The 72,089-nt window shown below is 42.8% G+C and overlaps 1 protein-coding gene across 1 annotated transcript; it reads left to right on the plus strand.

Moving 5' to 3' along the window:
* The first annotated feature begins 15,587 nt into the window (after positions 1–15,587).
* LOC138352939 (golgin subfamily A member 6-like protein 2) lies at positions 15,588–58,899 on the plus strand. The gene is made up of 5 exons (XM_069305595.1): positions 15,588–16,742; positions 17,626–18,096; positions 18,975–19,014; positions 24,764–24,906; positions 58,561–58,899. Exons 1-5 carry the CDS (start codon positions 15,588–15,590, stop codon positions 58,897–58,899), a joined length of 2,148 nt encoding a protein of 715 aa, XP_069161696.1.
* Positions 58,900–72,089: the final 13,190 nt, after the last annotated feature.

Raw genomic sequence — 72,089 nt, forward strand, 5'->3', positions numbered from 1 at the left:
CCGCGGGGACGCTAAGCCCCGAAATCATCTCAAGATAACCTCAAGAACATAGTCCCAATATTACAAAAAGGGGACAAACAAGAGATACTAGATTACAAATCTAGTATCATTTGCAAATGATTTTATTGCAAATTAATTATTGACAAGTACTCCGTGTAAAATCCTATATAACGAAATCGGGTTGATAATAATGGATAACCTAGAGTGGATAAACATCGTAACGAAAAGGTAGTACTGATCTATTAACGAAATGGTAGTATTGATCTATTAATGAAAAAGTAGTATTGATCTATCAACGAAAAGGTAGCATTGATCTATTAACGGAAAGGTAGTATTGATCTATTAACGAAAAGGTAATATTGATCTATTAACGAAAAGGTAGTATTGATCTATTAAAGAAAAGGTAGTATTGATCTATTAACGAAAAGGTAGTATTGATCTATTAACGAAAAGGTAATATTGATCTATTAACGAAAAGGTAATATTGATCTATTAAAGAAAAGGTAATATTGATCTATTAACGGAAAGGTAGTATTGATCTATTAGAGAAAAGGTAATATTGATCTATTAACGAAAAGGTAGTATTGATCTATTAAAGAAAAGGTAATATTGATTTATTAACGAAAAGGTAGCATTCATCTTTTAAAGAAAAGGTAGTATTGATCTATTAACGAAAAGATAGTATTGATCTATTAACGAAAAGGTAGTATTGATCTATTAAAGAAAAGGTAGTATTGATCTATTAACGAAAAGGTAGTATTGATCTATTAACGAAAAGGTAGTATTGATCTATTAACGAAAAGGTAGCATTGATCTATTAAGAAAAGGTAGTATTGATCTATCAACGAAAAGGTAATATTAATCTATTAAGAAAAGGTAGTATTGATCTATCAACGAAAAGGTAGTATTGATCTATTAACGAAAAGGTAGTACTGATCTATTAACGAAAAGGTAGTATTGATCTATTAACGAAAAGGTAGTATTGATCTATTAACGAAAAGGTAGTATTGATCTATTAACGAAAAGGTAGCATTGATCTATTAAAGAAAAGGTAGTATTGATCTATTAAAGAAAAGGTAGTATTGATCTATTAAAGAAACGGTAGTATTGATCTATTAAAGGGTAGTATTGATCTATTAAATAAAAGGTAGTATTGATCTATTAAAGAAAAGGTAGTATTGATCTATTAAAGAAAAGGTAGTATTGATCTATTAAAGAAAAGGTAGTATTGATCTATTAAAGAAAAGGTAGTATTGATCTATTAAAGAAAAGATAGTATTGATCTATCAACGAAAAGGTAGTATTGATCTATAAAGGAAAGTCGTCACTGACAAACGTGAGAGAATTCTATACCCACACGTTACTAAAAAAAAAGAAAAAGAAAAAAGAAAAGGGTAGACAAAACTTAACTGTATTTTCCTAGATTGTTAACGAACTTATACAATAGTGTTCTTCGTGAACAGCTGATATATATAACATGAAGAACAAAGGTGGTATAACAAGTGACACAGAGTACCTGAAAGAACATCAAACAAAGATTCGGCGAATGGACTGCACGGAAGGTCGTGGGGGGTAAGGTTTCAGAAGCGAATTGCATTCACAAGTTAAAATATATATGTATATATATAAATATATATATATATATATATATATATATAAATATGTATATATATATATATATATATATATATATATATATATATATATGTATATATATATATATATATATATATATATATATATATATATATATATATATATATATATATATATATATGTATATATATATATATATATATATATATATATATATATATATATATATGTATATATATGTATATATATATATATATATATATATATATATATATATATATATATATATATATATATATATATACATGATGAAAACTTTTTCGAGTCGAGAGAGGGGTAATTCTGGCGGCAGATATAACTAAGAGGCGGGGTCATACACTGAACTCGATACCCCAATACCCCCGTAGCCACTGATGACTAAATCACATTATTCACCACAACAACTACCGTCCCTACAACCCCTGTGCTTATCCTCGACCTGTAAGGAGGGTAGAAATAGCCTAAGCTACTCTATCCCTTTGAGATGTATTTCTTTGTCTCAATAAACATACTTGAACTTGAACTCGACCTGTAACTCTACCTGCTTCAGGTAGTCCTCTACTGACAGTGTTTTTCTTCTCTGTGACCCTCCTGTTCATCCCTCACCGCCGTCAGGAGCTCCTGAAGACAAGTCTGTGATCACTGAACCCTTACTTCGAGGTGCCCCCCAACACCCCTCCTAGCCTCTTCCATCACGCCGCGCTACGGCGCCAGAAAACAGTGGCACCCGTTGACGCTGCCAACGCCCAGAGCCGGCACTACTAAAGCACTCGGGTCTCCTAGGTGCCAAGAGACGTGCTGGCCAGGTGTAGGTAATGTGTGGAGAGGGGCGAGATTGTGGCCAGGTTTTTAAGGACGTTTTATGCAAGGTCTGTCGTTAATCAGCAAGCTCGGTTTAGAGTGGGAGTTACACAGAGATGGTGCGAGGATTGGGGACAGCCAGACGAGCCACGGAGTGAATAATTAGCAGGAGAGAGAGAGAGAGAGAGAGAGAGAGAGAGAGAGAGAGAGAGAGAGAGAGAGAGAGAGAGAGAGAGAGAGAGAGAGAGAGAGAGAGAGACAGACAGACAGACAGACAGACAGACAGACAGACAGACAGACAGACAGACAGACAGACAGACAGACAAAAGTGTTGAGGATACAAAAGCTCCACTAACATTTAAAATAAAATATTGATCAAACAAGATCAAACGCCTATCTAAGCTTTAGTGGAACAACACCAATGCTCAGCACACTATATGCTAAGACAAAGTAACTGTTCACCAAGTAAAACTAAACTGTTCACCAAGGATATGAACTTGTTCACCAAGGATATGAAACCGTTCACCAAGGGATAAGTAAACGTTCATCTTAATGAACAGAAACGACCTCCTACTGCAAGAAACAAAGACATTGTGTGTAAACAAATAACTGTTTACATTTTCGCTGAATAGACCTGAGAGTAGACTGTGTATCAGAGGTGACAGAGTGAGGGAGACAGTGTGAGGGGGACAAGGTGAGGGAGACAGTGAGGGAGACAGAGTGAGGGAGATAGGAGGAGAATACAAGGAGGAGGAGGAGGAATACTGGGAGGCAGCTACTGGGAATAAAAATTCCCAGTAGCTGAATCTATAACAGCAACAGCTACAAGAACAAACCCAAAGGACATGAATAGGAGATAAAGATGTGCCATAAGGACGCAAGGAAACATTAATTTAGTTTAAGAGTGAATAAAGTGAATGATCTCGGAGGAAGGCTTTTAGTTATTACCATACATTGGTGTACAAGACTAGTACAACTAGGTAGGCGAGTGTGTACGCACGTATGTGTCTGGATATGTACGTACTTACATACATAAATACATACCCACCCAAGCCCACCCACCGCCAAAAACACAAAAATCCATTTTACGGAAAGTTGAGATGCACCAGAAGTTGAGAATGAAGAAGACTACACACAGCAGGAAGGCAAGTCAGGAAGCCCCAATGCAGGCAGCTATGCAGGAGAAAACTGCAAGCACCACCAGGCAACTGCCAGAAAGGAAAAATGCGGTAGAAAAGTGGTCTCGAGAACCGGAAGACTCCTGGAGAAAAGGGTGTATAGAGAAGGGAACAGAAATGTTATGAAAGGGGATCCTGACATTAGATGCACATGGTAAGGGCAGAAAACAAAATAATGGGGGTTTTAAGGCTTGGCCAGAACAAAACATAATGACAAAGGATATGTTTTCCTTTTCAGGTGAATGTTCAGGTGAGTTGACAACTTAAGGAAGATCAAACCTCAAAGTGCTCCAGGCTGCAAATTTGTTAAATACAATACAGAAGCCGTCAGGCTGCGAGCAGCCGCGTCCAACAGCTTGGTTGACCAGTCCAGCAACCAGGAGGCCTGGTCGACGACCGGGCAGCGGGGACGCTAAGCCCCGGAAGCACTTCAAGGTAACCTCAAGGTAAGGTACCAAAGGTTAGATATACTAAGGGCCAAATCCTACCAGCTCGATCCTGCAGGCAAAAATACCAAATACAAACAGTCAATACACACACACACGTCCAAACAGCACCACAAGAGCTGACAAACACAGTGCCACCTTGGCCCTGGCTGGGGCGAGGGTCGGGGTGCCACCACAGGCCGCGCCGACGGTGCCAGAGAGCGCGCGGCGTCACCGCGAACAATGGCCCCCTAGAGAATCAGTGGGATCCTCTGGCGGATACAGTGCCAAACACGTCAGTGCCACGGCCCGCCCCTATTGTGCTGCTGACACCTAAGCTCTCGCCACGGATTCCCTTTGTTGTCAGCCTTATAATATATTTAAACACGTATTGACCTCGGCGGATCCGCGGGGGGGGGGGGGTCTTGGGGTTTTGGGATAGGGGGGGTGTAATGATGGGGAGGGGGGAGGGTGTAGTGATGGGGGAGGGTGTAGTGATGGGGGAGGGTGTAATGACTGAGGAGGGAGAGGGGGGAGGGTGTAATGATTGAGGGGGAGGGTGTAAAGATGGAGAGGGGGTGTAATGATTGAGGGGAGAGAGTGAAGGGATAGAGAGGGGAGAAAGGATAGGCTGGAAAGAAGAGATGGTATGGATGGAGAAGGGGAGAATAGGGAAAGAGGAGGGGGATGCAGGATGCGTATTGAGAGGGGTATATATGGAGGAGGGAGGGATGGATGGATGGGGGGATGGTTGAAGGGAGGAGGGGAAAAGTGGAGAGAGGGCAAGAGTGAGGGATAGAGACTGAGGGAGGGGAGGAGATGGCATGTGGGTGGGTAGGTGTTTCTTGAAAGGGAGGGGGGATAGGAGTCTCTTGGGGGGATAGATGTGCGTCAGGGGGGTGGACGATATCCCCCATTTCCTCGTCCGAGCGAAGTAGGACAAAGTCACAAAGGCAAACAGAAACAATAAATAACGGCAAGGAAATGTAACAGGCAGAATAGTAAACGTGTTCAGAAATGAGGGGAAACGAACCCATTGGGAGGCAAGGGGGAGCTGGGAGGCGAGGGTGTGCTCCAGACAGCCGTAGTAGGTGTGAGGGCTACAATGTTCGTCGTCGCCGAGCACAAGATATGCATTAGTGCAGACACAAGGAGCCAGAGAAGTGGCACGAATGGTTGCTCCACACTTTGAGACGCACATATCTGTTTCTCTGCTTCTCTCTCTCCCCCCTCCCTCTCTCACACACTATATATATACAGTATATATATATAAATATAAATATATATATATATATATATATATATATATATATATATTGGTAGCAGTCTTGATTTCGTTGAAATCGACAAAGTTTTAGATATATGATTCTGGCACGAGTTCTCTCGATATTCCTTACGTTTTTCTTCACCTAAGCAGGAAGTTGAAAAATTAACTCTCCAAAGTTCGTTTTTACTTTTTATTGGGTCTGACGCCTAGTGATGCGTTTCGTAAGGTCACTTTTCACATTCTCAGAGACAAATTCTACTGGGTTGTTGGTGTTGCTGGCCCGGGGTCTTGAAGTGACACTTCAAGACCCCGGGCACTTCAAGACCAACGCAGAAACTGGACCGAATGACCCTTCATCAGTAATGGAAGCAGCCAGAACAGAATATAAGCTGCCAACATGTCACACTATGTTGATACATTTAATACCTAATTAATATCCCCCATGTAATGTCATTCGTTCATATGTCCCCCCCCCAACCCCCCCCCCCCCCCTCACCATAAGAGGATATAACCAGGTGCTAAGCACAGTAAATCGACACAGCACCGCTCCTGTGCCAGGTAAGTCCACTACGGGCTCACCATAGCCCGTGCTACTTGGAACTTGTTCTGAGTAGCTGAATCTATAACAAAACAAGAACACAGTAAATTCAGTATAAATTCATATATATTAAATATAAATAAATCTCACAGGTCGGTTCTCCGCAAGAATCGTAAATTTAAAACTTTCTGTCGTTTTCCACGAAATTATATATACCCCCATATATATATATATATATATATATATATATATATATATATATATATATATATATATATATATATATATATATATATATATATATATATATATATATATATATATGTATGTATGTATGGGACTACACGTGTGTATCAAACCTGGCTAACACGTACATTGACCTCAGTGTTGCACAACCAGTTGGCGCTGCCACCCACAGGGAAGCAGCCAAATCCCGTAAGTACAGAGAACAGGATCACCACTACAATTTTGTCCCCATTGCTTCTGAGATACTCGGCGCCTGGGGTAAAAGTGCTACCATTTTTTTGAAGGAACTGGGTTCTAAGCTCATTGAAACAACAAGGGACCCTAGAGCTGCCAGCTTTCTTTTCCAGCGCCTCAGCGTGGCGATACAGAGGGAGAAATGCACACTGCATTCAGGGTTCCTGCCCGCCATCTGAGGAGCTGGAGGAACTCGACAACCTATGATAACCATCTTTTGTACCCTATATGTAACTCCTTTTTTGTAACAAAGTTCAAATAAAACAAATATATATGTGTACATACAAAAGAATGGGGGTGGTAGGAGAAGATAATATTAGTGCTCAGTGAGAAACCACAAGGTCTTCTCTGAATACTCTTCATTTTATTCTCCGAGGCTATGGGTCCCCACATTGGCACCAGAGGTGGGACCCTCACCCTTTTATATATATATATATATATATATATATATATATATATATATATATATATATATATATATATATATATATATATATATATATAATTGGAGTGGTATATTAGAATATACCACTCCCAACCAAGGAGGCAACATTCTCAAATAAGACTCTGGCACTCCTCAACAAAGTCAGTGGCACTCATAAAAGAGGATAACCATACCTCCCCCCCACCCTTGGGCTACTCCAGGGGGGGGGGTGCCAAGATAACAAGGAGGGCGGTCCAAGCACCAGCATTAATCACGCCCCCGTCTCTCTCAAACTGCCCATAAATACAATCATCTTCATCTTCCCCCAAGAAAAACTTCAGGGGTAAATTTTCTCCCAAATGGGGATCGCTGACAACTGACTGAGTCAGCGCCAACCGCCATCTTTCCTCTCCACTTCCGAATCTTTGGTCTGGCGCGAAATTCTCCCATTTGGCGCGAAATTCACCCATTTGGCGCGAAAACAATCTTGTTTGTACAGCAAATTCGCCAAACATAGAAATGACATTTTTTTGTTTTAAGGAAAGCTGGCGAAATGATAAATTCTCTAGTTATAAAAATATCATAAGTGATTACCATATATTACCTAAAGAAACTTAAAACAATTAAATACATTAAAGCCATGGATGCCGTAGTGGCTACCCGTTTAACCGGCCGAGCCGGGTTTATTTATTAAAAAAAACTAAGCTAGTTTAAAAATGAATTTTTTGCTTTAATATGGGTAACCCTAGTTATTTCTGAGGAAATTTACACTTGTACTTTTATCTATTGATTAGATAAAAACCCGTGGTTTTTTTTTTACCAATCCCGATTAAAAGATTTTTTTTTCAATCTTCACCGATGGTGGAGGTTCATGGGAAAGGTTATGGGAAGATTTTACGTTCAGTCGTGATTCGTGAAGCATTTAGGCAAGAAATGACGAAACCTGTACATCTTTTACCAATAATGGGAATTTTGTTTACACTTATAGAACTGTTTACAGGATTCGAAACTTGACAACCTAAGGTTATAATTCTTATAATAACCTCCTAGCGCTTCAGAAGAAAGATTTACACACATCTTAAGTAGTTGCCTAAGTGCTTGATAAATCCTGAAAATAATCTAATTATCTAAAGAGGCGCTAATCCTAAACTGTTCGCCTCTGTTCACCTAGCAGTAATTGGGTACCTGGTTGTTAAACGATTGGCGGGTCGTGTTCCAGGAAAAACTAGTGGCAAAGCCTTAACTATGAGCTATAGGGAGAGTCACAAGTCTACTGAACCTTGGAAACACAAACCGAAACTGTCTCTATTTTCCACTTGTTACAACTTGGCTTAACGTGTTTATGACGTATTAGAACGTTGTTACAACTTGCTATATTGGTTGTTATAACTGGTTAGGATGTGTTAAAAACTTGTTCGAACATTGAACCAACGTCGTAGTTTCGGTGTGTGTTTGACGGGAACACACTTACACAAAGACTCTAAATTAAGATTATTTGATGGTTGTTCTTATTGCTTGAAGTCTGATGGTGCCGAGAGCTGTTAGCCTCACTCACGGGGTCTGGCTAACAACCGTTATCAATTAATGATATCAGCCTAAGAGCCCTTGTGTGTGTGCTATTAGGAAGAAAGCTCTTCCAGTAGCGAATAAAGTTATACGGCATGGCAGAACAGTAGTGAAGTAGTCATAAAGACATTCCGAGATGCGTCGTGGGGGATGACTTTGATAGTGTCACGTGGTACTCTCTTCTCTGATGTCAATGCCAACCCGCCCATGTTGGACGCGTATCCAACAGGACATTACTGGGGAAAATTTGGGTTAGGCTAGCCGCAAGCGTCTGAACTCCAACTACGGACAGACATTTAAATTGATATACATGTAATATGGTTGATGGCAGGTTTTATCTGACCAATCATGGTCAAGGACATATTACAGCCATTGACTGCATAAGCCTCGACTTTGACCAAATTTATCAAGTGATATTTTGGTATCACGGCCAAGATTCATCATTTTTTTTATTAATACATGAGATACATCTGCATTAGTGCAGCTACCCTAGACTATATGAAGAGGAGTACAGTGTGTCAAAAAGCTAGCTACGTGATGCTAAAAAATCCCCATCACACAGGATTGTTAGTCATACAGACGCATGTGATAAGTAGTCTGCACTGGCAGTATCCGGATGCATTTTGAGGATATCATCAACACAAGAGTAAGGCAGCAGTGATAATAAAAGTCCCCATCTCGCAGGATGGTTAGTCATACAGGGCCATATGTTCAGTAGCCTACACTGGCAAATTTTGGGTGCAATATGAGGATATCTTCAAGAATACGAGTGAATAAAGTAAGAAGATTCCTCAAGAATTTCCACCTCTTACAAGACCTGTTTTTTTTTTCCGGATGATGGCGACTTAAGTTTGCCAAGCGTTACGAGGCTGTTACGCGACGAGATCGTAACGGTCACAACTTTGGGTCGAAAAGGACATCGCAGCGTTTCCATATTCGGAAACAGTTTCATAAATCCTAAGTTGCCGCAACCGAACACAGATGTAGAGGTCTCTTAAGTGGGTACCATATCTAAGGGTTCGAATCCAGGCCCGAAAACTCTGGTTAGGAAGATGGTCAACCCAAACGAGCCTTAAGAAAGAATAGTCTTGGGTTGAAAGCATGAACATCAATCACAGTGATCTTCTATAACCACCAAAAATGGTCTAATTTAGACAAAATTGGATCATCGAGAACAATTTTTGAAAATAAATAGACCGTGTTCTTATGAGCGATCCGAGATTTGAGTGGACGAGTTAAACACCATATATGATTTCGACCACTGCTCTGGCCACCCGTGACTACTGCTGGCCACCGCTGGCCACCCCTGGCCATCCCTGACTACCGCTGACCACCCCCGACCACCCCCGACCACCCCTGGCCACCCCCGACCACCCCTGGCCACCCCCGACCACCCCTGGCCACCGCTAGCCACCCCTGGCCACCGCTGACCACCCCCGACCACTGCTGGCCACCGCTAGCCACCCCTGGCCATCCCTGACTACCGCTGGCCACCCCTGGCCACCCGTGACTACTGCTGGCCACCGCTAGCCACCCCTGGCCACCGCTAGCCACCCCTGGCCACCGCTGGCCACCCGTGACTACTGCTGGCCACCGCTGGCCACCCCTGGCCATCCCTGACTACCGCTGACCACCCCCGACCACCCCCGACCACCCCTGGCCACCCCCGACCACCCCTGGCCACCCCCGACCACCCCTGGCCACCGCTAGCCACCCCTGGCCACCGCTGACCACCCCCGACCACCCCTGGCCACCGCTAGCCACCCCTGGCCATCCCTGACTACCGCTGGCCACCCCTGGCCACCCGTGACTACTGCTGGCCACCGCTAGCCACCCCTGGCCACCGCTAGCCACCCCTGGCCACCGCTGGCCACCCGTGACTACTGCTGGCCACCGCTGGCCACCCCCGACCACCCCCGACCACCCCTGGCCACCGCTGGTTACCCCTGGCCATCGCTGACCACCCCCGACCACTGCTGGCCACCCCTGGCCACCCCGACCACCGCTAGCCACCCCCGACCACCCCTGGCCACCGCTAGCCACCGCTAGCCACCCCTGGCCACCGCTAGCCACCCCTGGCCACCGATGGCCACCCGTGACTACTGCTGGCCACCGCTGGCCACCCCCGACCACCCCCGACCACCCCTGGCCACCGCTGGTTACCCCTGGCCACCGCTGACCACCCCCGACCACTGCTGGCCACCCCTGGCCACCCCGACCACCACTAGCCACCCCCGACCACTGCTGGCCACCGCTGGCCACCCCTGACCACCCCCGACCACTGCTGGCCACCCCTGGCCACCCCCGCTGGCCACCATCACCTCCCAAGACAGTATCTGTTCGGTAAGACACGCGGAGCGGTGCAGGTTGAGCTCCAGGAAGCTAAACCTTCACCCAATTACTGCAGCATTTGATTGGGGGGGATTATGTTAGATAAAACTAAGTTAATCCACTCGTCGGAGGGGATTTTGGGGGGTTGAGGGAGGGGAGAAGGATGTGTGGAGGGAGCAGAAGGAAAAGGGAGGGGAAATGGAGAGAGGAAAACAAAAGAGAGGGGATAAGGAGAAGAATGAAGAATAGGGAGCACACAGAAGTGAAGTGGAGACAGAGATCACGGAAGGGGGCGAATGAAACTGAAGAATAAGGAGAGGAGTGAAGATGTAAATAGAGGGAAAAGCGTGGAAATAGAACAGAAGTAGAAGGCAAATATAATGTGAGAGAGAAAGGAAAACAGAGGAATGAAATTGAAATAGTAAAAACTTAAATAATCTTGGGAATAATAATAATAATAATACAGAGAAATCACTATAACGTCATATATCATGAACAAATTCACAAGTGAATTGATAAGGATTCGAACCTACGCGATGGACCTATGTCCACGTCGCGGTATAGTCGACTAGAGCCCGTCTGGGAACACCCAGTGCGTAGGTTCGAATCCTGATCACAGCCCTTGTGAATTTATTGGTTTCCTTCCTGGAAGAAGCACACAAACTTGCTTTGCTGAGTATTTTATCAGAGGGGGACCAAACTCTCAGGCGGCATTTATTGATCTCCAAACTGCTTTTGATACAGCAAACAAAGAAATAATCCTAGAACAGCTAGCCTCTTTTGGAGTTAAGGGAAGACTGTTGACATGGCTCAGGGGGTACCTGAGTAACAGAACCGCCTCAGTCCTTTTCAAGGGGGTCAAAAGTAAACTCTGTGCACCCTTTGAGTTGGGTACACCCCAGGGTGGAGTGCTAAGTCCCACACTGTTCAATGTTCTGATGCACAAATTAACAATTGATATTCCCACACTACCTGACGAAGCCGTCATTTGTTATGCCGATGATATATGCATTGTTGCAAATTCCCAAACTAGACTGCAAGCTCTACTTGATTCATTCGCTGCTAAAAGCATTGAATGTGGTCTTGTTATCTCTATAACTAAATCCAGAGTTCTCCATCCCAAAGAGAAAACTCATGTCCCTATAGCTTTCAAGGTCAACAACCAGAACATTGAAACGTGTGGGCAGCACAAATACCTTGGAGTTGGTATTAACAGTGACATTGTAAATGATCTACACCGTAGGTTAAAAGAAAGACTAAAACCATTGAGAACACTTACTGGTAAGAATATTGGTATCAATATTAAATATGCTAGACTATTCTATATGATGTTTGTTAGATCTCTCGTTGATTATAATGCTCTGCACTTAATTAATTTCCCCTCCTCTGTGTTGGACAAACTTGAAGTAATACAGAACGAGGCCATGAGGATATTTCTTGGTGCCCCAAGATGCACAAGAATCATCAACATGAGGGAAGAACTGAAGTTTCCAACCATACTAGAGAGAATAATGCAAGTTAACACTACCTTCTGTCTTAAAGTCATGAGAGATCCTACATCTCCTACATTGCTCAGAGACAAATTATTTAGTGCTGTTAACACCCTTTTGACTGGTGCCGACATACCAACTCACTCCTTTTATGATAATTGGCTGAGAAACAATGCTTACAATCTCATTAAACTTAACATTCCTTTTAAGTGCAATCTACCAGTCTCTGATATTCCTCTTTATCTGTACCCCACCATTCAAGTATCATACACACCTGTCACCAAGAAAGATAATGAGAATCTTGCTCTACTCAAAGCTGTCACTCTTGAAACAATTGCCTCCTCCATCGAGAGTCTAAGATCTCACGAGCACTGTGTCTACACCGACGGCTCAGTCCAGTCTTCTACTGGACGGACTGCAGCGGCATGTAGGTTCTATAGAAATAATATTTGCACAAAGTCTGTCAGTGTCAGGCTAAACAACTGGCTGACCTCCACACAAGCAGAACTAGCAGCATTACATTTAGCAACCAGCACATTAAAAAATATTGGAGGAGGAATAATATTCTGCGATTCAAAGTCTGCTCTTCAAGCAATCGAAAACTTCTCTTGGAAGATCGACAGCAAGAACCTCATACTCCCAATTATAAATGACCTAATTGATGCACAGAGTAAAGGGTCTCGAATTTCCTTTGTATGGATACCTTCACACATAAATATAACCCATCATAATGAGACAGACATTGCAGCCAAATTAGCGTGTAACAAGTTTGAAGTTGAATTAGATCTAGGTATCCCTATCTCTGCTGTCAAAACTGTATTGGTCCAAACATTCAGATCTGATAGGAAAGAACTTACTGACTCCCAACGACCTGAAAGTACTAGTATAAAAAGCTATGATTTGTTCAGATCTGAAACCTACATCTATGGACAGCACAAAACGTCCACTAGACTGTGCGACACAGTGGTTGCAAGGATCAGGTTGGGTTACCGTTACCTGTGGCAGGTGGCTGCAGGTGACGGGTCTCCCAATCCTGAGCACTCCAGTTGCAAACTCTGTGAGCAGGAACTACGGCATGATCTCCCGCACTACATCACTGAATGCCCAATTATTAGACCTTTCAGACCAGTTGGCATGAGGTACCTGGAGCTTTGCAATTACTTTATTCACTCTCGTATTCTTGAAGATATCCTCACAGTATACCCAAAATTTGCCAGTGCAGGCTATTAAACACATGACTCTGTATGACTAACCATCCTGCGAGATGGGGACTTGTATTACCACCGCTACCTTATTCAATCTTGTGTTGTTGATATCCTCAAAATGCATCCGGAGTCTGCCAGTGCAGACCGCTAATCACATGCCTCTGTATGACTAACCATCCTGTGTGATGGGGATTTTATAGCATCACCTAGTTAGCTTTTTTGACACACTGTACTCCACTTCATATAGTCTAGGGTAGCTGCACTAATGCAGATGTACCTAATATGTTAATAAAAAAAAAAAAAAAAAAAAAGTGAATTTATTGGGAGGTGTTGGAGAGTCCAGACGTCTTGAGATGAAGACTCCTGTTCCTACTCTTCTGGACGCCCTCCCTGCTTGACACTTCCTGCTTGACACTTCCTGCTTGACACCCCCTGCTTGACACTCCCTGCTTGACACTCCCTGCTTGACACTTTCTGCTTGACACCCCCTGCTTGACACCCCCTGCTTGACACTCCCTGCTTGACACCCCCTGCTTGACACCCCCTGCTTGACTCTCTGCTTGACACCCCCTGCTTGACTCTCTGCTTCACACCCCCTGCTTGACTCCCCCTGCTTGACACCACCTGCTTGACACCCCCTGCTTGGCACTCCCTGCTTGACACCCCCTGCTTGACACTCCCTGCTTGACACTCCCTGCTTGACACCCCCTGCTTAACTCTCTGCTTGACACTCCCTGCTTGACACCCCCTGCTTGACCGCCCCCAACCGCGACCACTCGGTAGTGCCATTAATAGAAGGCACTTTTTCAGTGCCGGAGCTAAGACTCGACTGGCTGAGGGCTGAGGCTAACGAGGTCGTCCTCGAGTGTAATCCCTCGGACCAGGTCGTTCTCGTGTGTATAACCCCTCGTGAGGGCCATCCTCGGGGTGTATAAGCCCTCAACTGTTACCATCAGCCATTAAGTCATTAACTCGAGACCTTCCAACCCCAGCCACACTTTCCCAGGTCACGTGACCTCTTATAGCCAATGAGAGGCCTCCTGCGAGGTCACCCAATTACGCTCTCGCCTCCAATTGGTCAGTGGATGAACTCTTTAATGACGGCGATGAGTCACAATAACGTGGCTGAAGTATGTTGACCAGACCACACACTAGAAGGTGAAGGGACGACGACGTTTCGGTCCGTCCTGGACCATTCCCAAGTCGATCAAGACAATCGACTTGAGAATAGTCCAGGACGGACCGAAACGTCGTCGTCCCTTCAACTTCTAGTGTGTGGTCTGGTCAACTCTTTAATGACATTTGTGCCTGAGCACCTTTGATGACCTCTTCCCACCTCAAGTCTTCAGCCCGTCCTCTCCAGTGTTCCCAACGTCACTAAACTGATGTACTGAATTGCCAGAACCAAACCAACCAAACCCTCACGCACAGAAAACGGGACATCACGTCAATTTTGCGCGTCGCGATATTTGTTTTTGACCTGATTGGATTTATACGTCAAAATACGATGTACTATTGAAGCCTTCAACCTTCAGTGCTCCGTAAGGAGACGTTCTCAGGATAGCAGCGTTGGGGGCTGAGATAGCAGCGTTGGGGGCTGAAATTGACGCGCTGGGGGCTGAGATAACAGCGCTGGGGGGCTGAGATAGCCGCGTTGGGGCTGAGATAGCCGCGCTGGGGGCTGAGATAGCAGCGTTGGGAGCTGAAATAGCCGCGCTGGGGGCTGAGATAGCAGCGCTGGGGGGCTGAGATAGCCGCGTTGGGGCTGAGATAGCCGCGCTGGGGGCTGAGATAGCAGCGCTGGGGGCTGAGATAGCAGTGCTAGGGGCTGAGATAGCTGTCCTTATGGCTAAGGACAGCTGGGAGAGAGAGAGAGAGAGAGAGAGAGAGAGAGAGAGAGAGAGAGAGAGAGAGAGAGAGAGAGAGAGAGAGAGAGAGAGAGAGAGAGAGAGAGAGAGCTATCCTGTGTGACGAAAGATAATTATGAGGAGAAAGCGCCAAGCCATTACGACTATAGAGCACTGGGAAGGGGTCAGGATAAGGATTTGGGATGGGACAGGGGAAAGGAATGGTGGCCCAACAACGTGTGGACGGTCGGGGATTGAACGCCGACCTGCATGACGCGAGACCGTTGCTCTACCTGGTTCTACCATCCAGCCCAAGTGGTTGGGCTTACAGCAGCAAGTCAGCACTGTTGGCTGCGTGAGCCGGATGGAACGAGCTTGTGACCGTTCGTTACCATTGTAAATGAATGCCCACGCCATTGGACAAAAACAAAAGCCTATGGACAAAAACAAAAGCCTATGGACAAAAACGAAAGCCTATGGACAAAAACAAAAGCCTATGGACAAAAACGAAAGCTTACGGACAAAAACGAAAGCCTATGGACAAAAACAAAAGCCTATGGACAAAAACAAAAGCCTATGGACAAAAACGAAAGCCTATGGACAAAAACAAAAGCCTATGGACAAAAACGAAAGCCTATGGACAAAAACGAAAGCCTATGGACAAAAACGAAAGCCTATGGACAAAAACGAAAGCCTATGGACAAAAACGAAAGCCTATGGACAAAAACGAAAGCCTATGGACAAAAACAAAAGCCTATGGACAAAAACGAAAGCCTATGGACAAAAACGAAAGCCTATGGACAAAAACGAAAGCCTATGGACAAAAACGAAAGCCTATGGACAAAAACGAAAGCCTATGGACAAAAACAAAAGCCTATGGACAAAAACAAAAGCCTATGGACAAAAACAAAAGCCTATGGACAAAAACGAAAGCCTATGGACAAAAGCAAAAGCCTATGGACAAAAACGAAAGCCTATGGACAAAAGCAAAAGCCTATGGACAAAAACAAAAGCCTATGGACAAAAACGAAAGCCTATGGACAAAAACAAAAGCCTATGGACAAAAACAAAAGCCTATGGACAAAAACGAAAGCCTATGGACAAAAACGAAAGCCTATGGACAAAAACGAAAGCCTATGGACAAAAACAAAAGCCTATGGACAAAAACGAAAGCCTATGGACAAAAGCAAAAGCCTATGGACAAAAACAAAAGCCTATGGACAAAAACGAAAGCCTATGGACAAAAACGAAAGCCTATGGACAAAAACGAAAGCCTATGGACAAAAACAAAAGCCTATGGACAAAAACGAAAGCCTATGGACAAAAGCAAAAGCCTATGGACAAAAACAAAAGCCTATGGACAAAAACGAAAGCCTATGGACAAAAGCAAAAGCCTATGGACAAAAACAAAAGCAAATGGACAAAAACAAAAGCAAATGGACAAAAACAAAAGCAAATGGACAAAAACAAAAGCAAATGGACAAAAACAAAAGCAAATGGACAAAAACAAGAACTGCTACAGATCTCCGTATTAAGCTGGCAGCTTTTACGAGTTGTAAGCTGTTGGAGGAAATAGTCTGTATGCGATAGTCATCTGTTTTTGTCGAGAGTCATGTATTAACCTCCATGTATTAACCTCCATGTATTAACCTCCATGTATTAACCTCCATGTATTAACCTCCATGTATTAACCTCCATGTATTAACCTCCATGTATTAACCTCCATGTATTAACCTCCATGTATTAACCTCCATGTATTAACCTCCATGTATTAACCTCCATGTATTAACCTCCATGTATTAACCTCCATGTATTAACCTCCATGTATTAACCTCCATGTATTAACCTCCATGTATTAACCTCCATGTATTAACCTGCATGTATTAACCTCCATGTATTAACCTCCATGTATTAACCTCCATGTATTAACCTCCATGTATTAACCTCCATGTATTAACCTCCATGTATTAACCACTCTGTATTAACAAGAGGAAATAATTATCAAAAAGAAGACGCTAAGCCAAGGAGGGTCTATGTCCTCACCTAGTTGTGCTTACGGGGGTTGAGCTCTAGCTCTTTGGTCGGGATATGTAGAACTTGCATTCCGTGCATAGAAGTATATAGAACTCCTATCATATGTAGCGTGACAAGAGGAAACATCAGTGGGTGTCCACCGAGACACTGGAGGCAGCAAACACCTCAGAACGCAGCCACTTAAGGTCCCCCCAACGTCCAGAAAACGATCAATGTAAAGGGGGTCTTTCCTAACCTACCAGAGGACCCAAAACAGAAAACGGAACAATACGTCACTTTCGCCAGCCGCTTCCATTTTCTAGTACGATGATTTTTTGGCCTTATGTGACGCATACGAGCGAAAAGCGACGTCCTTTGTAGGACAGGTTGTAGGACAGGTTGTAGGACAGGTTGTAGGAGGCCAGGTTGTAGGAGGCCAGGTTGTAGGACAGGTTGTAGGAGGCCAGGTTGTAGGAGGACAGGTTGTAAGAAGACAGATTGTAGGACAGGTTTTAAGAGGCCAGATTGTAGGACAGGTTGTAGGACAGGTTGTAGGACAGGTTGTAGGACAGGTTGTAGGACAGGTTGTAGGAAGCCAGGTTGTAGGAAGCCAGGTTGTAGGAAAACAGGTTGTAGGAAGCCAGGTTGTAGAAGGCCAGGTTGCAGGAAGCCAGGTTGTAGCAGGCCAGGTTGCAGGAGGACAGGTTGCAGGAAGCCAGGTTGTAGGAGGCCAGGTTGTAGGAGGCCAGGTTGCAGGAGGCCAGGTTGCAGGAGGCCAGGTCGTAGTACGCCAGATTACAGGAGGCCAGGTTACAGGAGGACAGGTTGCAGGAAGCCAGGTTGTAGGAAGCCAGGTTGTAGGACAGGTTGTAGAAGGCCAGGTTGCAGGAGGCCAGGTTGTAGGAGGCCAGGTTGCAGGAGGACAGGTTGCAGGAAGCCAGGTTGTAGCAGGCCAGGTTGCAGGAGGACAGGTTGCAGGAAGCCAGGTTGTAGGAGGCCACGTTGTAGGAGGCCAGGTTGCAGGAGGCCAGGTTGCAGGAGGCCAGGTTGTAGTACGCCAGATTACAGGAGGCCAGGTTACAGGAGGACAGGTTGCAGGAGGCCAGGTTGTAGTACGCCAGATTACAGGAGGCCAGGTTACAGGAGGACAGGTTGCCATGAGAGCCATACCACACTACCAAGCCAACTAGCGCACCACGAAAATGCCATAATTGATTACCTATTTTATTACTGGAAGGACCATGAGGCCTCCTAGGTCCGGAACACGTACATGACGTGTTGACGTTCTCTTTCAGCCCACATTTAATAAACCTGAGTGAGGTGGTCTATTGAACCATGTCATTAGAGGGGAGGGGGGAGGGATCGAGTAATAATGAATTATTTTTTGGGCTGGGCAAGGCTATTTATTCTTTGCTGGTAACGTGATGCGTTGTTTGGTGTCTGTTATGTCCATTATGCCCGTTGTGTTCGTTGTGTCCGTTGTGTCCGTTGTGTCCGTTGTGTCCGTTATGTCCGTTGATGTCCGTGGCCCAAATGGGAGAGATATAAGCCTGCTTTAATTCATTAATCAGTGAGAAATACTTTGTGCTTACTTTGTAATGATACGTTCAATATGACCGGTGAGACAATGTTGCTACGACCGTCATAGTCTAGGCAGAACTGTCCAGGCAGAATAGTCCAGGCAGAATAGTCCAGCCAGAACTCTCCAGGCAGGACAGACTGGTGAGGCATTATCTAGTCATACGTTAAGTGATGGGTCATGTGTTTTTTCCAGGTGACTGTAACTCCCAAAATTGTGAACAATAGCCATGAAGGTTGGTGTTCGGTGTTCGGAATGTTTAGCTGTGTGGTGTTCGGTGTTCGGAATGTTTAGCTGTGTGGTGTTCGGTGTTCGGAATGTTTAGCTGTGGAAGTGTTCAGAATGTCTAGCCCTTCACCTTGAAACTTTCTACCTCAAGCATTATCCCCCCCCCACCAATCACTATCCTCACCACTCCCCCTCACCACTATCCACACCCCCACTATCTCTCACCACCACGCCCCCACCCGACTAACCCTCACCATTACATCCTCCGAATGATGGAGTCGGTCGTGACCAGCCGCGGAATTGGATTAATCATGATCAAGCAGGCCACAATTAAACGGATCACCAATAGGGTCACGCAAACAAACCAATCGGCTTGTTAAGGACTTGTCCTCCGGCCTCGTTGGCTGCTCCCGCCTACTGCATCATTACTTAACATATTCCGTAACGGAAGCAGGTTAAGAACTCTTTTTTTTCAAAACTAAATATATATTAAGTAAGCTTCAATCGTCATTTATAAACAAAAATAAACAAGACGCATTGCATGTCCTCGTACAGCTATCAAATAGAGCGGTTCTAGTTTATTCTGTGACAAAATTAATCGTTTTAGTATTAAAAACATGCAAGTTTCTTGAGAATAAATTCGTGCGGCATAAAAATACAATTAGGTTAGTTTCCCGTTTTAAAATGGTTGGCATTTGGATGTTACCAGTGCCGTCCCGTTCCCAATAAATCCTGTTAGCTGGATCTTTTTGCAGCGTTAACTCCATTAAAATTCTGCTCATTCTTTGTCGGGATCGGTGGCGTTTTAGAATTCCCCTCCTCCCATGTTCCCGAGGAGGAATTCGTCCGATTCCTGGCGTAATTCCTTATTTTCTTCTTCTTTGTCCCAGAAACCTTCCGCTTGTCGTCCCCAGACGCTCTGTGAGTCAAGCATCGCCTGCGTTCGCTTCCCTGTACTTTAACTTCGTCTTCCTATTTATAAAATTTGCTCTTTTTTCTTTTTTATTTACTATTTACATAGAATACGCCAGTATCGCAGCATACATATTTACTTTAAAAAGAGTAAAAACTGAGTATATCAATAAACGACAAAGGTTTGAATCGAAACCATAGATAAACAAAGCCGCGTTCAGGCAATCGCAGAAAAGGTCTCAGGCGTCGTTCAACCCAGATTTGGCGCCAAAACTGACGGTGATCAACGAAGCGAGAGAACTCTGCCTTTTCTTTGTTTCCATATCCAACCCAAAATATACCACCGGTCGCTCCCCCACCTGATCCCAAGTCCACCCCCAAACACCGATTGGATACACCCTACGACATTTTAACAAATGCTACTGTAAATACAGCTCCTGATCATCCCTCCCCCACCCTCTTGCACAAAGAGAGAGAGAGAGAAAGAAAAAAAAGAGGCCTGCCTGACGGCTTTCAGGAGCTCGGAGAGGACGGATGAGCAGCTCCCCTCGCTGGCGTCCCCTCGTCGGGAAGGATTGGTTCCCTCGCGACAATCAGACGACCGCGTGTGTGTGTTGGTTTTGTTAATAGCACCAATTACAGTCAGGCGGCCGCATTGATTGTATGTTACAGCTCGAGTGTGGCGGGCCTCTGAGTGTAACTGATTGGTGGGTGGAGTGGATATTTTTGGTCCGAGCGGACTCTTGGAGGCAGTCGAAAGGATGAAGAGGGAAGGATGAAGTGGATTTTGAGGGGGCAGTGACCAGGTGGATTAGAGAGGCAAGTGGATTCGAGTGTAGTGGATGTGAGATCGCAATGGTTGTTCTTTTATGTGCATGTACCACATTTGTTGGTGTAATGCATTATAGGGAATGTATTTGATTCAACATAATAAATTAATGGGTACACTTGGGACTACATTGGGACACGGCGGCCGAGTGGATCATGCTTCTATTGAATGTATTGCATCTGTTGAGTTCTTGTATTTGTAAATCTATGTTGTATTTGCACTGTATTTTTTGTCGCAGGTCTTCTATATGTGCAACTTGTTATATTCATGTGTGTGTTACATGAGTGGATATACTGTATTTGTCAATTCACTGAGAATACGTGTTTTATATTCTCGAGTGTATTACCTATAGACATACTGTATTTGTGGTCATTTTGTATTCTAGTCCTATGTATTACTGTGCTTATTGTATTTGTCAGTGTATTTTATTTCTGGCCAAATTGTTTTGATTTATTTTGTTTGTGATCAAGTAGGTAAGCAGGACAGACTTATGATCATAGGTTATCACAAATGGTTACTTTCAGTACTCCTACCAAGTGGGCACACTGAAAAAAAAGCAACGGCAAATTACCGTCATCAACGTTATTTCTATGATGTATTAACCTTGAATCAACGTCAAACCAACGTCCCTCTTGCATATGGTACCCATTGGGCAATATAATCTCCACATATATACAAGTTTAATGTTGACCAGACCACACACTAGAAGGTGAAGGGACGACGACGTTTCGGTCCGTCCTGGACCATTCTCAAGTCGACCGACTTGAGAATGGTCCAGGACGGACCGAAACGTCGTCGTCCCTTCACCTTCTAGTGTGTGGTCTGGTCAACATACTTTAGCCACGTTATTGTGACTCATCGCCTGTACAAGTTTAATACTATAACTGGCAATATTTCCTCCCAAAACGAAATTCCTGGGAGACCGATCTTGATGCGCCCACAATTGGAATACCCCGAAAGACTATTCCCACCATAACAGTCATACAAGACCATTTCCAATATTCCCACCGCAACTGGAATTCCAATTAGGTCATCGGCAGTGTCCTGGGAGAGGGAGAAAGGGGTCATTCGGGCCACCATAACCAATGGCAGGAGGGCTGGCCACGTTGTTATTGCTCTATCACTCCTTGTTTGGGGAGCCCCTTCTGCCTGGGGTGGTGCTCTTTAATGCTAATATTTCCCCCCTTCGTTGGCTCTTCACACCCTATTTGTGTTAAAGTGTATCCCCAGCTCTATACGATGTATATACATTTGTAATAAATTAAGATTTTTTCCATTCTCTCTCTCTCTTCTCTCTTTCTGTCTCTCTCTCCTCCCTCTCTCCTCTCTCACTCTCACTCTCTCACTCTCTCTCTCTTCACTCTCTTTGATGTTTCGTCACAATCCATGAATCTGTTTCACCTTTATTTCTCACGTTCTCACCATCTTAACAGTCACGCAACCTGACCTAATAGAACGTCGTATTTTGACGTATATTCTACCTCAGACCAAAAATCGTCGTACTAGAAAATGTCAGCGGATCGCGAAATTGACATACTGTCCCGTTTTCTGTTTTGGGTCCTCTGATAGGTTAGGATAAGAGCAATTTAGTACGACAGTTTCTCGACGCTGGGAAATCTTAGGAGGACGGGCTGAGTCACGAGCACCAAACCGATACGATAATGCAATACTTTCACGCAATATTTGAAAACAAATTAGATTTGTTTATGTCAACCAACAAATCGTTACGACCCATGTGAATGGAATCACCTGGCCTCTAGAAGTTAAGACTACTCAATAGCTTGGTCGATAGAGCTTTGGCCTCACATGTGTGGGGGTCAACGGTTCGAGTCTCCTACAGCCCAGGTGAATGGGATGTTTATTTTCACGGAAGTATGGATGACAATTTTACCCATGTGGTGTCCCCTCACCAGAGGTAGGGACGACTGTCTTCAGGGGTTGTGCCCCTAACAGGTATTCACACTATCACAAGCCTGACGGCTGAGTGGACAGCGCTCGGGTTTCGTAGTCCTGATTCGTAGCCCTGAGTCCTCCACCGGGTTTGATCCCCGGTGGAGGCGGAAACAAATGGGCAGAGTTTCCTTCACCCTGATGGCCCTGTTACCTAGCAGTAAATAGGTACCTGGGAGTTAGACAGCTGTTACGGGCTGCTTCCTGGGGATGTGTAAGAAAAAAGGAGGCCTGGTCGAGGACCGGGCCGCGGGGACGCTAAGCCCCGAAATCATCTCGAGATAACCTCAAGATAGCCTACTGCCAAATGTAACTAAAATTCGACAAATATTAAACACCTTCTTGGGTAATTATAAACAAATTTTCTTCTCACATAATTTAAAAATTCATGCAAGGACATAATTACTTTAATTAATTATATGCAGATTTAGGACAAAACTTCAATAATATCTGTAAACACTGACACACCATATACTACGCACACGAAAAACTGGCGTAATTAAAATCTGAAAATTGAACCAACATACTTATTAGAACCATTAGCGAAGCGTATCGTTCGTCACGTTGGGTAATGACATGATCACGGGTCATTAGACCTCGTTATCACCCTCAACACTGCTGTCGTTATCTACGCTGCCGTTGGTGTTGTACGCACCTGTTGTTTGCCTGGAAACAAGCTTTGTTTACCACTAGAGGTCTTTATCCAACCATTGGTGTCGTACGCACTTGTTGTTTGCCTGGAAACGTCTTGTTTACCACTAGAGGTCTTTATCCAACCATTGGTGTCGTACGCACCTGTTGTTTGCCTGGAAACAAGTCTTGTTTACCTATAGAGGCTTTTAAGTAATCGCTGGTGTCTTATGTGCCTGTTGTTAATATGTAATATTAACTGCTTGCCTACATATGGAAAGCAGTTAATATTAATAAATTGCTTCAAACTGCTTGCCAACATATGGGCTGCTTAATCAAAACATATTGCTTACCTTGTGTGTTACGGCTCTTGTTAAGCCACTGTGTGGTCAACACTCTTCTCAAGGCCCGGTCACCAATCCAGTCAACATCTGAAGAAAAAAATGATCTTAAATTGCAAGATGACCAAGGAATGATAAAACAGAGACTAGGATACTAATACCTCTGGATAAAACTCAACCATATAATTACACTTCAAGAAAAACAACAGTACTGCTAAACGAGTGTTTCACTGGGTAATTTGTGCCAACGAATTCCCAGATCCAATCGGTAGAATCTTTTGGGTAGAAAACTCGGGTAATAGAGCCTACAGCCATACCCTATCTCCAACAATTAAATACCCTGGGTTTATTGTATGGAACTGTGGCAACAACACTTCATAAACAATCTAATATCCAAGGTATATCACTGCTCACACCCTTAATAACTCGGAACTTCTCAGAAAACTATTATGCTATTTATCCGTAACTAGCTATAGATTCCATTACAGCCTTTGTGCACTCGTATTACCTATAAATAAGCTTACATAGGCCTGGCTAATTTGCATATTAATTACTAAATTCTATGCTAAAATCATAAATACAAAATAATGTAGAACATTTATATATTCAATTAAAACAACAGCCTAATCCACGAATCGCGAACCTATGGCTCGTATAACCCCCAAATTTTACTGGCAGGAGAGCATGTAACACTGCTTATCGATCCTTTAACCCCACCCGTAATAAATATCATTATTGCTGCAAAATGGATGCGCGAATGAATTTTTACAAACAGGAAATAATAAAAAGCATTCACAAGCGTCTCGTACCGGCTTGTTCCCCGAGGGAGGGGGGGTCTTGTGGGACTAGGAGACGTAGCCTAGTCTCAGACATCAGTGCAGATATTTGGGTGATGCTAGAGGTAAAATAGTCAGTATTGACTTCGTTCTGCTTATATTTGTCTTCCGTTGCTTGAGAGTGAAAACTGGACATTTAGTGATTAAGTATATATGTATTTAGCGGCGTCATAAATATTTATCACCGTAAATATATTTAATTTATATGGTAATAACTATTACATTATTAATGTTATTTAAAGTATTTACTCTTTTCAGAGTGTGGATTCAACCAGCAAAGAAAAAAAGAACGTTCACATGAAGGAAGCAGCAGCAATGATTTTCATGAACTGAGGAAAGAAAGCATTTGTATGATCAAAAAGGGCGATAAAGCATTATGCATCTTATGTCTGGAAACAAAAGTGCGCAGGACTTCCTCAGTTAAAGCGCCATTATGAAACTGTTCATAAATGGCTTTTGCGATAAAAGAACAAGAACACATTTCTAGAGAATTCAGCAACACAAAAATATTAGTTAAATCTGTAACGTGGAAACCCGCTCTGTGATGGGGAGTATATTAGAGAATCATGAAATATTATTAATATTAATAATAGTATATTAGAAAATCATGTTAGAAAATCTTTCTTTTTTTATGACTTTCTGGAAAAGACAAATATGTAAGTGCATTAAGGCTCTGCCAGTAAGTAGAAACAGTAAAAGATAGTATATTAAAGTTGGAAAAGAACATAGCGGAACAGCTAACAAAAGATACTAGGTCATGCAAATTCCTTTTCATTTGTTTTGGCGAAAGCACTGATGTAACGTTAGCTAGGCTAGTCATTATTGCTCGATTTTGTAGGGTGTTGAAAATATGTGAAGAATTGGTTAGGTTACACACAGAAATCACAATAGCCTGATGCATCAAATGAACAAATCCACAAGGGCCGTGTCGAGGATTCGAACCTACGTCCGAGAGGATCCCAGGCGCTGCCTTATGTCGTAGCTCAATCGTTTAAGGCAGCGTCTAGGATCCTCTCGGACGTAGGTTCGAATCCTCGTCACGGCCCTTGTAGATTTGTTCATTGGTTAGGTTAGTTACGTTGTTGCATAACCCATGCCGCAGGGCCTGAAATATGCCAGGCAGCAGAAGTAAACGAACTGCCTAATCGACATGTTGACCTTTCAAAATAATTGCTGTGACAACAGATTGTGCACCCAGCATGATTGGCAAAGAAGCAAATTTTGAAGGTGCGTTTGCAAAATATGTTGGACATCCACTGGTAGGCTTTCAGTGTCGAAAATTGACCACTGGAACATTATCTAACACGTGCACAAACCCATTAAGATTTCAACTTAGATTCAACAGAGCAGAAGTTGTTAAACACATATGGCAAAATCTTACTGAAGCGACCTTACGAGTCATAAATACTCATACTCCGCCCAAGTAAGACAGAAACAAGCAACACTTAGTGGGCCAGCCAGAGGCTTAGGGCCCGCGCAGGAATATCCCTGAAAAAAAAAAGTGTCGGAAATCTCCGACACTCCAAATACTAACCCTTGACACAATAAGATGAATACGTTGTGTTAAGACACTAATTTAACTAACCGTACTAATAATCTAATTATTGAGTTTAGAAGTTCTAGAATATGCTAAGAGACGATTGCGTCAGCCGCCACATGTTCACGGTGACTATTCCTTTACCTATCACTTGATAGAAGCTCCGTCTTCAATCTGGTTTCATTTGAGATTGCTATCTTAGATAGAGTTTAAACAATGTTCATAGTAATTGATAATAATAAATTCATATAAAAATTAGCATTTACCTCCTATCATTCGTAAATTTGCACCGAAAAGTCGTGCTGTGACAACCAGCTGAGAAGGGAGACGCCGCGCCACGCAGCCTAGTAGAGCAGCACCTGGGTAGAAATAGCCTAAGCTACTCTATCCCTTTGAGATGTATTTCTTTCTTGTCTCAATAAACAAACTTGAACTTGACCTGGCGTGAGAGATGGACGTACCACTGTGCTCTTCAGTTAGACGCCATATTTGTGCGTATAAACCAAAGAATTGTGGCTCTCAGAGGTGCAAATTGAGCAACGGTTGTATAAAGTGTTTCTTTTGTTTTGAGCTTTTAACATTAGAATTCCAACAGTTACGAAGCATGATTAACGACAACAAAAACAGTAAGCCTCTCTCAATTTCATTAGGTATCATTTCCTATGTTATAATGTCAATATAGTAGGCTGTTACTACTAGTACATTGTAATTCCCCGGCAGATCAACGTTGGCGACGTGAGAGAGTATTCTACCGATTCCAACACGTTTGATTTCAATTCATCAACGTGCAATCTGGCCCCTGGGGCCAGATTGCACGAAGCAGTTAAGCACGCACTTACGAACCTGTACATCTTTTCTCAATCTTTGGTGGTTTTGTTTAAAATTATTAAACAGTTAATGAGCTCCGAAGCACCAGGAGGCTGTTTATAACAATAACAACAGTTGACTGGGAACTTTTCATGCTTGTAAACTGTTTAATAAATGTAACCAAAGGCGTCAAAGATTAAGGAAAGATGTACACGATCGTAAGTACCTGCGTAACTGCTTCGTGAATCTGGCCCCAGGGCTGGAGTACAGGACGCAGTGACCATGAAGTCAACATTTACTACATAATCCACCTGATGGCTGCTCTGTTCTTGCTAGGCTAGGAGCCATCTTGAGGTCTACCCCCGTGTTCTTGCTAGGCTAGGAGCTATCTTGAGGTCTACCCCCGTGTTCTTGCTAGGCTAGGAGCCATCTTGAGGTCTACCCCCGTGTTCTTGCTAGGCTAGGAGCCATCTTGAGGTCTACCCCCGTGTTCTTGCTAGGCTAGGAGCCATCTTGAGGTCTACCCCCGTGTTCTTGCTAGGCTAGGAGCCATCTTGAGGTCTACCCCCGTGTTCTTGCTAGGCTAGGAGCCATCTTGAGGTCTACCCCCGTGTTCTTGCTAGGCTAGGAGCCATCTTGAGGTCTACCCCCGTGTTCTTGCTAGGCTAGGAGCCATCTTGAGGTCTACCCCCGTGTTCTTGCTGGTCTAGGAGGAAATCTTCAGACCAGCAAAGCTGAACTTTTCGTATAACTAATCAATAGTAGTGTACCCTACTAATTCATTTAACTAATCTTATTTTAATTCACAAGTACAGTATAGCTAAATTACAAGGTAGATTTAGCATTATTAAGTCTACCCCCAAATTTTGTGGAAGTGGAAACACCTGACAAGTAACCGGATATTAATACATTCCATTCAAGTCCACTTAATCAAATAAAAATACTAAGAAATACTTGTTGGGAAATTCCCTGCATTCATTGTATTGTATACAAGGAGGCCTTGTGTGCAAATGCTGGCCTTAAGGAAATTGAAGTGATGAAAATTGTAACAATGATAGCTAATTATATTTCTGCACGTTTAAACAAATATCAGAATTTAATGAGTGAGGTGAATTCGGTGTACACAGGAGTACTTATGTACAATCATGCTCGATGGCATAGACAGCACCGTTCCTGTGCCAGGTAGGTCCACTACGGGCTCACCATAGCCCGTGCTACTTGTCCCGCTCCTGTGCCAGGTAAGTTACGGGCTCACCATAGCCCGTGCTACTTGTTCCGAGAAGCTGAATCTATAACAACAGCAACATCGATGGCGTAGTAGAGGTTGTCCTTAAACGATTTGTTGAGTGTTTTGATGAAATTCATCTGTTTTTTGAAGACTGAAGTTTTCTTGGTCCAGAATTATCTGACGTTGTGTGGATTTCTAGACTATGTTTTTCAAAGATTTCTCCTTACACTTAAATGATTTTAACCTCAAATTAAAGATATCTGGCAAAACACGCTGTTGTCTAATAAAATAAACGCCTTTGAAGTCACACTAAAAATTTTTAAACGTGATGTCGACAATGGCACTTTTAAATATCTTCCAAAACTAAAAAAAAAAATCTTGAAATTCACGAGAAAGCAGACTTTTAGAGCCTTCAAAGACAATTTTCAACTATAAGTGATTCAACTGCTGATTAATTTTCTTTAAGATTTAGAAAGTTTCTAAAAATTAAGATTTTTAATTTTCTTTAAGATCTCTAATAAATCTTAATTTTCTTTAAGATCTCTAATAAATCTTAATTTTCTTTAAGATTTATTAAGGTCATTTGAAAAAACTATAAAATTCATAAAGTGAGAAGACACTGCAGCATTAAACAACTTTAGTTTAGAAATGTTGCAGTTGATTTATTTAAATAAATTTAAGATGAAATTGATTGATATACTAAGCATTTGGAGTCACCAATTTGCCGGCTTAATAAGGGAAGGAAACTATCGGGAGAAAGCACCAAGCCACCACGACTATATAGCACGCTTAAGAAATGAACTAGAAAATATGGAAAAAATTGGTTGGTGACAACTAACGCAGAAAATCGAGTTTTGAATCTCTAAAATTCCAGTTCTTAAACTTTTGGCTATGAAATATCTCATAATGACAGTATTTTCTTCGACATATTCACGAGAGTCATTGTTTTCAGCGACGAACTTTGTCAAGTACAATTATAGGAGGAGACTTAATGACGAAATTTGTGCTGCATACATAACTTTTTAAACCACCAAATAAGACTGATATAAAATGCCATTGTAAGCGCAGCAGCAAATGTCTCACCGAGAGCAAGGAAGCATATTTACCTTTATTTTTTTTATGTCATATTACGAATCGAAACTTACGTTCACATTTACATTTCCTGTTGCTTATATGCCTAAACAGATATTTTAACAATTCTTTCAAGCATTTTGGCCGCTTTCTTCATAAAAGACAGTCAAATACAACAATAATAATAAATTATAATTCGCGTCTCAAAATTCACATAGGCACGCGAAGAGTATTTGAAGAAGATTGCTAATTTTGACACACGCCCTCAAAATAGGTCGCCACCCCCTGGCCTAGCCTGATAATTATTTAATACAGCTGGTTGTCATTATCTACTCCACCTCCCATTTGCATATGCAGATTATTAAATGTGCTTAAACCATGTCACCTTAACAACGCCTTTAATCATCAACTCTCCAGTATGCAAATTACATATGCAAATTAACATAGATTATTTAAATTACCGTTATGGCTATTCTCGTCGATAACAGCAACATATAGACTGCTTACCAACGCATAGAGCTGCTTGCCTACATAGGGATTTGATGAGAACACAGAGGTCCCTTGTTGGCTATAATATGGGTGTTATTTACTTTCATATTGATAGATTACCTCTAATAAGAGCTGTTTGTTTATTATCAAACTTGGTTTAACAAGAAAAACTTGGGTCTACTTAGATGGGCACAACCTTCATTTAGCTCGGTATAATTACGTAAACGAAAGCGGGTTTTATCTAGATACAAACGTTGTTTACCTAGATACATGCGTTGTTTACTTAGATACATGCGTTGTTTACCTGGATACACGCGTTATTTACCTGGATACATGCGTTGTTTACCTGGATACATGCGTTGTTTACCTAGATACACGCGTTGTTTACCTGAATACATGCGTTGTTTACCTGGATACATGCGTTGTTTACCTAGATACATGCATTGCTTACATGGATACATGCGTTGTTTACCTAGATGCGTTGTTTATCTGGATACAAGCATTGTTTACCGAGATACATGCGTTGTTTACCTAGATACAGGCGTTGTTTACCTAGATACATGCATTGTTTACCTGGATACATGCGTTGTTTACCTAGATACATGCATTGTTTACCTGGATACATGCGTTGTTTACCTGGATACAGGCGTTGTTTACCTGGATACAGGCGTTGTTTACCTAGATACATGCGTTGTTTACCTGGATACATGCGTTGTTTACCTGGATACAGGCGTTGTTTACCTGGATACATGCGTTGTTTACCTAGATACATACATTAGTCGCTACACATGAAGCAACAAGAACGTGATTTATCTGGCTGGCCATAACTTGTACAGAAAATCTGCTTCTCCCAACACCACAAAGGGCAACGGCAGCGTCTCAAACACAGAGTCTGGCTAGGCCCCTCACCACTGTAGCCTCGCAAGTCACCGCCTCGCCACCCATGATGAAGTAATCAGCATAATGCTGGTAACTACACTCATCAACTCATCAGTAATCACGACCGCTACCCCGGGACACCTCCTACACGCCTAATGACACACAAACTCATTCACTACACTCTCCTAATTTCACATCTTCCCAAAAAACAAAAATGTATATATATGAGACTCTCGGCTCCGGCTGCATTTTCGACACATTTGCAGAGTCGTAAAAGCGGTTCGGATGGCTTCCAAATCGTCGTAAATTAATGGTTTCTTGTACTACAGATTACTAGGGAGAAAGATGGCCGGGCCAGTGGTGGGTAGAAGGTAACGTCTGTGGACGAGGGTGGTCGCTGACGGAGCCGGTTGGGGACAGGAGAGTGTTGGGAACGGCTGTTGGTGAATTGGGGCGGTCACAAGTTCAGGCGTTGTCCGTACTTTTGCTGCTCTTGCAGATTACAACAAAAATCAACTTAATTCTGACTAGAACACTCTGCAATATGAAATTGCAGATTTCTGCAATTTGCCTTGCTAAAATACTTAAGAGATTGTATGCCGATACTCAATGAAGAACATAATACAGATGGTGGATAGCCTAGACAGAGTTTACCAGTGCAGATTACTTATCTTATGCATTTGTATGACTAACCAGCCTGTGTGATAGGGATTTTTAGCATCACGTAGTTAGTTTTTTGACACACTACTTCCTTTCATACAGACTAGGGTAGCTGTACAAATGAAGATGTACATAAATGTGTTAATAAAAAATATATAAATGGTATGACAGCTTTAACATTTATGGAATTGTAGAACATGCTCCAAGCAACACTGGTAGTAGGAAATGATAGAACTGACTTCATACTTGACTTGTAGTAGCGAAAGGTAGAAAAACTCCGCTTACTTTCTTTTGTGTTCATGCGCTAGGTTAACATCTGCGCTTGTCTGGTAGCCACTGTCTGGGAGACAGAAATTAGCATTTGTATTATCATTGTCTTTTCCTTGTGTGCCTCTATTGTTGTAAGTATTTCCACGTGAAGGTGCAAGTTTACCATCTATTTACATTTTTTTACTATTATTGCTTATTTACTACAATATTTATTAATCGTTTGTTTTTCTCAAATTAGTTAACGGGATTCCCGAGTCAAATATATTCCATTAGAAAGCACTTCAGAACAATCTTTTCCCAAGCAGTCTTTATGTTAATAATGCACATTACAAATTCTACATTTTCTCATTCCACGCTCTTTCGTGAAGCCCTAATAATTTGACGTATTTATCAGAGCGTTCGAAGATTAAAATAATGCAACTTCATTTTCATCCAAGTGATAACTCTGAAATCTAAACAGGAGAGGGTTTTCAATCCTTAATTGTAATCTTACGACTGAAGTCACGTTTAAAACACAAGAACCACCTACACCGGGAACAGGTTGGTAATATAAGCAAAGTCATGCACCCAGCCCCAGAGGCGGGAGCCACAAATTACGTCGTTTTTCGCTCGTATGCGCTACGGCCATAAAAGGCCGTAATTTAAAAATGAAAAAAATTGAAAATAAATGTTGTTTTGGAAAAAAGTCCAAAAGGGTCTGGTAGGTTAAGAGAGCAGGAAATTCTCCTAAGGTTTCAAAACGTCATAAAATCATTATATTGAAAGTTTCCTCTCCTAACCTAACAGCTGGTGCTGATGCTACTGGTAGTGCTGTTACTGGTGATCTACTGGTGGTGCTGTTACTGGTGATCTACTGGTGGTGCTGTTACTGGTGATCTACTGGTGGTGCTGTTGCTGGTGATGCTACTGGTGGTGCTGTTGCTGGTGATGCTACTGGTGGTGCTGGTGGTGCTGTTGCTGGTGATGCTACTGGTGGTGCTGGTGCTGCTACTGGTGGTGCTGTTACTGGTGATCTACTGGTGGTGCTGTTGCTGGTGATCTACTGGTGGTGCTGTTGCTGGTGATGCTACTGGTGGTGCTGTTGCTGGTGCTGCTACTGGTGGTGCTGTTACTGGTGATCTACTGGTGGTGCTGTTGCTGGTGATGGTGCTGGTGGTGCTGTTGCTGGTGATGCTACTGGTGGTGCTGTTGCTGGTGATGCTACTGGTGGTGCTGTTGCTGGTGCTGCTACTGGTGGTGCTGTTACTGGTGATCTACTGGTGGTGCTGTTGCTGGTGATGGTACTGGTGGTGCTGTTGCTGATGCTACTGGTGGTGCTGGTGATGCTGTTGCTGGTGATGCTACTGGTGGTGCTGTTGCTGATGCTACTGGTGGTGCTGTTGCTGGTGGTGCTGGTGATGCTGTTGCTGTGATGCTACTGGTGGTGCTGGTGGTGCTGGTGGTGCTGTTGCTGATGCTACTGGTGGTGCTGGTGGTGCTGTTGCTGATGCTACTGGTGGTGCTGTTGCTGATGCTACTGGTGGTGCTGTTGCTGATGCTACTGTTGGTGCTGTTGTTGATGCTACTGTTGGTGCTGTTGCTGATGCTACTGGTGGTGCTGGTGGTGATGCTACTGGTGGTGCTGTTGCCGATGCTACTGGTGGTGGTGTTGTTGATGCTACTGGTGGTGGTGTTGCTGATGCTACTGTTGGTGCTGTTGCTGATGCTACTGTTGGTGCTGTTGCTGATGCTACTGGTGGTGCTGTTGCTGATGCTACTGGTGGTGCTGTTGCTGATGCTACTGGTGGTGCTGTTGCTGATGCTACAGGTGGTGCTGTTGGTGATGCTACTGGTGGTGCTGTTGCTGATGCTACTGGTGGTGCTGTTGTTGATGCTACTGTTGGTGCTGTTGCTGATGCTACTGGTGGTGCTGTTGCTGATGCTACTGTTGGTGCTGTTGCTGATGCTACTGGTAGTGCTGTTGCTGATGCTACTGGTGGTGCTGTTGCTGATGCTACTGGTGGTGCTGGTGGTGCTGTTGCTGATGCTACTGGTGGTGCTGTTGCTGATGCTACTGGTGGTGCTGTTGCTGATGCTACTGGTGGTGCTGTTGCTGATGCTACTGGTGGTGCTGTTGCTGATGCTACTGGTGGTGCTGTTGCTGATGCTACTGGTGGTGCTGGTGGTGCTGTTGCTGATGCTACTGGTGGTGCTGGTGGTGCTGTTGCTGATGCTACTGGTGGTGCTGTTGCTGATGCTACTGTTGGTGCTGTTGCTGATGCTACTGGTGGTGCTGTTGCTGATGCTACTGGTGGTGCTGTTGCTGATGCTACTGGTGGTGCTGGTGGTGCTGTTGCTGATGCTACTGGTGGTGCTGGTGGTGCTGTTGCTGATGCTACTGGTGGTGCTGTTGCTGATGCTACTGGTGGTGCTGTTGCTGATGCTACTGTTGGTGCTGTTGCTGATGCTACTGTTGGTGCTGTTGCTGATGCTACTGGTGGTGCTGTTGCTGATGCTACTGGTGGTGCTGTTGCTGATGCTACTGGTGGTGCTGTTGCTGATGCTACTAGTGGTGCTGGTGGTGCTGTTGCTGATGCTACTGGTGGTGCTGTTGCTGATGCTACTGGTGGTGCTGTTGCTGATGCTACTGGTGGTGCTGGTGGTGCTGTTGCTAATGCTACTGGTGGTGCTGTTGCTGATGCTACTGGTGGTGCTGTTGCTGATGCTACTGGTGGTGCTGTTGCTGATGCTACTGTTGGCGCTGTTGCTGATGCTACTGTTGGTGCTGTTGCTGATGCTACTGGTGGTGCTGTTGCTGATGCTACTGGTGGTGCTGTTGCTGATGCCACTGGTGGTGCTGTTGCTGATGCTACTGGTGGTGCTGTTGCTGATGCTACTGGTGGTGCTGTTGCTGATGCTACTGGTGGTGCTGTTGCTGATGCTACTGTTGGCGCTGTTGCTGATGCTACTGTTGGTGCTGTTGCTGATGCTACTGGTGGTGCTGTTGCTGATGCTACTGGTGGTGCTGGTGGTGCTGTTGCTAATGCTACTGGTGGTGCTGTTGCTGATGCTACTGGTAGTGCTGTTGCTGATGCTACTGTTGGCGCTGTTGCTGATGCTACTGGTGGTGCTGTTGTTGATGCTACTGGTGGTGCTGTTGCTGATGCTACTGGTGGTGCTGTTGCTGATGCTACTGTTGGTGCTGTTGCTGATGCTACTGGTGGTGCTGTTGCTGATGCTACTGGTGGTGCTGTTGTTGATGCTACTGTTGGCGCTGTTGTTGATGCTACTATTGGTGCTGTTGCTGATGCTACTGGTGGTGGTGTTACTGGTTCTGCTACTGGTGCTGGTGATGTTACTGGTGGTGCTGTTGCTGATGCTACTGGTGGTGCTGGTGGTGCTGTTGCTAATGCTACTGGTGGTGCTGTTGCTGATGCTACTGGTGCTGTTGCTGATGCTACTGGTGGTGCTGTTGCTGATGCTACTGGTGGTGCTGTTGCTGATGCTACTGGTGGTGCTGTTGCTGATGCCACTGGTGGTGCTGTTGCTGATGCTACTGGTGGTGCTGGTGGTGCTGTTGCTGATGCTACTGGTGGTGCTGGTGGTGCTGTTGCTGATGCTACTGGTGGTGCTGTTGCTGATGCTACTGGTGGTGCTGTTGCTGATGCTACTGGTGGTGCTGTTGTTGATGCTACTGTTGGCGCTGTTGCTGATGCTACTGGTGGTGCTGTTGTTGATGCTACTGGTGGTGCTGTTGCTGATGCTACTAGTGGTGCTGGTGGTGCTGTTGCTGATGCTACTGGTGGTGCTGTTGCTGATGCCACTGGTGGTGCTGTTGCTGATGCTACTGGTGGTGCTGGTGGTGCTGTTGCTGATGCTACTGGTGGTGCTGTTGCTGATGCTACTGGTGGTGCTGTTGCTGATGCTACTGGTGGTGCTGTTGTTGATGCTACTGTTGGTGCTGTTGCTGATGCTACTGGTGGTGCTGTTGCTGATGCTACTGGTGGTGCTGTTGCTGATGCTACTGGTGGTGCTGTTGCTGATGCTACTGTTGGCGCTGTTGCTGATGCTACTGTTGGTGCTGTTGCTGATGCTACTGGTGGTGCTGTTGCTGATGCTACTGGTAGTGCTGTTGCTGATGCTACTGGTGGTGCTGTTGCTGATGCTACTGTTGGTGCTGTTGTTGATGCTACTGTTGGTGCTGTTGCTGATGCTACTGGTGATGCTGTTGCTGATGCTACTGTTGGTGCTGTTGCTGATGCTACTGATGATGCTGGTGTTGATGCTACTGGTGGTGCTGTTGCTGATGCTACTGGTGGTGGTGTTACTGGTTCTGCTACTGGTGCTGGTAATGTTACTGGTGGTGCTGATGCTACTGATGATGCTGGTGATGTATTAGGAGTCCAAATACTCTTAATTTGAATATATAAAATTACATTAAGCTTCAGTTTGTCATAAATACACTACGCCTAATCGTGTAATTCCTTTAATTCTCACTTTATTATCATAATTACATCAAGCTTCACTTGATCATAATTACATTAAGTTATACATTACGATAAAAATGAAAACAAGCTTCTCAATCACAATTTAAGCTTCGCCATTACAAAAGAATTAGTTTCACTACGTAATAACAATGCCACTAAACATCATATAGAAACTGCATTAAGTTTCATTATATAATACAAATTGCATCAAGCTTCATCATATAATAGCATATGCACTATTCTTCAGCACATAATAGAAATTGCACTACGATTCGCCACATAATAGCAATTGTATTCAGCTTCATCATATCCCCACATATCATTATACGTCACTCTTAACACCATTACAATCTGACGGGCCTGCCTGTTCCTCAAATGTCCTTGCACGTCTGGAAACAAATAATTAACGCAAGCTGTATATATGATACTTTGTCAAATTAGACACTTTTTCAATTAGAAATACATAAAATCATGAATTTAATCACAAATCTTTGTTGACCAGACCACACACTAGAAAGTGAAGGGACGACGACGTTTCGGTCCGTCCTGGACCATTCTCAAGTCGATTGTGAAATCTTTCATTTGTTTAATGTGGATGACTTAACGTGAAGAGTTATGCAAATTTATCACAAAATTTATGAGATAGGCTTAATATTAAGGCAATTTTTTTAATTTATTGATAAATCAAAATAGTTAATGTGATAGAAAACGAAATATTTACATACAAGTCCACTAGTAATCTTTTTCACAAAGTAGATAGGGGATTTTTTGTAAATGGTATTTTCCGTATAAATAGCTGTTTCAAGTAAATATTTTCTTCTGGTTCTGTTAACTTTATCTTATTACATTATCACTGCTGATGTCATTTAATTTTAAGGTCAAACAATATAAGATATATTAAATTTTAACTTATTATAAGGACTTTTTATATTATAAAGTTGAATTAGATACTATGGCTTCATTCACACAACATATTTCATAAAGTTTAAAGTTTGAAATTGAAGTGAAATGCCGGAAATTAAGAATCCAATAAATGTCAGTCTCTACACATTTTGTAAATGTATAGGAAGAGGAATATTCAGTTGAAGCAACATTAATGATTGAAAGGAAAATACAATGCAATAATAAGTATTTACAATATACGCTGGCAGCTAATATACAACCATGTTTCACAGAAAATTACATTAACTAGAAATAATAAAGCAATATTTACCTTGTAAATAAAATGCACTGATGATTTTGTGCAAGTCTTCGCGCTAAAAATTCTAATTCATAGCTCCTTCTTGTCCAAGTCAAAGCCCATATTTAATAATGCCTACATGGCTTTAAACACAAACAACAGCAAACAATAGCCTCGTGGCACAACGTCACCGCAAGAAAATCCTGAAGCAACACGCACAAATTATAAATACTGTACCATGATCCACATTAACATCACAGGAAGCACAGGTGTACAAAGACCTTTGATCAAGACAATCGACTTGAGAATGGTCCAGGACGGACCGTAACGTCGTCGTCCCTTCACCTTCTAGTGTGTGGTCTAGTCAACATTCTTCAGCCACGTTATTGTGACTCGTCGCCTGCATACAAAGACCTGACTGCATCAATTCCTTCAAACCTCAATAAGAGATATAAACTTTCTGTTCTCCTCATGAATGTACCGGAGGTTATGACTTCTTTTTTTCCTCCCTTTCTGATGAAGTGCCTGTGAGACACTAAATGGGAACCTCGAGCGTGAGAAAGTTGCAAAAACAATTCCTAACTCACGGATTTCCTGCTATCAAACCCCTGGCTCATATCTAAATGTAAATAGGTTCGTCCCAACGGGAATTATATGGTGCCCTATTCTATATTTTACTGCCTTCCTTCAATTACTAGGCTTGTTTGGGAGGCATATTAGTAGGTTCATCTCCTGGGATGCCGAATAAGAGTGGTTAATATTTTTGTACTAGTATAAGGATAGCTAACCGTTTTCAATTGGTATGAAGATAACCAAGCTTGCGTTGTCGAAATAGGAACAGGTATGTTTAGTATATGAATAGTTAGGCATGTTTTGCTTAAATACAGTAAAGCTTGTTTTGCTTGAACAAGGCTTATTTTGCTTGAATTTGGATAAATAGGCTTATTTTGCTTTAACAAGAATAATAGACTTATTTTGCTTGAACAAGGATAAAAGGCTTATTTTGCTTGAGTAAGTACTTTTAGACTTGTTTTATTAGAATGAAAATAGCTAGTTTCTTATAGAGGGGGGGGGGGAGTAACGGTACCTAGACCTAAGAAGAGTTTGACAACACTTTTTTCAGATTGCTAAAACCGTTTATAATTATTATATCGTTAGGGTAGGATGCATTTTTTCTTTGTTAAATAATATAAAATACAAAGATTGTGATTGTATATAAAGATGAGGTAGGAGAAAAACAAACAAATTGTATTGGAGGGGACCTAAATATTTCCTTCTAATGCGTTATGTGTGATTTCATCGAGGGCTAAGGGTACCCTTCTTCTAGTCAGAGGTGGTACTCCCTTCCATATATATATAAAAGAAAATATATAAAGATCATATTTACATCAATTTACAGAGGAAAATACCACATTTATATATAGTTTATATAATTCTCGGTAAACCAATTTTTCGTATCACAGAGCACGAGTTAAACCCCAAATGTTATACTTGATCCTGCCTCGCAAGAACTTCAATATTTTAATATTATATCTACTGAGTAACCCTCCTGCCTGCCTATCCACACACAAAACAAATGTAATCCGAAAGTAGCATAATTATTGTATTCTTAATTTTTGTTATTAATATATTAGGTACATCTGCATTTGTGCAGCTACCCTCGATTATATGAAGGGAAGTACAGTGTGTCAAAAAGCTAGCTACGTGATGCTAAAAAATCCCCATCACACAGGATGGTTAGTCATACAGAGGCATGTGAACAGTAGTCTGCACTGACAGACTTGGGGTTCGTTATGAGGAAATCATGAGCACAAGAATGAATAAGGCAGCAGTGATAATAAAAGTACCCATCTCGCAGGATGGATAGTCATACAGGGCCATATGTTTAGTAGCCTGCAATGCAAATTTTGGGTACACTGTGTACCCAAAATAAGAATACGAGTGAATAAAGTATTTGCAAAGCTCCAGGTACCTCATGCCAACTGGTCTGAAAGGTCTAATAACTGGGCATTCGGTGATGTAGTGTGGGAGAGCATGCCGCAGTTCCTGCTCACAGAGTTTGCACCTGGAGTGCTCAGGATTGGGATATCCGTCACCTGTAGCCACCTGCCACAGGTAACGGTAACACAACCTGATCCTTGCAACCACTGTGTCGCACAGTCTGGTGGACGTTTGGTGCTGTCCATAGATATAGGTTTCAGATCTGAACAAATCATAGCATTTTATACTAGTGCTTTGGTCGTTGGGAGTCAGTAATTTCTTGCACTTTATGTCAATATGAAACATTAAAAACCTTATTAAATCCACTCTAATGCTTGGCAATCCACATAAACTTAAAAGTGTCTGTAATACTATTTACAAGAACAACTTTCTGCTTACAGAAATAAAATATATGCATATTATTCTCAATTTCAGTACATTGGTCACACCTACTGTTGTCCCTAATGCCCAACATCAACAACCTATCATTAGTAGGGAAGGTCTCATGAATATAGCGATACAATAATTCATGTTATTTTGGGGCAATATATTTAACATGAAGGTTAATATTACTCGCCAGCTAAAGAGTGGATATACCTGCTCTACTCTCAGAACTATAAATAGGAGCAGAAAATCATACACGTGTTTACTGTTCATCATTAAAAAACCTTCAACATTACAAATCCGCCTGAGAACAGCAATTGCACAAGAATAAAAGTGAGGGCATCCTATAACGAGTAGGATGGATTAGCTCATGCTAGGCTTGGTTGGTTATTGGTTTGTGTTACATGAGTAAGATTACACTTTAAAATCCTTTAGTAAAGCGTGTTGTGGACGCAACCCATCCTCCGAATTGACAGTAAGTTTTAATACTAAGTGTATTAAGTACATTTCCTGACTGCCATACATAGTACATAATTGCACATGGGACTGTTACATTTACCTCCCAATTTTTGGAGGACGGACTGGTGGACGATGTAACGTGTATCCGGCCGAAGGAATATTTGTTTCCTTGAATATGGCTTCCTTCCTTGCGTAGGGCTCATCTGGATACAAGAGGTTATATAGCTGCCAAATTTGACAGCATATAGTTCGTGCAAGTCCGCGTAGGCTATGGTGTTTTCACTTATAATTAATATTTACAATAATTCTGTGAATACGGCCGACAACTCTTTATCATTTAGTTACAACAATTGCTCAGTTTATCCCGATTGATCCAAATATGAAACACGGTAAATAATTTAATCTTTCTGCAGACGTGTGGGTGCTTACGCATGTGAAGATAGATAGCAATGCTCGTATAAATTCCACAAACACAATGTTAATTTCTTGTTAATTTATGTATAGTTAAGGCTTTTTTGTGCGGTAATGGCGGAGGAGGGGTGGAAGGGGGTCGTTATTTAATAAGTAAAATATTCAAGCATGAATGACACGGGGTTTGCTGACGAATATCTGGAGAAGTGATAAAACGCTAAACGTTAGGATTCGTGATTCCTTGGAGAGGCTTCCAGATCCATGTGGCAGTCCGCTGTTTGGATGCAGTTCCTTGGAGCACTATATTATTTGGGAAGAGGCTCAATTCGAATTACAATAGTGCAGTGCATTATTGTTTGTGACTAAACAACTTAGCGTCACGTGGGTTAAATCTAAAGTATTCACAAATCGTAATCCTAATTAAGGAAACAGATTCTTAATTACTTAGTCGGCGATCAATCCCGAACCTTCCACAACTGGTTGGGCACCATTCCTTTCCTCCGCGTCCCATCCCATATCCTTATCCTGACCCCTTCCCAGTGCTATATAGTCGTAATGGCTTGGTGCTTCCCTCCCCCCCCCCTGTTAGTTCCCTTCCCTCCCTCAGCACGTTTCATTACGTTAATTAATTCATTCATTCCTGAGTACAACATTACAGCAAAACTAATTACGAATGAATATAGGATCCTACATAATGAACATCCATCGATTTTGCTGGTATTTAACAAAATTAAATCACTGGAGTTGGTTGCTATATAGAATTTCATTTTTTCCGGAAGGAACACAATTGATATCGACCAGACCTATAGGAAAAGATGATGGATAAAGACTTCTGTGACCGGATTATTCAAAATTTAGTGAGAGAGCCTCGTTGAATTTTGAATAATATAAACAGGTAAAGGCCCGTTCTCGCGAGCGTTCTTAACGCCAAGAAACTGTTGTGCCCTTACCTAACCCACCAGATGATCCACGAACAGACTACGGGACATTATGTCAATGCAGGCGATGAGTCACAATAACTTGGCTAAAGTATGTTGACCAGACCACACTCTAGAAGGTGAAGGGACGACGACGTTTCGGTCCGTCCTGGACCATTCTCAATCGACTTGAGAATGGTCAACACATTATGTCAATTTCGTTAGTCGCATCCATTTTCGTGTATAGCAGTTTTTGGCCTATAAAAAGTATAGCAGTAAAGTATACGTAAAAATGCGAAGTGCTATAAAGAGAACAGGTTGTACTTCCATGATGTTAACGAATTCAAGACAAAACTTTCTGACCCCTAATTAGTGTACTCGCGGTGCTAAAATGAGAACAGTAAGCCAACTGGTGAAGAACCGTTTAGCTTACACAAACCAATAATATAAAGTAGTAGAAATAAGACTATTAAAAACTAAAGTATCCAAAATTGTATATATGCGGAAAATCCACAAAGAAATTGGAAAGGAAGATGAACGTTTCAGCCGCTTTACAGCCGTTGTCAACACCAGACTGATTAGGAGAAACAAAGGGAGGGTATAGTCAACAGCTGAATATGACCACATATCCCCAGGTAGAGGGTTGCATCAACTGTATATATATATTTTTTTTTAATTTACATTTAATAGCGTAATTTTATTGGAGATCGTGGAGAGGGCGGGGACCTGCTGCACGAGTAACAGCTTCTCCATATCGACCTACCCTGGCTTTGCGCCCTGGAAAGGGCACCTCTGCCTCGACAACCAGAGCGCAACTCCATAGTCTCCCGAGACTGCAGGATGCCTACTACTACTACTTGTATTTGTGGGTCACACTTAGGTTATATGTTGCACTGTGTTAAACTGACGCAAGTTCTAAAACAACAAATGTCAAATTGTTTATGGTTAAATTGAACTTTGCTTTGGCTTAACGCCTGTGTTGAAGGCTGTGAATAAATGAGGATTGTTGTAGAGGTTTCGTGTGAGGTGATCTTGTGAGAAATACCAGCACTGAGCTGGCGTCCTCAAAGAGTATCTTAATGTCCTGCACTCTACCACCCACTGTTTAAATTCTATAGTTTTGCCAAGCTAAATAACTAAAAATGGCAATTTCAGTCGTAAAATTAACACTACACACTATTCATGCAAAATTTCGAGATTTTGCATGAATTACGTTTATATCTTAATTGTTAATGAATATCTACACTGCCGGCTGCGTGTTGAATGAACTGGAACCGAGTTTTGGCTCGAGACCAAGCGCCGAAGCCGATTAGGCTATTCAGCGCATCGCTATTCCCTAACTTTTTGACGTTGACAGTATTCCTTGTATATAATAACTGACAAATTATATTTGGAAAAAAATTTGATGCGGAAATTTACGACCAGTATTGAACCAAATAATAATACGTTTACTTCACATACAAATCAGGAACGCCACGGAACTTTAATGACGCTGAACACTTCAAATAAAACATTAAATGAGAAAGTGTATAGAATGTGAAAGCAAGAAACGCCTTCAACCATCGACCAGAATTAAGAATATTTCAGCATTGCGTTACTACTTGAACTGTTACTTCAAAGAAACTTACTAGGAACCCTTTCACGTTTCTCCAGCTTCTATTTTTCCCCTAATAATAGCAGCTAGCCTTGTGTTTGTGAAATGATGACAATGCCTCTACAATGAATTCACCAATCCTGCGCAAAATAACAAAATAGAAGAGCAATCAATAGTTAACTTTGATAGTTTCCCCAAAACAGTACCTTTATTCTAAAGGTTTTTACTGGAGGAGAAGCAAGACTACAACGCCTAACCTGGTGAAGGCTGACGTGGTGATTACATACTGATTTAGATGCAGGGGCCGTCCGCGCGCCTTCTCTCCAATATGTTCTACACTAAACGACGCCATAATTCACATACAAAACAGAAACTACACTTTTTTTCAACGCGCGCACACACACCTTCCTCCGACCACCACCGCCACAACAATGAGCACAATACACACACGTGTTTAGCAAGACGGGTAAGTGAAAGCACAATACACTCACGTGTTTAGTAAGACGGGTAAGTGAGAGCACAATACACTCCCGTGTTTAGTAAGACGGGTAAGTGAGAGCACAATACACTCCCGTGTTTAGTAAGACGGGTAAGTGAAAGCACAATACACTCCCGTGTTTAGTAAGACGGGTAAGTGAAAGCACAATACACTCACGTGTTTAGTAAGACGGGTAAGTGAGAGCACAATACACTCACGTGTTTAGTAAGACGGGTAAGTGAGAGCACAATACACTCCCGTGTTTAGTAAGACGGGTAAGTGAGAGCACAATACACTCACGTGTTTAGTAAGACGGGTAAGTGAGAGCACAATACACTCCCGTGTTTAGTAAGACGGGTAAGTGAGAGCACAATACACTCCCGTGTTTAGTAAGACGGGTAAGTGAGAGCACAATACACTCCCGTGTTTAGTAAGACGGGTAAGTGAAAGCACAATACACTCACGTGTTTAGTAAGACGGGTAAGTGAGAGCACAATACACTCACGTGTTTAGTAAGACGGGTAAGTGAGAGCACAATACACTCCCGTGTTTAGTAAGACGGGTAAGTGAGAGCACAATACACTCACGTGTTTAGTAAGACGGGTAAGTGAGAGCACAATACACTCCCGTGTTTAGTAAGACGGGTAAGTGAGAGCACAATACACTCCCGTGTTTAGTAAGACGGGTAAGTGAGAGCACAATACACTCACGTGTTTAGTAAGACAGGTAAGTGAGAGCACAAGTATCACACCGGCCGAGCTGTGGCGCCGACTCATAAATGGCGCTAAACGCACTGAATTTGACTCCTTTTAATTAGGCATGACTTGTCTCTATTTTACTGAACAGTCTTATTAACCGACCCTATCGAGGCTATTGAACGATCTTAATAACCTAACCTATAGTACAACACACACCTCCAAGCCTCATCAGATCCACAAGCCTCATCAGATCCTATATGCTGTCTAGCATTGCGAACCGTTGAAGTAAATTAAATTGTAAAAGAAGCAACACTTGAGGCTCTCGTGTGTTTACAGACTGGCGGTCGCGCTCGCGTAGCAACATTACCGCGACAGACATGTGGATACGGCAAACAGTCACGCGACTGTTTCCCGGTTTCTTGCTGATGAGCAAAAAGAGAACGGTGGCTTCTCCAACAGCCGTATGATTGTGCCAAATAATTCTTTTGTCTGGTGCTCAGGAAACCACTGCCCGTTTTTCTCATCATCTAGATCATCACTCTGAGCTTATTCTGCCCCAGGGAAGACCATTTGCATTTTATATAGGTTACGAGTGACTATTTGCAGTTCATGTACCTATGGTATGAGCTAACTGTCATCTCTCGTTTTCCATGCCTGACTTCACGTCCCAGCTGGACTGTCTTGGCAGTTTAGCTTTTCAAGCGGCATGTTCTCTTAGTTTGCTGCTCCGTAAAAAATGCAACTGTTTTGCCTAACCAGAAACGTTTGAATCCAAACCTAGGGTCAGATTCACGAAGCAGTTACGTAAGCACTTACGAATCTGTACATCTTTTCTCAATCTTTGGCGGCTTTGTTTACAATTATTAAACAGTTAATGAGCTCCAGAGCACCAGGAGGCTATTTATAACAATAACAACAGTTGATTGGGAAGTTTTCATGCTAGTAAACTGTTTCATAAATGTAACCAAAGCCGTCAGAGATTGAGGAAAGATGTACACGTTCGTAAGTGCTTGCGTAACTGCTCGTGAATCTGGCCCCTAGCCTAACATAACGAGACCAGACCATAGAAAAATGTGACTATTACAGGGCTGTAAATCTTGTTTACTGATTGGTTGAGTGCGTCAGCAATGCGACATATTAGGTAAGAGTACGGATTGTAAAGTGATTGTCTTCAGCTTGAGGGTAAGATCGAGTGTCTTCTTGCTTCTCAGACGACACTCGGGCCTAAATCACTCAGTTCAAAACAATTCGATACATAAATCAACATAAACACAATATTTTACGTTTGTCTTCCCAGAATATCATTTATTTTTCTTGAATTTGTGAAATTAATAGCTAGGCTTCAACTTGAAAGTCGTCTTAGCCTAACTTACTCTTTTAAGATTAGATTACTTTTAACTTACACTTTAACTCACTAAAAGTCATAAGAAAATTTGAAACGTGTTCTTATCTATTTTTTTTATGTGCAGGTTACATAAGCTCTTCATATATTAGCTCATTTTAAAGCTTAACTTGAAATGTTTTCTCTAAAACACTATCCACCTATCGATTTACAACCATGGAAAAATGATCCCCAAATCATCCCGCCTTGCCCAGGAATCAAACCCAGGACTTATCTTTTGTGAGGAATGTGTATCTTCCTTTTCGTTGGATTGTAAATTGTTTACATGATCCCACAGGACTTATAAACGGCTTTCAAAGTCCTGAAGGGCTTGCAAACGATTTGCATACGACTGCAGAGCTTGTTAATGGTTTGAATTCTCTTGATCGACTTGAGAATGGTCCAGGACGGACCGAAACGTCATCGTCCCTTCACCTTCTAGTGTGTGGTCTGGTCAACATACTCTTGAAGGGTTTCTAAATTGCTGGCATATTCCTACAGGGCTTGTAAACTGTTTGCATACTTATACAAGGCTTGTATACTACCTGTATACTCCTGCAGGGGTTCATAAAATATTTGTAAACTAATATACAGCTTGTAAATTACTTGCACGCTCTTGCAAGCTTTTGTATCTGGAAGTTCTTCCCTCGAGTCAAAGTGCACCATGTTTTCACTCCATATTTTCAAGACTTATAACCTTCCTTATCTTGAGGTTATCTTGAGATGATTTCGGGGCTTTGATGTCCCCGCGGCCCGGTCCTCGACCAGGCCTCCACCCCCAGGAAGCAGCCCGTGACAGCTGACTAACACCCAGGTACCTATTTTACTGCTAGGTAACAGGGGGCATAGGGTGAAAGAAACTCTGCCCATTGTTTCTCGCCGGCGCCTGGGATCGAACCCAGGACCACAGGATCACAAGTCCAGCGTGCTGTCCGCTCGGCTCCCGGCTTCCGACTAGTCCACCCGCCGTCCCTGACCTAACCCCGTCCCTGACCCAACCTCGCCCTTGTCCCTATCCATCCGCGCCACATAATCCCTAGCCAAGCCCTAGCCAATGAGACCTCCACCCCATACTACGACACCAACGAAGAACATTTACACAAAATAAAGGAACTATCTTCTGATTGGTGTAGCCAATATGTTGTTGTAGAACAAAGCCGTTAGCCAGACACAAGGACATTAATTCGTTGATGTACACTAATCATTTAATTTGATAATGTTGAGTATTAATTTAGTTTGTAATCCATCCATTAATATGATGCTTAATTGGTTTAAATTGCTATTAAGAGCCAATCATGTTATCGGAAAGTCATTAAAAATTGCGGCGTCAGTTTTCTGATATTTAAAAATAAATTTTAATGAGTGTCCAGGCACACAATGTCCTGTATACATTGACCAGGTCGACTACTAATGACCTAGGATGAATACTAATTACCTGTGATGAATACTAATTACCTGTGATGAATACTAATGACCTGGGATGAATACTAATAACCTGGGATGAATACTAATAACCTGGGATGAATACTAATGACCTGGGATGAATACTAATGACCTGTGATGAATACTAATGACCTGGGATGAATACTAATAACCTGGGATGAATACTAATGACCTGGGATGAATACTAATAACCTGGGACGAATACTAATGACCTGTGATGAATACTAATGACCTGGGATGAATACTAATAACCTGGGATGAATACTGATGACCTGTGATGAATACTAATGACCTGTGATGAATACTAATGACCTGGGATGAATACTAATAACCTGGGATGAATACTAATGACCTGGGATGAATACTAATAACCTGGGATGAATACTAATGACCTGGGATGAATACTAATGACCTGTGATGAATACTGATGACCTGTGATGAATACTAATGACCTGTGATGAATACTAATGACCTGGGATGAATACTAATAACCTGGGATGAATACTAATGACCTGTGATGAATACTAATGACTTGGGATGAATACTAATAACCTGGGATGAATACTAATGACCTGTGATGAATACTGATGACCTGTGATGAATACTAATGACCTAGGATGAATACTAATAACCTGGGATGAATACTAATGACCTGGGATGAATACTAATGACCTGGGATGAATACTAATGACCTGTGATGAATACTAATGACCTGGGATGAATACTAATAACCTGGGATGAATACTAATGACCTGGGATGAATACTAATAACCTGGGATGAATACTAATAACCTGGGATGAATACTAATGACCTGGGATGAATACTAATGACCTGGGATGAATACTAATAACCTGGGATGAATACTAATAACCTGGGATGAATACTAATGACCTGGGATGAATACTAATGACCTGTGATGAATACTAATGACCTAGGGTGAATACTAATGACCTGTGATGAATACTAATGACCTGGGATGAATACAAATGAATAATATATATATATATATATATATATATATATATATATATATATATATATATATATATATATATATGTATATATATATATATATATATATATATATATATATATATATATATATATATATATGTCGTACCTAGTAGCCAGAATGCACTTCTCGGCCTACTATGCAAGGCCCGAATTGCCTAATAAGCCAAGTTTTCCTGAATTAATATATTTTCTCTAATTTTTTTCTTATGAAATGATAAAGCTACCCATTTCATAATGTATGAGGTGAATTGTTTTTTATTGGAGTTAAAATTAACGTAGATATATGACCGAACCTAACCAACCCTACCTAACCTAACCTAACCTATCTTTATAGGTTAGGTTAGGTTAGGTTAGGTAGCAGAAAAAGTTAGGTTAGGTTAGGTTAGGTAGGTTAGGTAGTCGAAAAACAATTAATTAATGAAAACTTGGCTTATTAGGCAAATCGGGCCTTGCATAGTAGGCCGAGAAGTGCGTTCTGGCTACTAGGTACGACATATATATATATATATATATATATATATATATATATATATATATATATATATATATATATATATATATATATATATATATATATATATATATATATATTAGTATATTTTGGTAGCAGTCTTTCCTGTAGACATATATTATTAAATATGACCGAAAAAGTAAGATTAATAATTCTAACACGAATTTTCTCAATCTTTCGTACATTACGCTTCACTGTTGGAGGTAAATCAAAAATCAATTCTCCAAAATTCATTTTTATTTCTAGTCTGACGCAACACGGGCGCGTTTCGTAAAACTTATTACATTTTCAAAGACTTTAGTTCACAAATACACAACTGAATAGAACTTACGTATCTCCGATTTTATATCTACATTTGAGTGAGGTGGAAGGGGTGATGTGGCATTAACACAAGACAGAACAAAATGTGGTATTAATAGGGTATTAATTTCATCAACACAAGACAGAACAAGAGTATTAATAGGGTATTAATTTCATCAACACAAGACAGAACACGAAGCAATGGATATTGAATAGAAGTGTTTGTAGAAAGCCTATTGGTCCATATTTCTTGATGCTTCTATATTGGAGCGGAGTCTTGAGGTGGGTAGAATATAGTTGTGCAATAATTGGCTGTTGATTGCTGGTGTTGACTTCTTGATGTGTAGTGCCTCGCAAACGTCAAGCCGCCTGCTATCGCTGTATCTATCGATGATTTCTGTGTTGTTTACTAGGATTTCTCTGGCGATGGTTTGGTTGTGGGAAGAGATTATATGTTCCTTAATGGAGCCCTGTTGCTTATGCATCGTTAAACGCCTAGAAAGAGACGTTGTTGTCTTGCCTATATACTGGTTTTTTTGGAGCTTACAGTCCCCAAGTGGGCATTTGAAGGCATAGACGACGTTAGTCTCTTTTAAAGCGTTCTGTTTTGTGTCTGGAGAGTTTCTCATGAGTAGGCTGGCCGTTTTTCTGGTTTTATAGTAAATCGTCAGTTGTATCCTCTGATTTTTGTCTGTAGGGATAACGTTTCTATTAACAATATCTTTCAGGACCCTTTCCTCCGTTTTATGAGCTGTGGAAAATAAGTTCCTGTAAAATAGTCTAATAGGGGGTATAGGTGTTGTGTTAGTTGTCTCTTCAGAGGTTGCATGGCTTTTCACTTTCCTTCTTATGATGTCTTCGACGAAACCATTGGAGAAGCCGTTATTGACTAGGACCTGCCTTACCCTACAGAGTTCTTCCTCTGTAAATCGTCAGTTGTATCCTCTGATTTTTGTCTGTAGGGATAACGTTTCTATTAACAATATCTTTCAGGACCCTTTCCTCCGTTTTATGAGCTGTGGAAAATAAGTTCCTGTAAAATAGTCTAATAGGGGGTATAGGTGTTGTGTTAGTTGTCTCTTCAGAGGTTGCATGGCTTTTCACTTTCCTTCTTATGATGTCTTCGACGAAACCATTGGAGAAGCCGTTATTGACTAGGACCTGCCTTACCCTACAGAGTTCTTCCTCTGTAGGGTAAGGCAGGTCCTAGTCAATAACGGCTTCTCCAATGGTTTCGTCGAATACATCATAAGAAGGAAAGTGAAAAGCCATGCAACCTCTGAAGAGACAACTAACACAACACCTATACCCCCTATTAGACTATTTTACAGGAACTTCTTTTCCACAGCTCATAAAACGGAGGAAAGGGTCCTGAAAGATATTGTTAATAGAAACGTTATCCCTACAGACAAAAATCAGAGGATACAACTGACGATTTACTATAAAACCAGAAAAACGGCCAGCCTACTCATGAGAAACTCTCCAGACACAAAACAGAACGCTTTAAAAGAGACTAACGTCGTCTATGCCTTCAAATGCCCACTTGGGGACTGTAAGCTCCAAAAAACCCAGTATATAGGCAAGACATCAACGTCTCTTTCTAGGCGTTTAACGATGCATAAGCAACAGGGCTCCATTAAGGAACATATAATCTCTTCCCACAATCAAACCATCGCCAGAGAAATCCTAGTAAACAACACAGAAATCATCGATAGATACAGCGATAGCAGGCGGCTTGACGTTTGCGAGGCACTACACATCAAGAAGTCAACACCAGCAATCAACCGCCAATTATTGCACAACTATATTCTACCCACCTCAAGACTCCGCTCCAATATAGAAGCATCAAGAAATATGGACCAATAGGCTTTCTACAAACACTTCTATTCAATATCCATTGCTTCGTGTTCTGTCTTGTGTTGATGAAATTAATACCCTATTAATACTCTTGTTCTGTCTTGTGTTGATGAAATTAATACCCTATTAATACCACATTTTGTTCTGTCTTGTGTTAATGCCACATCACCCCTTCCACCTCACTCAAATGTAGATATAAAATCGGAGATACGTAAGTTCTATTCAGTTGTGTATTTGTGAACTAAAGTCTTTGAAAATGTAATAAGTTTTACGAAACGCGCCCGTGTCGCGTCAGACTAGAAATAAAAATGAATTTTGGAGAATTGATTTTTGATTTACCTCCAACAGTGAAGCGTAATGTACGAAAGATTGAGAAAATTCGTGTTAGAATTATTAATCTTACATTTTCGGTCATATTTAATAATATATATATATATATATAATCTTTGGACAACACCCACCAGTGGGACTCGAACCCAGAAAGCACAACTACCTTCCAGTAGCTGGCATAACTAGTATGCTTTAACCCACTACGCCATCAGACCTTACAAAAGAAGTAGATAGTTCGAGATATATATATCTCAAACATCTCTACCTCCCGAAGGCACCAGATGAGTGAGGGGTCAGTCTGCAATTTTCGTCAAGCCACTGTCAATGTGAGAGAACTCGTGTCCAGCTTATAAGCCTATACTTGCATAAACCACAAGTGAAGATAAACAATCTTTGGACAACACCCACCAGTGAGATATATAGTGAGTTTGAGATATATATATCTCGAACTATCTACTTCTTTTGTAAGGTCTGATGGCGTAGTGGGTTAAAGCATACTAGTTATGCCAGCTACTGGAAGGTAGTTGTGCTTTCTGGGTTCGAGTCCCACTGGTGGGTGTTGTCCAAAGATTGTTTATCTTCACTTGTGGTTTATGCAAGTATAGGCTTATAAGCTGGACACGAGTTCTCTCACATTGACAGTGGCTTGACGAAAATTGCAGACTGACCCCTCACTCATCTGGTGCCTTCGGGAGGTAGAGATGTTTGAGATATATATATCTCGAACTATCTACTTCTTTTGTAAGGTCTGATGGCGTAGTGGGTTAAAGCATACTAGTTATGCCAGCTACTGGAAGGTAGTTGTGCTTTCTGGGTTCGAGTCCCACTGGTGGGTGTTGTCCAAAGATTGTTTATCTTCACTTGTGGTTTATGCAAGTATAGGCATATATATATATATATATATATATATATATATATATATATATATATATATATATATATATATATATATATATATATATATATATATATATATATATATATATATATATATATCGTACCTAGTAGCCAGAACGCACTTCTCGGCCTGCTATGCAAGGCCCAATTTGCCTAGTAGGCCGAGTGACTTTCATTATTTTCAATAAAGTGCTTCCTATTGGTTTATTTTAAATATTATTATTATATTATATTAAGAACAAAAATTATTGATTTAGTTATGTTAGTTTAGGTTAGGTTAAGATAGATTAGGTTAGGTTAGGTAGGGTTGGTTAGGTTCGGTCATATATCTACGTTAGTTTTAACTCAAATTTAAAAAAAAATTAGCTCATACATAATGAAATGAAGAGCTTTTTCATTTCATAAAAAAAATGAGAAAAATGTTAGGCAAATCGGGCCTTGCATAGTAGGCCAAGAACTGTGTTCTGGCTACTAGGTAGGGTTGGTTAGGTTCGTTCATATATCAACGTTAATTTTAACTCCAATAAAAGAACTGACCTCATACACAACGAAATGGGTAGCTTTATCATTTCATAAGAAAAAATTAGAGAAAATATATTAATTCAGGAAAACTTGGCTTATTAGGCAAATCGGGCCTTGCATAGCAGGCCGAGTACGACGTTTAAGGGTTGGTTAGGTTCGGTCATATATCTACGTTAATTTTAACTCCAATAAAAAAAATTGACCTCATACACAATGAAATGGGTAGCTTTATCATTTCATAAGAAAAAATTAGAGAAAATATATTAATTCAGGAAAACTTGGCTTATTAGGCAAATCGGGCCTTGCATAGCAGGCCGAGTACGACGTTCTGGCTACTAGGTACAACATATATATATATATATATATATATATATATATATATATATATATATATATATATATATATATATATATATATATATATATATATATATATATATATAGGGGTACCACCTCTGGTGCAAGTGTAGGGACCCATAGCCTCGGAGAAGAAAATAAAGAGTACTCAGAGAAGACCTTGTGGATCCTCACTGAACACTTTGATATTTTCTTCTACCACCCCTATTCTTTTGGTATGTATATGTGTATATATATATATATATACATACATATATTTCTAGGCCTTTACTAGACCTAGGAATGTAAGTTTCGATTTTAGTTTTTTTTATCAGACTATAGAATTAATAATAAATATGATGGGCATTTGGGGAACAACAGCACATATTGGTATATTTGACTAAATAGTTGCTATACGTATTATCATTTCAGGAGGATGGACTGCTCTTCATCTGCACCCAACGACTATGCTTGTTGCTAGCACCAACAGCTAAATAATGCAGTTCATTCATCTAATTCCCTCAGGGAAGGGAGAAGGAGATGCAGACACTGTGGCTTCTCTCCACATAGTCAATAGACAATTAAACAATTAATATAATTGAGCTTCGTGACTGTCGATAGAAACCTAAAATTAAACCAGTAGAACAAACAGCAAATTGATCTAAACGTTGTTAATTATATATCTGAAATAATCATCTTTCCCTCAAAAGAAACACAAAAAAATGTGTATAAATAAAAACAAGAAACGAACAGGAAATTAATCGCCATAGATCAACACAGTCATTAAAATTCTATCAAGACCCTCAATGAACACAGATCTTGAAGGAGCAGCTATGCTCTGGAAGGTCACAATCATGACTATTACACTCCTGTCTTCCTGGCAGCTCGACTTTGCCCGTCAACACCACCCTGAGGCGCTTAAATCACACGCACAACACATTACAAACTGCCAGGCGGTGAAGTTATTAAGTTATTACAAGTAGTTACAAATTGTTACCGTCAGCACTAATAGAAGCGCCAGTCTCTGCTCATTTTCAATCTTCTTGTAATGAGTGAATGAGTGATTGGGCATTATCTCAGTGTTGCGACATCTGGTTGACTCGCGCGCAAGGGTTAAGTGAAGTCATATATATTAATGTCTTCTTGCTGTGTGTGTGTGAGTGAGTCCTTGAAGGAAGCCTCTCCGGGTTCATGCCTCTCCTCCGTCAAGCTCCTTCGAGGGAGGATCTGTAGCCGGGCGGCTCAGAAGAAGTCTTACTCAAGTCTGTTTTGAGTCTATTATAAAGTATTTACCTGGCAACTAATGGTACATGAAGGAGGGTTATTGCTGGAGTAATTATAGCCAGCATATGGTGTCTGGGACCCGCTTGTCATTCTCACAAGATGCACGTTTCCGCTTTGCATAATAATGGGGCCTCCTCCGAGTTTCCTGCCTCAAAGGTGTGGTTTGGCGACGTTTGAGGGCTGCAGCTTAACCCTCTCTCTCTTAACTTTTGTTCTTGTAGACGGGGGACTCTCTCCTTCACCCCTCTCCTTCACCCCTCCCCACCCCCCATCAACCCCCTCTTGCTGGGGAAGTTGACGTTGGTGGTGTTTACACGGCGTAATGATAACAATCTTCGGGCCTCCTTGATTTCCTGCTTTATCAGTTCCTCTGTGCTCCCCAGCAAAGGACTTCAGAAGAAGGGAATGGGACGAGAAGGTATGGGAGCGGAAGGAGATATAGACACTGTGGCTTCTCTACACCTGGTTAATAAGCAATTAAACAATTAACGCGACAAATAAAGAGTTACGAAGCTAAAAATGGGATGCACGTCTGAAGAAGAGGGCAAACAAAATTCTACAGAAGGAAGCTGACACGATGTAATTGTGTCCTCTTGAACCATATGTTTATACTCCACACTGAGCGCCGGGGACTTTTCCGAAATTGGTAATTGGTGCAATTTCATGGAAACTACAACAAGCACTCGGCAAAACACAGACACAGACACACACAGACACGCACAGACACACACAGACACACACAGACACACACAGACACACACAGATACGCACAGACACACACAGACACACACATACAAGGGGACACAGGTGGAAACTGAGTGCCCAAATGAGCCACAGAGACATTAGAAAAAAACTTTTTTAGTGTCAGAGTGGTTGACAAATGGAATGCATTAGGCAATGATGTAGTGAAGGCTGACTCCATACACAGTTTCAAGTGTAGATATGATAAGAGCCCAGTAGGCTCAGGAATCTGTACACCAGTTGATTGATGGTTGAGAGGCGGGACTAAAGAGCCAAAGCTCAACCCCCGCAAACACAACTAGGTGAGCACAAGATCCAAGAGTCAATGCTCGATCCTGCAGGCACAAATAGGTGAGTACACACACAGACACACACACACACACACACACACACACACACACACACACACACACACACACACACACACACACACACACACACACACACACACACACACACACACGCACACACACACACACAACTTGTGTAAGAAATGTGCCTTTAGAAACTTGTGTAAGGAATCTTTCAGAACATTATATACCACATATGTCAGACCAATCCTGGAGTATGCGGCACCAGCATGGAGTCCATATCTAGTCAAGCATAAGACTAAAATGGAAAAGGTTCAAAGGTTTGCCACCAGACTAGTACCCGAGCTGAGAGGTATGAGCTACGAGGAGAGACTACGGGAATTAAACCTCACTTCGTTGGAAGACAGAAGAGTTAGGGGGGACATTATCACCACATTCAAGATCCTCAAGGGAATCGACAGGGTTGATAAAGACAGGCTGTTTAACACAAGGGGCACACGCACTAGGGGACACAGGTGGAAACTGAGTGCCCAAATGAGCCACAGAGATATTAGAAAGAACTTTTTTAGTGTCAGAGTGGTTGACAAATGGAATGCATTAGGAAGTGATGTGGTGGAGGCTGACTCCATACACAGTTTCAAGTGTAGATATGATAGAGCCCAATAGGCTCAGGAACCTGTACACCTGTTGATTGACAGTTGAGAGGCGGGACCAAAGAGCCAGAGCTCAACCCCCGCAAGCACAACTAGATGAGTACACACCAGTAAAGCAGGATGAAGAGAGGGCAAGAATCTGCAGTCAGTAAAGGAGAAAGATCCGAGTGGAAATAACACCTGTGGGAAAGTTACATGTTCCTTGTTCGTGATAGATCAGGGGACTCTCTTCTTGCCCCCCCCCCCCAACACCCCCCCCCCCCACACACACACACACACACACACAACCTCGGGTTAGTTGCTTTAATTTTATTTAATTATGATTTTAGATTTAAACCACTGAATCATTATTTCTTCTTGAACATTAAATTAAAATTCTTGCCATTCTGTTATCAGTTTAAGATAACTGTTTAGTTATAACTGTTTAAGATAACTGAAGTTTACTCTTAACTAAGTTAATGTATTTATTAACATCACTCAATGAATTCAATCTTATTCGTAATTTTGTATTAGTTTAATAATAATTATCAAATGAAATTATTGTTGTTATTGCTCTTGTTATTGGTGCTCTTGTTACTGGTGCTCTTGTTACTGGTGCTCTTGTTACTGGTGCTCTTGTTATTGCTGCTACTGTTCTTGGTATTGCTGTTGTTTTTGTTATTGCTGCTGCTGCTGCTGTTATTGATGTTGCTGTTGTTCTTGTTATTGCTGCTGCTGTTCTTGTTATTGCTGCTGGTGAAGCACCAGTAACAAGAGCAGCAGCAGCAATAACAACAACAACAACAACAGGAACATCAATAACAATAACAGCAACAGCAGTAGCAGCAATAACAAAGCAGCAGCAGCAGCAATAACAAGACCAGCAGCAGCAACAATAACAAGAGCAACAACAGCAATAACAGGAGCAGCAGCAGCAGCAATAACAATAACAGCAGCAGCAGCAATAACAAAAGCAACAGCAGCAATAACAATAACAGCAGCAGCAGCAGCAATAATAACAACAACAACAGGAACATCAATAACAGCAGCAGCAGCAATAACAATAACAGCAGCAGCAGCAGCAATAACAAGAGCAACAACAGCAATAACAAGAGCAGCAGCAGCAATAGCAAGAGCAGCAGCAATAACAATAACAGCAGCAGCAGCAGCAATAACAGGAGGAGCAGCAGCAATAACAAGAGCAACAACAGCAATAACAAGAGCAGCAGCAGCAATAACAAGAGCAGCAGCAATAACAATAACAGCAGCAGCAGCAATAACAGGAGGAGCAGCAGCAATAACAAGAGCAACAACAGCAATAACAAGAGCAGCAGCAGCAATAACAAGAGCAACAACAGCAATAACAAGAGCAACAACAGCAATAACAAGAGCAACAACAGCAATAACAAGAGCAGCAGCAGCAATAACAAGAGCAGCAGCAGCAATAACAAGAGCAACAACAGCAATAACAAGAGCAGCAACAGCAATAACAAGAGCAGCAGCAATAACAACAGCAACAACAGCAATAACAAGAGCAACAACAGCAATAACAAGAGCAACAACAGCAATAACAAGAGCAGCAGCAGCAATAACAAGAGCAGCAGCAGCAATAACAAGAGCAACAACAGCAATAACAAGAGCAACAACAGCAACAACAGCAATAACAAGAGCAACAACAGGAATAACAAGAGCAACAACAGCAATAACAGCAATAACAAGAGCAACAACAGCAATAACAAGAGCAGCAGCAGCAATAACAAGAGCAACAACAGCAATAACAAGAGCAACAACAGCAACAACAGCAATAACAAGAGCAGCAGCAGCAATAACAAGAGCAGCAGCAACAGCAGCAGCAATAACAAGAGCAACAACAGGAAGATAAATTCGACCACAATACACTGTTAATTCCCCTGATGTGCTGCTCACATAACACCGCTCCACACACACAGATATCAACAAAGACACCCCTATGTAGGCGGACACCACCAACTTTACCTCCACGTGTAGGTAAAACCCACTGACATTACTAAATTTCAATGGGTTCCCGCCTGTCAATAGGGAAGAGTCGGGTAAAACACTGGGAAGACTTAAGGGAAGCCTCGCCAGTGCGTCAGGAAGTGAACTTGACATCTGAAGCCTAGGATTAGAAGCCCTTGTGAGAAGCTTTAGTGTGTTTTATTTTAGGTTTCCAATGTTTAGTGTACAACGACACCCACAATAATGACTAAGAATGACTACGTTGTTGGTTATTGATATATAAATATTTTATTGTTAATGAATCTGCTTAATTTGTATATATTTTCTGTTTACAGGTAAATTTTCATCACATAATGGCTACTAAAAGTTGTCAAGAGTAGTCAAGTTATTTTTAAATAAACAAAGAAGGGAAGGCAATTATGAGGAGAAAGTACTAAGTCAGTACAAATATATAGTACTTGAAAATGGAAACCTGGTCGAGGACCGGGCCGCGGGGACACTAAGCCCCGAAATCATCGCAAGGTAAGACACGAGGAAAGGCCTGAAGGAACGCTTCCCAACCACTTGGATAATAGGGGGATCGAACACTGATCCTGTAGGATACAAGACGTCGCTGTACCGACCACTTCACATTAACCTCACTAATCCAAACTACCTGGTTAGGGGTTTCAATCATTTATTATGCACCCCATACCCATCCCGTGGGCGTTGGTGGAGAGGGTTTCCAAGGCACATAATTAGTAAGAAACTACAAGGAGTCTGCTACCGTCTTATTTCTTAATATTGGTTTCTGAAATTTTCTCTTAACCCATATTATTACGTGATTTTATCTACACCTCATATTATCCCCCTTCACCTTGTCAACGTCATGCACTAGTTGTAAACCATTCAGTCATTACTGTGTAAATAAACTGCCTGGCACTGTTCTACCACATGCCATGTTGACTGGCACTGGTCTAACACAAGGTGTTCAGGGCCCCCAATACGGTGTTCAGGGGCCCCCCAACTAGGTGTTCAGGGCCCCCAGCAAGGTGTTCAGGGCCCCCAACAAGGTGTTCAGGGCCCCCAGCAAGGTGTTCAGGGCCCCCAACAAGGTGTTCAGGGCCCCCAACAAGGTGTTCAGGGCCCCCAACAAAGTGTTCAGGGCCCCCAACAAGGTGTTCAGGGCCCCCAACAAGGTGTTCAGGGCCCCCAACAAGGTGTTCAGGGCCCCCAACAAAGTGTTCAGGGCCCCCCAACAAGGTGTTCAGGGCCCCCAACAAGGTGTTCAGGCCCCCCCCAACAAGGTGTTCAAGGAACCCGGTTTCCTCAACGTCTGCAAATTTTCCGCAAAATCTGATTCTGCATAAGTCAGTAATTTATCACCCAGAGTGATCAGCTCCGTGGCCTCGGGTCCCGTCCTGGCCCCCGGTGGCTGCCCCTGGGAGAGGCGGCCCTGGGGGGAAGGGGAGAGGTACAGAAGGGAGAGGTAGAGGTGTTGAGGGGAGGGGGGAGAGACAGGTAAGGAGGGGGGAAAGTAGAAAGGAAGGAGGAAGATGGGGAATGGGAGAGGCAGGACAGTGGTAGTAGCGGCATCGCGGCTACAATAACTGCAGCAGCAGCAGTAGCAACAACAGCAGCAGCAGCAACAACTGCAGCAGCAGCAGTAGCAACAACTGCAGCAGCAGCAGTAGCAATAACTGCAGCAGCAGCAGTAGCAATAACTGCAGCAGCAGCAGTAGCAACAACTGCAGCAGCAGTAGCAACAACTGCAGCAGCAGCAGTAGCAACAACAGCAGCAGCAGTAGCAACAACAGCAGCAGCAGTAGCAATAACTGCAGCAGCAGCAGTAGCAACAACTGCAGCAGCAGTAGCAACAACTGCAGCAGCAGCAGTAGTAACAACAGCAGCAGCAGTAGCAACAACAGCAGCAGCAGTAGCAACAACTGCAGCAGCAGCAGTAGCAACAACTGCAGCAGCAATAGCAACAACTGCAGCAGCAGTAGCAACAACAGCAGCAGCAGCAACAACTGCAGCAGCAGCAGTAGCAACAACTGCAGCAGCAGCAGTAGCAACAACAGCAACAGCAGTAGCAACAACTGCAGCAGCAGCAGTAGCAATAACTGCAGCAGCAGCAGTAGCAACAACTGCAGCAGCAGCAGCAACAAGGAAGAAGTCAAAACGTGACTGAATACAACGGGAGCAATCACAGGGCGCCGTCTAAGTTCTTAACAATGTGTTATTATTATTAACATCTTTATTGACAAAATTAATTCCAATTTTGCCTAATCTGAGCAATTCAATTAGGTGTTATTATAGTGAGGACGAAGCTAGTATGCACTGTCACACAGGCTCAAGAATCTGTACACCAGTTGATTGACGGTTGAGAGGCGGGACCAAAGAGTCCAAGCTCAACCCCCGCAAGCAGGATAAGTGAGTACAGGATCATACACAAGACAGTTGATCTAAACTATAGGCTGAACTACACATATAATTATAATCAACTACATTAGACAGTATACACGTTTCAATTTACGAATTTGTAAATCCGATTTTCTATTGTGCACTGCCACACAAGGGTAGGGATGGGTTCATAAGATATGTAACTTAAAAATACAGCAAAAATAAAAAAAATAATAAATTAAAATACACAAATTAAAAACAAAATAAAATACATACAATAAATAAATAACAGATTTAACAGAGAAGTTGTTAAACATAATGAATATAATGCACAATTAAATCACATTAATGTGAAGCATCAAAAGGAAAATCAATACGAATAAGGAGGAGGAGGATTCGAACCTATGCACTGGGTTTCTCATGCACACGCTCAAAACCACTACACCACCACATGGCCCAAAAAGCATTACATACTGGGATTTAACTGAATCCTCTACGATTCCTGAGGCTTGCGCTGAAGCCTACTTATTAGGCTCTCACACCATGCCAAAACACACTCTGGCTTGTGGTTACCATGCATGTCACCCACCCACTCTCACGCCCACCGCCTTCACACCACCTCACGCCCATCGCCTCCACAGAACCACCCACACCCACAGGGCGGGAGAAGTTCCAAAATTGGGGAATATTTGCAGGTCTCCCGTCCGAGTCAACACGGGCGTGTGATTTGATATATCCGATACATTAGCCAGGTAACGTTAGGCATACACTCTGGAGATGAGTGGGGCCATACGCTCTGGCGGTGGAGACATGTACTCTGGCGGTGGGTGGGAGTACTTTCGTGTCTCTGTGACACGGGACATGTACTCTGGCTCTGAAGATGGGGGAAGGGGTTGGAGATGGGTATGTACTCTCGTAATGGAGCGTGGGGAGGGGGGGTGTGGAGCGTGGGGTGGGGGCGGAGTGGGCTTCGCGTAAGTGAAGGAATTAACGCTGGGGGCGGCGTATATATCAGGGGTTACGACGAAGGCACTGAAGGGATGTTTGCCTTGAGGTCCCCTCGGGGGTGAAGCACTCATTACGGCCAAGGGGAGGACCCTCTCACCACTCCCACTACCTCTCATAACCTCCTCTTGCCTCTCCTCTCTCTCTCTCTCTGGCTCTCTCTCTCTCTCTCTCTCTCTCTCTGGCTCTCTCTCTCTCTCTCTCTGGCTCTCTCTCTCTCTCTCTCTCTCTCTCTGGCTCTCTCTCTCTCTCTCTCTCTCTCTCTGGCTCTCTCTCTCTCTCTCTGGCTCTCTCTCTCTCTCTCTCTCTGGCTCTCTCTCTCTCTCTCTCTCTGGCTCTCTCTCTCTCTCTCTCTCTCTCTCTCTCTCTCTCTCTCTCTCTCTCTCTCTCTCTCTCTCTCTCTCTCTCTCTCTCTCTCTCTCTCTCTCTCTCTCTCTCTCTCTCTCTCTCTGGCTCTCTCTCTCTCTCTCTTTCTGGCTCTCTCTCTCTCTGGCTCTCTCTCTCTCTGTCTCTCTCTCTGGCTCTCTCTCTCTCTCTCTGGCTCTCTCTCTCTGGCTCTCTCTCTCTCTCTCTCTCTCTGGCTCTCTCTCTCTCTGTCTGTCTGTCTCTCTCTCTCTCACTCTGTCTCTCTCTCTCTCTCTCTCTCTCTCTCTCTCTCTCTCTCTCTCTCTCTCTCTCTCTCTCTCTCTCTCTCTCTCTCTCTCTCTCTCTCTCTCTCTCTCTCTCTCTCTCTCTCTCTCTCTCTCTGTCTCTCTCTCTCTCTCTCTCTCTCCCTCTCCCTCTATCTGGCTCTCTAGTCCTGTCTCTCGCTCTCTATCTGGCTCTCTAGTCCTGTCTCTCGCTCTCTATCTGGCTCTCTAGTCCTGTCTCTCGCTCTCTCTGGCTCTTTGTCTCTCGTTCTCTCTATATATATCTCTCTGACTTTATCAATATTTCATTAAACCAGTGAGGAAGATTTCCTCTCCTCTCTCCCTTCCCTCTCTTCCTATCGCTCTCTCTCTCTTTCTTTTAAACTAATTCCAGGATTCATTTGGAATATCGGAGCTGTTCGTAATGACATGCAAACTAACAGCTGTTTGTTACCCTCGTCACCAGCTCATCTTAAGCCTGATCTTAGATAATCACTTATTTAATGAGCTCATTATTTGCTCCACGTAGAAGAGACTTACTTCAATGTTAAATTAGTCATAACACTATGAAGCTGGAGCCAACTGGGTATCAGAGAATTCATGTGTTCGTTGACTAGATTTCACACATATCCGTGTTGATCGATTCACCATTTTTCAAATGTGAGTCCAGGGATGAATGCTTGTTGATGAAGTTATGAAGAGGCTGTTGATGTATCATCGCTTTGTGTTTTTGCCAAGTTCTTGTAGTCCGCGAAGTTGGAAATGGTGGTGAATCTCGAGAACATTTGCCTCATTACACACAGAAATCACAATAGCGTGATGTATCATATTAACAAATCCACAAGGGCCGTGACGAGGATTCGAATCTGCATCCAAGAGCATCTTGAATGCCGGTTTGTGTCTCGGCAGTAAAAATCCTGGTTTGTGTCTCGGAGAGGCTGCAGGATCCAAGTAAATACAGTATAATTTCTGGTTGCAATTCTTTTACCATGTCGTAGCTCAGTCGATTAAGGCAGCGTCTGGGATGTTCCTGGATGCAGGGTCGAATCCTCGTCACGGCCCTTGTGGATTTGTTCATTTGCCTCATATATTAGAGTAAGTCCGCCAACGAATTTAACGTACTGGCTAGTCGAACCAGGACGGGGACAATGATTCCCGGAACCAACAACAGGTACATGGATGGTTCATTACCTGGTCCAGAGTTCGGATACACTGTGAGGGGCAGGCGGCGGCCGCCCATGCGCGGTGCGTACCCAAGATGGGAATGAATTGGTTCTCCATATAAAGTTTTGCAACCCCTGCTGTCGAGATGACGCGGAACATGTCTTAGGGCTGTACAAGTTTCTTGGCCGCCTTGCTTACTAGGTACAATGCAAGGCTCTCTATATATAGGCTCTTCATGGTTACTTAAGAGTTAAACTTCATCACCATCGAGCACCTTATTTCTTCCCTCCATCCGTATACCTGTTCCAACTTCACTATCATGCATTCTCGTTATGATCGTCGCCTCTGTTTTCTCTATGACAAATGTAACGTGACATCATCAACCTCAGGGCGAAATTGCTGCAAGATGTGATTAAGTCCAGATTTTCAGTAATTATTAGTATATTATAATGACTTTTTTATTGGCTTTTCGAAACAATTACATTTTCAAACTGTATTAAGCTAATCTTCAACAACTTCATATAATCCATTCCACATACTTACGACTCTTGCCCTTAAGTTCTGACATCTTCGTGATTCACTTATGTTCCTAGTTTGCATCTATGTAACTTGTAAATATTATTCCTCGCTTTAACATTGCTTTTTATGTCTTCTTGGTCAACTATAGCTCGTTCTTAGAACTTCTCTTATAATATTGTATGTCGTTATCATGGCTCCCCTGCCCCATATTTGTTACAGTATGGGTGAAGTCATTTTTTCTTGGTTATTTTGCATAACTTAATCCCTTAACAAGGAGCCGTGTTGCTTATCTCTGGACATTTTCTAGTTTGGTGTTTTTTCAGGTTGGGGTTCCATGCCTGGGCAACATACTGAAAAGTGTCATATATGACGCAAATGTTGTTCCCATATACTGCTTCCTTGTTACACTCCAACACACTTACAACCTGCCAACACCTTACACAGGCAGGCGCGAGATGTCCTTTAATGAACCTCGGGATGATGGGCATGTCCTATCTTGTATATGTTATAGCTTTAAGGATGAGGTAGACATCTCAATTAAGGCAAGGGGCCAAGAATATTTCCCTGTGGCATGCTGGCACTAATTGAGTGGTGTAATTGCTCCATTAAGGAGTACACTAAAGAGCTCATTCTTAAAAGGCAATCGTCTTTTCTTTTCTACTTGCCTCTACCTCCTCCCTCTTCTCTCATTTCTTATCCTCTCCCTCTCTCCCTACCTCGCTCTTCATCTCTACCTCCCTCTCTCAATATCTCTTCTTGTGTCTGTCTCCCACTCCCTCACTTCATTACTCCCTCACTCTCACCATGCCTCCCCTCACCTTCCCTCTCCCTCTCACCCCTCCCTTCCATCCCTCCCAGCCTCTCTCCCACCTTCCCGAGTCTGCCCAAACACTTCACACCTGTGTACCTTCACACTCTCCGCTCCTTATAATTCTTTATCAGATATTTCCTTCTTTCACGATATTTCTTTTAAACATTACTAATTATATATATACATTTTATAATTTAATATCTCTTTATTGCCACATACCTTATTTTTTAAACTCTCCTTTCCTGATTTCTCAAACCTTCCTCCAATCTTATTTATACAAGTTCCACTGTTCTCACTTCTCCTCCTCCTCCAAGATTTTGAAACTGTCTTTACTTTTCTGTGTTTCTTTTTCTCTTTCGTCTTTTCGTTGTTTGTATATATTATATTTATATTAAATATAAATTTATATTTATATTTACTGTTCCAAGCTGTTCCACCTGTCTGCCTCCTTTATTGCTAATTGTCTTCCCATACCATTATCTCTCTTCTAATACATATTCATTTTATATTATACATTATATTCTATTTCAGCAACTACTGCTTTTTTTATCCATAACATAATTCTCACTTTTGCATCTTTTTTTTCTGTTTCCAATTATGTTCCTAATCGTTATTCTGTATTTTCGTCATCAATCTATTTTTTCCTTATATCTATAAATGTATCTATATCTATGCCATGTCGTAGCTCAGTCGATTAAGGCAGCGTCTGGGATGCTCTCGGACGTAGGTTCGAATCCTCGTCACGGCCCTGGTGGATTTGTTCATCTATAAATGTTTACACCTCTCTCTCTCTATGAGCTTCCTCTAGCATTTTTTCCTTGCTTAATTCCACAATTATATTCTTATCTTCCCTTTCTATCATCCACAAGTCTCGAACTTCTTCATTATCTATTCCACCCACTTTATCATCTTTCCCTGTTACCATCGTCAATGGTTTTTCAACCCCTTTTATCCGTCGTTTTTCATTTCTGCCACTTCCATATTTTTCGTTTCACCCCTTTACCAATCTCTGCCAATTAGAGTTCCCTATTTTTCAGTCTTTCATTAAGGTAGGATCCTGTTCTTTGCAGCGGGCCAGGCAGGTAAATCCGCGGCTCTAATAAGGGGCCGTGATTAGGGCCGTGTTTCACAAATTCCATTACCCTCCTCCACGGCCTCAACTGATGAAATGTCTACACTATCTGCTCTAATGATGCTGCCTTCCGCGCTGAGCCAGAGAGAGAGAGAGAGAGAGAGAGAGAGAGAGAGAGAGAGAGAGAGAGAGAGAGAGAGAGAGAGAGAGAGAGAGAGAGAGAGAGAGAGAGAGAGAGAGAGAGAGAGAGAAAGAGAGAGAGAGAAAGAGAGAGAGAGAGAGAGAGAGAGAGAGAGAGAGAGAGAGAGAGAGAGAGAGAGAGAGAGAGAGAGAGAGAGAGAGAGAGAGAGAGAGAGAGAGAGAGAGAAAGAGAGAGAGAGAAAGAGAGAGAGAGAGAGAGAGAGAGAGAGAGAGAGAGAGAGAGAGAGAGAGAGAGAGAGAGAGAGAGAGAGAGAGAGAGAGAGAGAGAGAGAGAGAGAGAGAGAGAGAGTAGAATGAAAATACAAGATAGAGAAAACGAGCTTCACAGGAGTACTAAAAAAAAAAAAGAGGACAGAAGAGGCTAGCAGCACCTTATACCCAAATTAACACCGGTGTACAGAAGGCTCCTCACTACATCTGGTAAACACCGGTGTAGCGAGTAATGAACGCTGTACACTTGCCCTACACCTGTAGTGAGTGTACCAGCTACCTTCCCATGAGCCGTGGGATGGGAAGGTTCTCAGACAGCTAACAGGAAACACAAGTTTATTCTGTTTAAAATAAAAAGGTAATGGTGTGACCTTCTGTAGAGAGGGGGTAGATGGTAGATCATCTACCAGACCCCATGATAGTGCCTTCATCTACGAGATCACTACCTGGAAGTCTAGTCCATGTGATGGTGGATACAGTGGTTGAACTGTAACTGAAATTCACCAGTTTCAGTGGTTGTAGTGACTAATTGACAAACTTATTAATTAGCACATTTGAACATTATTGGCAAACAAAGTGATTAAATAAAAATAATCGGTGATGAATAAATTAGTTACGCATAATGATAATTATAATTAGGAGAATTTAGCTTCTGGATAATCATAATAAGCTAATAGATTATCTTTTGAGGGTGGTTCAAAATTTCTCCCAATAGGGCTTTCAAGTGTGGGATCAAAATCCCACCCAACGGGGTTCTTGATGGTATTGAAATGTACTAAACATCCCAAAGTCTTCAACAAAGCTGACTGAGATGAAACTAGTCGTCAGAGAACATCAACCAATTCTGCAAAGAAAATATCCTAAAAATACGAAAGTGCAAATTTAAGACTACACGAGGCTATTGCGATCCCTCTACAAGATATCATGGTTCAAAATCCCTATGGGCTGGGAATTATATCTATCCTTACTATACTTTAAAGGGTGGGCTTTTGAGGATGGTGCAAATTCCTATATTTGAGTATTTTAAGGGTTGTGCAAAAATTCTAGGAGATAGGATTTTGTGCAAAAATTCTATGAGGTAGGATTTTGTGCAAAAATTCTATGAGGTAGGATTGTGTGCAAAAATTCTATGAGGTAGGATTTTGTACAAAAAATTTAAGAGGATTTTGTACAAAAAATCTAAGAGATAGGATTTTGTACAAAAATTCTAAGAGATAGGATTTTGTGCAAAAATTCTAAGAGGTAGGATTTTGTGCAAAAATTCTATGAGGTAGGATTTTGTGCAAAAATTCTTATTGATAGAATTTTGTACAAAAAATTCTAAGATAGGATTCTGTACAAAAATTCTAAGAGGATTTTGTACAAAAAATCTAAGATATAGGATTTTGTGCAAAAATTCTGATAGGATTTTGTACACAAATTCTAAGAGATAGGATTTTGTGCAACTGATAATACCTTGGTGTTTCTCTATATTTACATGGGTAACAGTCTGTTCTCTCAATTTGCAACTCCGTCAAAAATGCAACCTTTTGTCTTACCAGAAACGTATAAACCAAAGCAACCAATTCCTAACCAATCGACATCAGTGTATGGGAAAACGTCAATATTTCGGTGCTTGAGTTTTCATTAAATACGTCACATTTTCACTGGATTAGTCGATTACGTTAAAAATAATGAACACGTTATTGACTACATGATTTACTTAATAATTAAAATGTCGACTGGTAACTGAAAAAAACACGCTTGACATTGATAATTTAATAATTGGTAATTAATGATAAAGAGTAATATAACCAACAGTCAGTGAAATTACTGTTTGGGTAATAATTTGCAATTGATAATTTACCAGCCGACTGATACTTCTATGATAATTTAAAATTAGGAACTGATACTTTAGCAACAGATAATGATTGGGTAAAAAATCGAATAATCTCACAGCAATGGAGTAACTGATTGTGATAATTGTGAATGTCAATGACAACACCCAGTCCCCTTCTCCCTTCCCATTACCCCTTCCTTCTTCCCTACCTCCTTAATCCCTCCCACAACCCCTGCTCCCCCCCCTCCCCCAGTGGACTGGGGTGGGGAGGGACGACCCTACTCTACCGAGTCGTCTTTAAGTCAGAAGACGCAATACTTGTGCCTAATTCCACAAGATAATGAGACAAGACTCAGCTGTCCCTTACACATTTAACAGGAATATATATGTGCATTTTTATGTGACAGTGAGCAGTGGAAAATATAGTGAATGGTGTCGAGGTCTCTAAAACCCCGTCACAATGAATGTCGCCTGAGGATTGAGCCGTGACTCGTGCGATTAAATCCTATAAGGCGAAAAGTTGGCAATAGATGACCTTAATATTGGCTGAAGATCTGAGGAGCCGGGGATACTGGCAGCTATGTCCCCCAACAACCTGGACGCGTCACTTTGTAAAGTAGTCCTTAAGCAGCCGTGTCGTAGGGGGCAAATCTAAAGCTTGTCCTGAGTGGCTTTTGTGGCATTCTTAATCGGTGTTGGATATTAAACCGAGCCTGTTGCACGGGCGGGTGTAACCTGCCCGGGTACGATAACTCGACACGCTTTCTGATGCGTGTCTCAAACTTTCCTGATGCCATTTTTGTCCTGTTTTCCCCATTCATCTCTCATAATGGGAGTTCATTTACTCACAAACTACGTTGCAATTATCATCGACGTCAACTAACTGGGCTTCAGTTAGTTGAAGCCCGACTTTGTTGTTGACAGTGAACTCCTCCTGGACAGTAAACATTACTCAAAGACTCTTTAAAACTAAATCGCATCCACATTTCCTCTCCCCCAAACGCTATGAGCGATCCAATTTCTAAAGAAGAAATATTTCGATTGAAGAAAACACGGCCCTAGAGGGAGGGGGAGAGGTAAGGAAAGCCTCACACGTAGTCATGACATTCAACACCAAACTGACGGGAGATCTTAGATCGCCGAGGTCTGGAAAAGCACCAGCAGGAGGAAAGTGTGGCGGAAAATCGAGTCCTCACGCCCTGGCAGCAGGCGAGCGAGCCCTGGGCCCCCATCCCCGCGCCACACCGGCCCCGGAAGGGCCCCCAGGGCGCTCCAGGCTGCCTCTAACTGCCTGTGATGGATCAAAGAACTCGGCAATCCAATTTTAGGGAAAAATCTGTCAAATATGACGCTTTCCGTGTCAAGTAAACGCTTCCAGGGCGACGACGAATATTACAAGCCAGGAGCTGGAAACTTGGGACGGAAATGCGAGGGGTTATGGGGGGGTAAATTGAAGTTTGGGGAGACGACGTCCTCGGGGGAGGAGGGACGGGAGTAGAACGCACGCACACGCACGCAACCACACGCACGTACACGCTTACTGAGTTGGGGGCCCCTCGCGGCTGAGTGGACAGCGCTCCGGGATTGTAGTCCTAATGGCCTGGTTTCGATTCCCGGCCGAGGCACAAACATATGAGCAGAGTTTCTTTCACCCTGATGCTCCTGTTCACCTAGCAGTAAATAGGTACCTGGGAGTTAGTCAGCTGCTACGGGCTGCTTCCTGGCGAAGTGTGTGAGAGGGAATACATTGGTGTCATATTCTTATACTTATAAAAATTTTACTTCCTTTTCTATATAATAAAAGTATGCATAACAAAAAAAAATTATGATAGCTTTTAATAAAATGTTGATTGTTTCGAAGTTTTATTTGATAGTTGTCAATTTTATAGTATAAAAAGGTGCTGGTGGGCCCCCTGGTGCTGGTGGGCCCCCTGGTGCTGGTGAGGCCCCCTGGAGCTGGTGGGCCCCCTGGTGCTGGTGGGCCCCCCTGGTGCTGGTGGGCCCCCCTGGTGCTGGTGGGCCCCCCTGGTGCTGGTGGGGCCCCTGGTGCTGGTGGGCCCCCTGGTGCTGGTGGGCCCCCTGGTGCTGGTGGGGCCCCCTGGTGCTGGTGGGCCTCCTGGTGCTGGTGGGGCCCCCTGGTGCTGGTGGGCCCCCCTGGTGCTGGTGGGCCCCCCTGGTGCTGGTGGGGCCCCTGGTGCTGGTGGGCCCCCGGTGCTGGTGGGCCCCCTGGTGCTGGTGGGGCCCCCTGGTGCTGGTGGGCCCCCTGGTGCTGGTGGGGCCCCCTGGTGCTGGTGGGCCCCCCTGGTGCTGGTGGGCCCCCCTGGTGCTGGTGGGGCCCCCTGGTGCTGGTGGGCCCCCTGGTGCTGGTGGGCCCCCTGGTGCTGGTGGGCCCCCCTGGTGCTGGTGGGCCCCCCCTGGTGCTGGTGGGCCCCCCTGGTGCTGGTGGGCCCCCCTGGTGCTGGTGGGCCCCCTGGTGCTGTTGGGGCCCCCTGGTGCTTGTGGGCCCCCCCTGGTGCTGGTGGGCCCCCTGGTGCTGGTGGGCCCCCTGGTGCTGGTGGGCCCCCCTGGTGCTGGTGGGCCCCCTGGTGCTGTTGGGGCCCCCTGGTGCTGGTGGGCCCCCTGGTGCTGTTGGGCCCCCTGGTGCTGGTGGGCCCCCTGGTGCTGGGGGGCCTCAGGTCATGACCTACTGAGTTATCCGTCACTGTAGGTAGAACCTCGAACCTCGACCTACAGTATATTCAATTATTGGAGCATTTGGCAATACAATAATCCATTATTATGCGAGATAATTGTCGAATATTTAACGAGAGTATAACTGCGAATGTTGGAGCATTTTGTGAGAAAAATTGAGCATTTGAAGAGAATATCATTTGTACAAGAGAAAGAGCCTGAGTTCAGGAAGCAAACTTGTGCTGGGTCCCCAGTAATGTTTGCAACATGTTGGTGAAGCAATATCAATTGTGATTGCTTCTGAAGAAAGAAAGGAAGGAAATTATGAGGAAACAGCGCTAAGCCAAGGTGACTATACACCACTTGGAAGGGGTTATATGAGGCCCAGGATCTGGGGTGTGAGGAGGAAGTGAAGGCCCGACCTCTTGGACTGTTGGGGATTGAAAGCCGACCACGCAAGAAGCGAGACCTGCCCTTGGACGATCAGTCCAAGTGAATGGCCCTCATGGTAGAGGTCCCCTATTACAGCAGAATTGCGTATAACATAATTCCTTCCGTATTTAGTGCAACTCTCAATCCAGTCAATGTTAATTAGAATACACAATGTCAGACACACACAGAAATCACAATAGCGTGATGCATCAAATGAACAAATCCACAAGAGCCGAAGTTCGACTCCTCGTCACAGCTCTTGTGGATGTCAGTATTGTGTATTAATAAACGTGCCAAGAGTTACACCCTCTAATGCTCTTGTGAGGTGTTGTCTCTCACGCAGTGCCACGAGCCGAGGCACTCCTACAACACGCCTCACTTTCATGGGTTAAGAAATCAGCCGGTTCTACTCTCCACTTCAAGTTCGTCCATTCTTTGAACTCGTCGGTACAGCAGAGGCCTTGCTTCGTGCAGGTCGGCGTTCGATTCCCGATGGTCCGAGAGATTGCACCCTCGATCCTATCCCAGTTACTTTTCCTCATATTCCTTCTAAGTCCTACATAGTCCTACTGGCTTGGCGCTTTCTCCTGATAATGACCATATTTAACTTTGCTGTCAAGTCTGACACCAAGTAACGGGGGAGCCGGTGGCTGAGCGGACAGAACACTGGACGCGTGATCCTGTGGTCCCGGGTTCGATCCCGGGCGCCGGCGAGAAACAATGGGCAAAGTTTCTTTCACCCTGATGCTCCTGTTACCTAGCAGTAAATAGGTACCTGGGAGTTAGTCAGCTGTCACGGGCTGCTTCCTGGGGGTGGAAGCCTGGTCGAGGACCGGGCCGCGGGGACACTAAGCCCCGAAATCATCTCAACATAAGAGAAGTACTTTGTAAACCCAAGAATACTAAGCTCATAGGTAAACCACGTCGCGCGCTGCCACTCAACACTCCCTGGGCCTTGATGGAAACCTTTTTGTCCAGGGCCCAGATTCACGAAGCAGTTACGCAAGCAGTTACGAACGTGTACATCTTTCCTCAATCTTTGACGGCTTTGGTTATATTTATTAATCAGTTTACAAGCATGGAAATTTCCCAAGCAACTGTTGTTATTGTTATAAACAGCCTCCAGGTGCTTCGGAGCTCATTAACTGTTTAATAATTGTAAACACAGCTGCCAAAGATTGAGAAAAGATGGACAGGTTCGTAAGTGCTTCGTGAATCTGGCCCCTGGTTGACAAGTCCCCCAAGCAGGAAGCGTGATCAGAGACCGGGCCGCGGGGACGTTGATTCCAGGCACCAACATAAGGTTAACACAAGACAAGTTTCCCTTGCAATAGCTCCGGCACTTTACCTCGCATATTCAGCAGATGGAGCTTTGCGGCACAGAGCTACTGATAATTTGGTAGGCCTACCCCATTGGTAGGCCTACCCACCGCGACTTCACGTGTGTATGAGGAAGTCGGGACCCACTTTTATGTGGTGGAACTAGCACATTCTCTTGAAGCTGGTTTTGAGCCAGCTGGCGATGAAACGCCCCAGCTGACGTCCAAGCTGCTGGAATATAGGGGTTATCTTGAGGTTATCTTGAGATGATATGGGGCTTAGTGTCCCCGCGGCCCGGTCCTCGA

Source organism: Procambarus clarkii, chromosome 55 (assembly GCF_040958095.1).
Source record: "Procambarus clarkii isolate CNS0578487 chromosome 55, FALCON_Pclarkii_2.0, whole genome shotgun sequence".
NCBI lineage: Eukaryota > Metazoa > Arthropoda > Malacostraca > Decapoda > Cambaridae > Procambarus > Procambarus clarkii.

Bases quoted from the DNA above. Each gene is read 5' to 3' on its own strand.
- LOC138352939 (XM_069305595.1), top strand. From the start codon at position 15,588: ATGAATGCCCACGCCATTGGACAAAAACAAAAGCCTATGGACAAAAAC. The intron at 16,743-17,625 runs GTAAGCTGTTGG...GTAGGAGGCCAG, and splicing joins GCTGGCAGCTTTTACGAGTT to GTTGTAGGAGGCCAGGTTGT. The intron at 24,907-58,560 runs GTGCGCAGGACT...CCCCCCAACTAG, and splicing joins TCTTATGTCTGGAAACAAAA to GTGTTCAGGGCCCCCAGCAA.